We start from the raw sequence: 55,473 nt of genomic DNA, 5'->3' as shown, positions 1-55,473 counted from the left end.
CGCGGCCCCGCGCAGAACTACGCGCGCGGGCAGAACTATGCACGCATATGCGCGAGTTTGGTCGTGCATATGCGCGAATACCTCTGTAGCACACGTTATAAAGATGATAAGGATGAGTTTTTGTACAGATTTCTTCATCCCATTGCTGAAGCTTCGAGAGAGAAAGAGGGAAATCGATTTCTTTTGTACGGAATCACCGCGAAATGTTATCCAAACGTGAAACAAATTATATATTCGGAATCCTCGCATTGAGAGGTTTCTTTTGAGGTAAGTTTCTTCTAGTTTCAGCACCTTTATTTATTAAAGTGCTTGAATAACATGTATTTGAAGTTGATTTCAATATATGCGATAGAATAACCGACAAGAAACTAAGTTTTGAAGTTGGAATTGAATTATGTTATGATTTCAATTTGATATGAAATTTCACAGTTTCAAAAGATATTTGAAACTTATATTGTTGATTTTGAATGATGATATTGATTGAAATGAATATGTTATTGATGTAGATAAATTATTATACTGATATCTTCAAGCTACATCGTCTGGAACGAAGAATTGAGGTATGTTGCGACCGGGTAACTACGACATGTATTTGTATTATATGATATATGTTTGATTGATTGGATTGAGAATACATGTCTATATGCCTTATTTGTTGAGTTTATGTGGCATATTTGACATGCACGTTGAGCTATGATCTTTGGATACCCTGATATGATTGGATTTGATTCTGAGGTTTGTGAACACGATGCTATGTTTGTCATTATGTGGCTCTTAAAACATAGTCATTAGTGGCCCCGATGATTGATTGAGATTTGGGATTTGATGATGCTTTTTCAACGCTATCATACGAGTATCCCTGATTGAGGCCGGTGTGCCAGCTCGAGCATTGATTTGATAGCGATTCGATTGATTCTTACATGTGCTCAGTGGATGGACATTTGACCTGATACCTCCACGATATACATGCATTGCATATCATATATTATTGTTTAGATACTTGTGGTATATATTGTGGTTGTTTGGGGCTGTTGTTGTATTTGTATGTGGACAATGACAGGTACTCCAGGATATCAGGAGACTGGAGATGGTGCTTCTGGAGGGAGTCACAGTTTGAGTAGAGGTTTTATGTTTTGTTTCCCAGTATATATATGTATCTATATACCGGGGCATGTCCCGAGGATATGAGTTGTTTGTATGTGATTGGTTTTGATTATGTGGGCATATTTTGTGATATGAGATGAAATACTATTTTTAGTATTCTAATAAGATATTTTGGGCTCATTGTAAAGAAGATTTTAAACTCGTTTTCCGCTGTAAGTAATTAATCTTAATCAGATTGAATTGTAATAACTTTTTTCAGCTAACTGCATGCTTATGTAAGTTCATTAGTAACAAAATAATAAGTTTTGTTAACATCAAAATCAAGTAAGATTGCGAACATGAAATGTTCCAACATTTACATTTAAAAACAGAATAAAAATGTACATATATTTTTTTAAAAAATATATAATTAAACTTAATTAAATTTTAAAACTTACACGTAATTTTTTTAAAAAAAACATAACATAATTAGAAAAATTAAAAATTAAATAATTAAAACAACACATTATATAAATATGGCATGTGATAAAAAGTGGAAGAATTTTACTATTGATCATCGTATAAACTCTAAATACATTTGATCGTGTATTTTTTAAGCATGTGGTGCAATTGTCAGTGCTGAATGTCGACACATTCCTCCATAAAGGCGTTGAACTATGTGGTATGATTTTTCAAATGGAGAACATATGAGGACCATCCATATATTCATCATCTCAAGCTGAGAAATCATGATCTTCGAGTATATCACCATTTTCATCCTCCACAATAATATTATCGAGAATGATACATGTTTTCATAATATAATCTAAATCAATTAGATCTCACATACGATATAAACCTCAATATATGTCAAAGTTCTTGGAGCACATCAAATGCTCACTCAACATCTTTACTCATTCTCTCTTGATATAAAACAAAAATTTTATGTTTTTGTGAGATGGATTGAGTGATGGTTTTCATAAAAACATCTCAGGATGGATAAATACCATCGTTCATCTCAAACAGCATTGGAGTGGCTTCTCCCTTTGCAATGTTTAAGAACAACTTGTACCTCTTCAGTACGTTGATGTCGATATTGTATCTTGGTACGCCGAAATAGGCATGCCAAATTAATAAATCTTTAGATGCAACTGCATGTGGTATGATTGAAGTTTCTTTTTGGTGTTCACTTTGATATTGTCTTGTCCTCAGTGTATGCAATAAAAATTTCCAAGCATCTCCGGAAATCCCTTTGAGCATTTCAGCGTTTAGCCGAGCAATGTCTGTAGGTGTTGGTTGTCTCAAATATTTCTTAGAAAATATATCGGATGTTATATCGCACATCCACTGAAAAATTCTTTCAAACACTCCAATGTTGTAGATGCACCTCTCCTCAAATATTCGTAACATCTCATGCAACATCATATACAATCATTCAGACCACAATCGTAACTTTTTGAAGTGATGACAACTCGAGCTTACCAATTGTGTTTCTCAATTGGACAAAGTAAGACATTTTGATTTGTAAAGATTCCACAATTCTATAAAACAAAGGTCACCTCATTAGAAACCGCCTTCGAAAATATTTCTCGATGTAAATGGGACTTTTGAAGAAGTAATCTTTAAATAATTTTTGTGATTTTAACTTTGTACACATTTAGTTTATTTAAATTATTTAAATTTTTTATAAAGAAACTGATTTAAAATCCTAAAAATTACACAATCATGCCCGTATACACTCCTGAGAAACTTTAAAGGCTCAATAATGATGAATTTTTATCTAATAAGAACTGTAAATATAAAATTGTATTTTTAGAGAAATTCTTCGTACAAAAAAATTGGAGAACCTCTTCTTAGACATATTTTTGTAAATATATACATGAATATGATACAAATATTTTAAAAATATTAATATAATTATATCTAAAACAAATCCAAGGCCCAACGGTATCAGTCAAAATAATTTAGTCGGCCCATAAAGGCCCAACACCATTTGGTTTAAACTTTAAACCTTTCATTGCATTCTCACTGTCAGCATCTAGGGCTTCCCCACCGCCGTAGTCAGAGATTAACGAAAGAAACCACCACCTCAACCATGGCGGCGCCAACGGAATCCGTCCAATGCTTCGGCCGTAAGAAAACAGCGGTAGCCGTTACCCACTGCAAACGCGGCCGTGGCTTGATCAAGATCAACGGTGTCCCCATCGAGCTCGTGCAACCGGAGATCCTCCGCTACAAAGCGTTCGAGCCAATCCTCCTCCTTGGACGCCATCGTTTCGCAGGAGTTGACATGCGTATCCGCGTCAAAGGCGGAGGTCACACCTCTCAGATTTACGCCATCCGCCAGTCCATCGCAAAAGCACTTGTCGCATTCTACCAGAAGTACGTCGACGAGCAGTCGAAGAAGGAGATAAAGGATATCCTCGTGAGGTACGACAGGACTTTGCTTGTGGCTGATCCCAGGCGCTGCGAGCCGAAGAAGTTTGGTGGACGCGGTGCTCGCGCGAGGTTTCAGAAGTCATACCGTTGAAATATTGGCAGTGTATGTGTTCTTCATGTCATAATTATCATCAGTACTATGCTTTTTGGGATAAATTAAGATTAATTTCTGGTTATGTTTTTGATATTATGGTGGTTGTTTCCTTTTCTGTTAAAGGATCTTATTAGAGTTTTTTTGACAGCTTTTATCTGATACTTTTTACATTTCACAGTATAATTAGCATGATAATCGCTTCAAATGTTAAATTTGTGGCATTTAATTTCTCTGTGTTTGTATCATCTGTTGCTATGACTTGCGTTCTGGTACAATTTGGGATTTGATGCAAATATGATCTTTTTATCCAATTACCATAGTGTGTTGGAAGATCAATAACAACTGCAAAGTGATGCATATCTACGAACTCGTTTGTGCTTTTGGCGGCATAATACTATGGATTGGGAACATGCACGTTGTGTTAGTACGCCCATTTGTATGCTTGAATCAAATTCTATTCTGGGATTTTGTGGTACTCTTTGTTTGCCATTGCTGATATTATTGTGTATTTATGGATCACTAGGCTTAGCTAAGCTCGTAAATTAGCATCATTGTGCTGTGTGTTGGAATCTATCAGCTGAGTCTGTGGTTCTCTGTGGTTTCCATTTCATATTAGTGTGCATATATTGATAAATTAGTTAGGCTTCCATATTTGTGCCATCTGTCTGTATGTTTGAATAAACTTCTAGCCTGATTATATGCGGTTCTTGTCGAATCTAGAGATTATTATGTTCTCGTGCATTTACATGATCATTTAGCTGAGGTTTTGAATTAGTATCATGATGTTAGATGATTTCTTCAGGCCAGGTGAAGCTCGATTCTTACTTGATATATAGAGCAATAAGGTGGGAGTGCTTTCCTTTTTATTTAGCAGTATTCGGGTACATATGTGTTGACAAATTTGTTATCAAAGTCTTGAATCTCATTTGGATGGTTTTTGAGCAGAAATTATGCGCGAGAGTGCTGGTTTTAGGTTATTGGCAATCAAGGCTCAATCTGTGGTTGGTTTGAATTAGAACTAGTAACATGTAGAAGAACTCTTGAAATCATGGACACATAAAGGTTCCTATTTTTCAAATGAGTCTGTGATTTCCCAGGGAATTATCAAAACATACTGGATCGTTCTTCTTAAACCCAATTACTTGAGCTGACATCCTCTGTTTGGCATCCAAACGAAAAAAGTAAACCGTTCGGCTGCTGAATTTTCGCTATTACCCTCAAGATTTGGGCCAATGATGCCCATTGAATCAATGGTAGGAGATTGATAATACTCCCACTGGAACAACTCATCAAACCCTGTTATTCTGGCATCTTAGATGCCTTTGAAACATGAAGTCCGAGGCTTAATAATGCGCTAGCACTATGAATTATGAGGTTCAGAACACCTTGTTTTTAGAAGAATTATACAAAATTTATTATTATTTTTTGTTATTTGAAAGCATTGATCAATCGCATGCCACATACCCTCGCCTAGTTGTGTTGGCCAACTGCACAGCCAACAAGGCGAATTCTCGTGGCGAAACAAGTAATCCCTGAGCTGAAGATACTGAATACTTGTGACTTCGGAATGAAAAAAGAACGGGACATCGACGTTAAACCTCGAGGAAAACGTGTATTATAGCAATATATTTGCAAAATTTTGACTTGAATGGATGCATATTTAAGAAGATCAATATATACAGATCATGCTGGTTTTTCCACACGATTTCGATCTTAATTTTCGAATCATCACACACAAGCATTATTGTATATATATTCAGTAGCTCGAAATCCCACGGCAATGGTACAACATCAGTATAAGAAAACCAAGTACCCCATAAAACACAAGGCAAAATTATAAACATACGAAGTCGATGTCCAAAACTGAAAAATACACAAAAAGAAAAAGAAAATATTTAATTTCATCACAACTTGCCATCCATAATCCCAAGTAGAAAGTTCAGCAAGAACTCTCCCCTTCTTTCTGCTCGGAAAAAATCACCAAGGCCCGCCCTTTAAATAAACAGATTTCAAGTTTTCAATAGAGAAAATAAGGTAAGGCTAAAAGTTATCTTTATTGGATTATTATATGCCAAAAAAGGTATAGGGAAGGAGCTCACCATTGTTATTTATTGGAGGGATTTAGCTTTTGAATTTTTATGTTTCATATCAGAGAGTCATTGTTAGGATCGAGAAAAAATTTAGAGGGAGGTAAATAAATTTTTTAATAATATTTGTTTTTAAAATCTGTTTTCAACTATTTTTGAGCGGTTGAAATTTTTTCTCTAACGATTAGAAATATGAACCACTTGACAAGTGCGAAAATCGGTTCAATATTTCTAAAGATGATTAAGCGGTTGGCAATCTAATTAACAAGATACAGTTAAAACTGTAAGAACTTGCGGAAAATAAAAACTCGATTTTTATGGATGTCCGGAAATAAAACTCCTACGTCACCCCTTCTTTCTTTTTAGGAAGGATTCCACTAAAAGACTTTGGCTTTACAAAACTCTTTGCAACAGCCCACTCTAATCAAGATTTATCACACTGCTTGTTTTGAAACTTTTAGTTAGCATTTTACACTTCTTGATTTTAAGAACTCTCGGTTCATCATACACAACTATTAACAAAATAACCGAAAGGTTGTTGACATAAAGTAAACAATCTTGTTTTGGTAGCACGAAAAAGATCCTTGAAAGATCAGTATCTTTCTGTTGAGTGCGTGCTTGATGAGCGATTGAATTATGTAATCTTTAATTGCGCTCAGATTCTTGAAATATGCAAGCTTGGAATTATATCTGTAGAAAAGCTTGATGATTGTATATGTTGGTTCGGGAAAATCCTCTAAAAACGTGATGAGCTGCAATAGTTCGTGTTCTAAGAATGTATACACCGATGAATTAGATCGAGTTTGAAATTAAATCAAGCGGAAAATACTCGAAGTAATCATTCGTTAAGAAAACTGATCGGTTAAAGCTTTTAATCTCGTGTAGCTAGTTAACTGAAGATAAGGGGGATCAGTTCTCGCATGTATCAGTTCAGTTATGGTGAGAACTGAACTGATAGATACTCGAACTGATCAAGTCAGTTTAAAGCAAGGAGTTAACAGTTATAATACACAAGATATGTTTATGGATGTTCGGAAACTTCAAATGCTCCTAGGTCACCCCTTCTACCACCTCGGGTAGGATCCACTAGAAGACTTTGATTTATACAACTACTTGTACAAACCCACCCAGCTTAGGACTTACCCACTGCCTAACTGAACTCTTAGTCTAGATTGAAGGCATCACATTCCAGCCAACACTTCTTTAACGTCTATGTGAGAAAGACTACATACACAAGTTTAACGTCTTTGTGCAAGATTGTATTTTGGGTGATGGTGGTGTGTGTGTGTGTGTGAACTGATATCTGAAAACTACCCGAAAGTATTCTCACACACTGAGGGAAATATGCTTATAAACTAAGTTGATATAACTTTGGAGTGTTCCCTCAACTGGGCGGTTGCTTCTTTGTAAGCTGATACACGATATTTCTGCCATCTCTGTATTTTATCTTTTCACTCGTCAACTCTCATCATCGTCTTCACTGAGCTTCGGTTTCTATTTATAGGCGTTTGCCTGAACGTACAATGAGACTCACTGAATGAACTTGTTGCTATTTGAATTTGTTCCCCCAAATAGATATCTGGAACATTTGGCTTTAAGCGCTGCTGCAACGTCTCTTATTGTAGCTTGATCGTACAATAGCTTTTGTAACTTTGTGCACGGCTGGATTAAGCATGTCGTATATGCAAACTGGTTTGCTCCTAACTGATGTTCTCAACTGGTTCTGTTGAACTGGTCTTGAACTGGTGAGGTGAAATCAGTTAACTTGTCAGTTGAATTGATTTCACTGATTCAGTTAAACTGATCGGTTGGGCTCTTCATCATTTGAACACTTCGTTAGCTGGTCGGGCTTCTGAAGGTCTTCTGCTGAACCATCTATCAACTGGACAATCAGTTGAACTGCTCTTGATACTTAAGTTGTCCCGGTTCAGTTCGATCGATCAGTTGGCACTTTCATTTTGCATCTCGATAGCTTCAGTTTGAGTTTGGTAACTGATCAGTTCGATGCTGGTCAGTTTCAGATTCTGCGCACTTAGTTAACTCATTAGAAATAAATAAACAAGTTTTGTTAACATCAAAATAAAGATTGTCAACATGAAATGTTCCAACAGTATATCTCGTTTTCTCGCCAACATCTTGCATACTACCAGCTCTGCTTATATAAGTTTTCATTCCAACAGTCGGAAAGAGATGAGCAACGTTAACATGTACCCTTGAAATGATGTGTCACTATTAACTGTAAATACATTAAATGTTCTCTAGCAATGCATTTAATGTTCTCTTTGCTAGCACAACTTTGAATCTCGTTCCTTGAAGAGTTACTTCCAAGTATCCTTTTATGGCAATTGTTTTTACCATCAGAACTTGTAGGACATAAATTAATCTTTCTTTTCTGGGATAGTGACTTAAATGCATATCGATATAGGGATTTGTGAATAACATGGTTGACTTGTGACTATGCATACCCATTTGAATGTTCTAAATCGTGAAGAAAATGTCTTTCATTAAGTAAGCAATAAATGAATTTTAATGACCGTGATATCGTGTTCTTCGAACATCCGGTTTTAACTTCTTCTATAAACTGTTGAACTGATATGCGGTCTGAAATCTTGAAGCTGTAGAACTGGTATGTAGCCTAAACTCTCAAGCGGTGAACCGCTACCTGTTATACATAAAAACTTTGCAGTTGTTTCCTGAAATAATCAAGTACTATTTTCGATTTCGTCGATCACCAAAACTTTTGAGTAATAACAATTCTCCTTTTTTGATGATGACAAAACCCAGCTGCAAATCTATACAATAGTTTACAAATAATTGCACCAGCTAAATAAAAAGTTGTATTTCATTGAGTGAATGAAATTACAAGCTACAGTTAAAAAAAATCAGAATGCAAAGACATCTAAACAGATACAGTACATTAACTTTTTTTTTTTGTCCTAAGATTTGTTTAGCTTGTTCTTCTTTAGCTTCTATGCAACCCTTTTCCTAACTGGCTCTTCTGCTCTCAAAACTTCCTTTTGCCACTCTCTTTCCCCCTTTTGACGTCACCATGGATAAGAAATTGCATGATTTCAGTAAGTTGTGCTCCTTGGACATCCATGCGTTGGTCAACATGTGCTTTAAGACGTGAAAGCTTAGTGCACATGTTGAGATATGAAGATTTGTGCTTGTATTGTCGGATGGTAACATTTGTATGCATAGCAGAGAATTCCTTGGAGGGAGCAGACTTCATTGATTGAAATGTTTCTTTGAGATCAAAATGCTTACGGTTAAGAGCAAGAATATAATGATCCATATTTGTTAGTTTGTCCAAAATCTCCCTTTGGCTATTTTCCGTTATTAATTCTTCTTCTTCCGGTTCAATTTGATCTGATGAAGAGATTAATCTTGCCTTGAATTAGACTACTTGAAAAGAGGAACCTTTTTCAGTTGACTTTGAGGATCGAGGGTCATCGAATTCAGCAGCTATGTTTTCAATCACTGCCAATTTCTTCATTTGAGGCAGGAAGTACTTTGTCTATAGCTTCATGTGCTTCCAGAGTGTTTGAAGGAACTTTAGATGTAGGGGAATTTTGAGGCAATGGTTACCTTGTCCTTCTATGGATTTTTAGGAGATGACACCAATTGTGCTTGGAGAGGGCCTTGAGCAGGGTCATTAGCAGAGGTAGACTGGGGAGAATGAGATTTTTTCTTGCGAGTCGTTTCGTGATCAAAATCAGACAAAAATGGCATATATTCAGAAATCGGTTGAACTTTGGAAGGTCGATGTGTGCTAAGACAGAAGACATAATGATGCCGGTTGGTGGAGCAGATGCATCGTGTACATCCCAAAAGCAGTACACGTAAACTCATGCATTTATTTAATTGTTAAATCATTTATTTAATTTTAAAATGATTTTAATGATGAATGATTTATAATTGGCATTGTTTTAAATTATTACATGTTTATTTGATGCACGTTAAAATGTTTTCTTGAGTTTTATGTTTCAGGCGAATATTCGATGCAGGATCAGAGAAAGAGACCGATGACGATTTAGGCGATTTATGAATAATTGAGTATTTTATTTCAGTCAAATTGATATTTTAAATGATTTATGAAATTTTAAGCATTTTAAAGTCTAATTTAATTTACTAGGTGATTTTAAGATTTTCAAAAATACTAATTTGAATTTGAGAATTTTAATCTTGAAAATTTGGTACTTAATTATATTATTAAATCTTTGAGTATGATTAAATTATTAGATTATTATTATTTTATCACTAATTATTTAACTAAGTTTTTTTTCTAGCCCCTAATTAACCCCCCCCCCCCCCCCCCCAACACTTGCTTTGGGTCATTTGCTTTGAAAAGTAGTACATACATACTTGAAAATATGAGTCACTTGCTTTGAAACATATCTCTACACAAAATGATGATGTTTACCACCCCCCCCCCCCCCCCCCCCCAACACTTGCTTTGGGTCATTTGCTTTGAAAAGTAGTACATACATACTTGAAAATATGAGTCACTTGCTTTGAAACATATCTCTACACAAAATGATGATGTTTATACATGTTTAAGTATGTATGATTCATCACGTTTATGAAAAAATTTATGAAATGGTGGCACATTTATGTTTATATAAGTATGTTCAGAGTTCAAGTATGTATGTACTACTTTGCAATGCATGTGGTTTTATTATGTATTATTTGTTATTTTTAGTTTATATATGTAGCGTCTTTAGACTCATTAGACTTGATCGATGCAGGTGAGGACAAGTACGAGAAGGCGAGAGGTGGGGGCCAGTGAGTTGGCTCAGACTGTGCGGAGGCCTAACCCGAGGACCGCTTGAGTTTTAAATTCATTTACACTGATTTTAATGAAATTACTTCATGTTGTTTAAACTAGTACTTTTCGCAAGCTCGTTTTGGTTGTGATATTGATGACAAGGAAATAGTTTGTGCTCGTTTATATTTCAAATATTTAGTCAAGCATTTTATTTATATTGCATTTCGAAAGATTATTACTTATTTAAGAAAATTTTTATTTTCGCAAATTTAAAGTAGTTTTAAGGCACGTCACTTTACAGTTGGTATCAGAGTGATGTTTTTGTAATGGGTTATGCCTAATGCCGGTTGCAAGAAGCTCACGAAGTCACGCCTCAAGTCTGTAAGTTTTAAATTTTTAAAATTTTTTCATGTAGTAAGCATCAAGGTCACGATTTCAACTTGTACATGTTTAAGTTCGATTTATGTTCATCTTATGATATGGACATTATGTTTTTGCATGTTGGTTTACGTGTTGGGTAAATTTTGGAACGATATGCCTCCTAGACTTATGATCGCACGTGGAGCAGGCGAAGAGGATAGAGAGGCTCCGGATAGAGAGGGCCACTCTCGTTCACCGCCAGATATCCAGGCACAGATGCTTGTAGGGATGACACAGTTCTTCGCACAGTTGCTAGGGAACAATGCTGGAGTAGATACTGGGAGCGAGGCCAGGGCCAGAGACGGTGTATGAGAGATTCTGGAGGATAGATCCAAAGAACTTCTCGGGGACTACTGATCTGATGATAGCTGAGGAATGAATTAAGTCTATCGAGGTGATATTCACTTTTATGGAGCTGCAGGATGCAGACATAGTCAGATGTGCAACTTTTCTGCTGACAAGGGACGTTAGATTGTGGTGGAAGATCGTGTCTGTGTCAGTAAATTTGCAGACCCTGATTTGGACAGGTTTTAAGGAGGTCTTCTATTCGAATTACTTTACCGAGGAAGTACGCTCTCGCCTGACCAGGGAGTTTATGACTTTGCGACAGGGAGACAACAACGTAGCAGAGTTTGTAAGGAAGTTTGAGAGGGGGTGTCACTTCGTGCCCCTAATTGCGAATGATGCCCGAGAGAAACTGAGGTATTTTATTGATGGATTACGGCCGATCTTGCGCCGCGATGTTAGAGTTGATGGTCCTATCACTTATGCTATTGCTGTGTCGAGAGCTTTGGCGGCAGATCAGGACCAGAGGGATATTGAGAATGACAGGCAGTACAAGAGACCATATAAGGCACCCCAGCAACATCACTCACAGCAACAATAGTTTAAGAACCCTCTCCAGGGACTGCAGGGAAAGAGGCCGTTTCAAGGACCGCCGAAAGGTAAAGGTCCTATTTTCGCAAAAAAAATCTCCTCAGAAGCCTGGTGAGTATTCAGCGTGCCCGAAATGCAACCGTCATCATATGGAACAATGTTTATGGGGTTCAGACAAATGCTTCAAGTGTCGAGCCAGTGATCACATTTGAAGGACTGCCCGCAGTGGAGGCAGCCGACTCAGGGGAGAGTGTTCGCCATGCATGCCGAGGAGGCGAACCCAGACACAAATCTACTGACTGGTAACCTATTTAATTTAACATCGTATTATTTTTGCCATTCATGCTTCAAATTTTACTCGGGATTAATAGTTTGTTCTCGTATTTTGGAGACTTTGGTTAGAGATTTCTAACCACGCATGATGTTATAATTAGTATTTTGGGGTATAAGTTTATGCGTCGTGCTAATGTCCCTCAGGAAATATCTTCATAAAGAGAGTAGCCACAAAGGCCTTATTAGACTCCGGGCCACTCACTCTTTTATCTCAGAGATGTTCGTTAATTATTTGGATGTCAAGTCCATTGGACTCGATGTGAGCTACTCCGTAACGGTCCCATCAGGGGAGGAGTTATCAGCTACTAGCGTCGTATTTTGTGGGTCGAGTCCTGAGAAAAATGAAGTATTTGTAGAAGCAACGAATAATCTTGGAAAGATATTGGCTAAGATAAAAATTCACTTCGTATATGGGAGAGGTAATATTTGGTTAATATGATCTGTTTCAACATCTGTTCATTTTGAATGTAATCAGGTTTTGGGTATTATTCCTACAACTTTAGCTGAAGGAAATATTATATGTAATACGATCGAGGATGAATTAAAAGTTTCTTCTATGTATGAAGAATCACCAAAATGATTTTTTTTTTTTAAAAAAAACAAACTTAAACAAAATTAAAAAAATAATATTTTAAAATAAAACCATGTTTATTGTTTGTATCTTAGCAATTTTCGCAAAAATATCATACATTATATGTTTGAAAGATTTAAATTAGAAAATACATTGATCTATCTAATGTTGTTTAAATTTTTATATGAAAAAAGTCAATTTTAATATTCTGATCACATCAAAATATTATTTATGAAATATTTTTGAGTGATTAACCATTGTGATAAGATCAATTATTAAAGTATATGGCCCAAGATGTACATGATAAAAGTACCTAAAATTTTAAACTCACACATATTTTGTGAGTGAGTGGAGAGGATTGAGAAATCAGCTTTTGAGCATGTATTGATCATAAGAGAGACTATCTATTGTTTAGATCTTAAGTTTTTATTTTGAAAAAAAAATCGATATTTCCTGGAAAAAAGAAAAAAAAAAGAGATGTTGAATATTTATGTAATTTTAAAGTTATATGCTACGACCCATTTATCTCTCATAGAAAAAAGAAAAAAAATAAAAAGAAAGAAATATATTATATAAATTAAATAAATATGTGGTCAAGGAGCATAAACTTATTCTTATTCTATGACTATTTGAAAGGGAAAAAAATCTCCAAAGAAGATCAGGAAAAAAATATATAATAAGAATAACTAGATTTTGAATCAATGAATTTCATATCTTTTGATTAATTTGGCTCGTTTGTCTGTTTGTAATCTGTAAACTATTTTCCTGAGCATTTATCTTTATTCTAACTCAATGAGAGAAATTGAAACATTTATTAACCTGTGAGGATATGGAGTCGGGACTCTTACTAAGAATTTCTCAAGGTCATGTACATTTAATTACCTGTAAATAAGCTTTGAATTGATCCGCTTTGATTATTTCATAAAATTATAATTATGTTGATCTTGATATAACTTTGACAGTTTTCAATTTTAATTTAAACAATTGGATAGTTCTGATTATATTTCTATTTAAATTAATCAATATGTTTTGTGTTGCTATTAACGCTTAAATTTCTAGGGACTAACAATAAGTTGGTTGGGGGTGTGATAAACATAAAAAATTATACATTAATTAAATGTTTTATAATATAAATTTATAGTTTTTGTTTCATTAAGTGTTTAAATATTATATGTTTTATAATAAATTATATAAAATATAAGTAGTTGTGTAATTATAAGTTTTTATTATTTTTATAGTTTTGATAAAACAAGAATAACATTGGCTTTGCAAATGAGATTAAAATGATTATTGGACCTATAGAAATTTGATTTTAATATCTACAATATTGGTGGCAATCATGAGATAAAAATCTTCTTACAATTGAGATCAAATTAAGCAACAAATAGAGTTACCAAAAGAGTGACAGTTTTACCATATTAGGGCATTTTGACTATATCTCTCAAATTACTTGGTCAAAGGGTAACAAAAAAATAACACAATTCAAACAACTGAATTATCTATATGTTTTGTTTTATGTTGAAAAGCAAAATCGGATGAGAATATTTTTAAAAGTGATGTGTATGATGACATAATTTCTTAGAATACCAATGAAGACTTATATGTACAAAATAATATTTTATTTGTGGTTTTCTCCCAAATTTGGCTATAAACAGGGGTGTATTGTAATGTATTGAGATATCAGTAATTTTATAAATAAACGTTTGAGTTCATAATATTTCTCTCTTTGTTTTTCTTTTATTTCTTCATTTAAATATAATTAATATGTTAATTTCATATTCAAATTTTTACACTTTGAATAATAAGTAGGTAACTTTTCCAAAGTTGAGATGAAAAGGTGAAACTCTTGGTATAATAATATATAAGATAATTTTAAAGGTTTTAATTTATGTTTTATATTATTTATTCATTATTTATTGTTTATGTTATATTTATTTCTTTAAACATTATTATACCCTATTTATGAGTGAGAGTTTTGATTTATTGTTGTTATATGTTACACTAAATTTTTTAAACCATTTAAATGTTAATTTGATATTACCTAATCATTTAAATTGAATGCCTTGATTTATTATATATGAATATATCATAATATTAATTTCTTGGTACTATTTAAATGTTTGTTTGGTTTACCAACCATTTAAAGTGGAAACTTTGATTTTAGTGTTAACAAATATATATATATATATATATATATATATATATATATATATATATATATATATAGCACAATAAATACTTGACAACATTTATAAGTTTTGGTATATATTATATACTTATAAATAATAATATTTAAATAATATAAATATGATTATTTAATATATTGAAATTATTTTATTAAGTGGATTTCAATAATGTTCATTAATGTTATCTTTATTAAAATATCAAGAGTGGATCCTCTAATCTCAACTACTTCAACTAAAATTTGAATAATTAAAAATTACCAATTAAAGATTCAAACAATTAAAAGAAAAAAAAAACAAAACAAAAGGACATTGTAGTGGACTTGTAATTAACTTAGCTTCTTTGTGGATACGATGTTCAAACTCGCCGAATTATACTACTTGTGGACAATCTGCTTTTGGAATTTCAACAATCAAAGTCGCACCACTGGACAGTCATGTTTAAAATGCCCTTCTTTGTGGCATATAAAGCACTTATATATGATGTGGCTTTTGGATCTTGATCGGCCTCTTTTGTTCTTATATTTTTTTCTTTTAGTTCTTCTCCGAGTGTTCAGACTCTCACCATGAACTTGCCCTTGTGACTGAATTCTCTTCTGTAGTTCTTTGGCTTAGATGGCAGATTGAACCTCTTCAAGGGTGATGGATTGTTCCCTTCCATACAATAAGGCATCTCTAAAATGTTCATATGCGTTTGGGAGGGAATTCAGCAATATCAGAGCCTTGTCCTCTTCTTCCAACTTCACCTAGATATTTTCAAGATCATCAAGAATCTTGATGAAGTCATCTATTTGATCAGGATCCCCTTGCCTTCTCCAATCTTGAACAAATGTCATGGCCCACTCTACATGTGATATTGTCCGATTTAGCCCGAGGCCTCACGGTTTTAAAACGCGTCATATTGTGCGGCACCCACACACTGGCTCAAATCTAGCTCTAATACCAAATGTCACGGCTCAGCCTCGGGCCAAAGCGGAGAATATCACAAGTGGGCTGGACCGTGACATTTGGTATCAGAGCTAGGTTTGAGCCAGTGTGTGTGTGCCTCACGATGCGATGCGTTTTAATGATAGACAAAGAAATTACGTGGTTCGACCTTGAATGACCTACGTCCACGGGAAGAAAAACGACCCGCTCTTTATTCAATCACCAGAGAGTATTTACAATTATAGAGATATGAATATCACTCAAGAATTTTCAATCAAGCTTAATCTCCTTGATCTCTTCTCTTTTCTTGGGCTTGAGCCTATCGTAATCCTTTTCTGTGTTCTATATATATATCTTTTCCTTCAGCCGAGAAACTCTCCAAAGTAACAGCTCCCAACTCTTTCCAACTGACAGAACACATCTGTAAGGTCCATAAAATTCGATTTACGTAAACTGAATGCATGTAATTTAGGGTTTATTTAAAAGATGTGTTTAAAGATTTTTATGCATTTAATGCGTGATTATTGCATGGCTAGAGTTTATTGCATGATTATTTTAAAGTTTCATACATTAGGGTTTTAAATTACATTTCGAGCTCGAACGAGGAACGTAGACCGGGGGTTATCAGGAAAAATATTTTTTTATTGAATGATTAATTTTAATTAATTAGTTTGAAGTGTCATAAGGGTATTTTTCGAAAGTGAGCCTTGGTTGGGTATTTTTACTTGCCGGGTTATAATTTTTACCGATACGCAAATTTTAACGATTCGTAGAACTTTTTGAGGTTTCGGGCAATATTTTCTAAAACGTATCAAAATAAAATATTTTTCGGGAGTTTTATTGAACTTGTTGGGTTTGTTTTATAGCCTAATGGACTCAGAACCTTTTTAATTTTTAATTAAGGCTCATTAGTGCATATTTTATTAACCTAAACTACACTTAATCAAACACGAACCCTACATAACACCCTTTGCCGCCCACCTCACATTTCGGCAGCCACTCCCCAACGTTTTTCAGCAGCATTCCCTCCCCTTTGCAGTAGCAAGCTTCGGCCCCTCAATATTTTCAAGAAAACATCTCTCCCGCCTCTCCAGTTCACGTCCCGCACGTAGATATTCTCATTTAAATGCTAAGGCACGCATGTATCTTCTTTTTCGCTTCATTCATGCCAATATTATGCTAAAGTTTATGTAAATGCATAGAAATCTTTTGATCTACCATGTGTTCACGTTTTTGTATAAGTTTGACATGAAAATTGCCTTTTACATGACTCATGCTCATGTCTTCCTTGATTTGTTTGTGTAAGGGGGCTACTAACCTTCGTGCTAGGGGGCTGTTAATGTCATGAACTAAGGTAGCAAGGGGCTGGAGTTGGCTTAGTGTCGAAAGCATTGAGGGCCGATCGATGCTTAGCGATTGTTGGCTCGGTTTTGGCGAGATCAAAGGCTTTGGGTTGTGCCATCGTGCATGGCTTGAATCCAGCCAAGAAACTGACCCTCTTGGGTCCGTGACAGATCCGAGAGAGGGCCATGAACGGCTTTTCGTGGTCTAGGAGTCGGCCGAAGGGGTTAGGTCGAGGGAGGGTTCGTTAGCTTGTGTGGAGCGGTTTCGAGGGTAGCACACGGAGCTGATGTTTTGGGAAGTAGGGTCAGCTAGGGTTCGTAAACGAGAGCCTCTTGGGTTCGAACTTGGTACCAGAATAGATGGTTAGCTGCTGGTCCGCTTGGTCTTGAGCTAGGGTCGAAAATATGGAAGCGTGGTGCACTAGGGTTCGAGTATGCATGTTCAGAATTTCCAGCAACTTGTGGTTACTAATTGAGGGTCATAAGGGGTCTGAAATAAGTGGTTTTTAGGCTGGTCCCGTAGTTTTTAGTCACGGTTTAAGTTTGGAAAAATTTGGTTAAGTTTCAGGTTGATTCGGGATAAAACCGAGACTCGGGTCCAAGTTTTAAAATGAATCGTATAACTTCTGACACGGGCTCAGTTTACGTCAAAGAAATGCTTATAATCATGTTTTGCGATGTTTTAAGGAGTTTGGTAAGTTTCAGGTCGAAATTTTGAGGTCCAGGGATAAAGTGGTCATTTTGGGTTTCCAGGGGCAAAATGATCATTTTGCACCTGAGTCGAGATTTTAGTTCTGACAGCGGCCTGAGCACAATTTGGCATGTTTTATTTAAATTTTTTTGTATCACGAACATGATTTTTGTGAATAATGAAAAAATACGTTGCATGCTTGATTTAAGAAAAAAATTTCGTATATGTATGATTTTAATAAGTGATGAAAATGATAATGCTTTTGAAGGATGATAGTTGGTTGTGATTGACGATATATGTATACGATGATGATGAGGCCTAGGCACAGTGGATGGATAATATTGTCGCTAATGTCCGATAGCCGCCTGGTACCACAGTTATACGTAGATGGATCTATCGAATAAAGCTGACACGAAAGTCACAACTAATGAACTGAATTTAATTAAAGTAAATGTATAAGTATATGGTGATACGCTGAGCTGTTTTGACACGCATGCTTTTAGAATATGTTTATGTTTACATCTTTAAGATCATAAAACGTATTTTATTACAGCACTTTTCACTGTTGCATGTTATGTATACGTATTTGCTATTAACTACAGATGTGTTGAATCTTTAGACTCACTAGGCGTGTATGATGCAAGTGATTGTTGAGGAGGCTGGGGGTGCTGAATTCTGAGTAGGTAGGGCTGGATTTGCGCACATGACCCGATGACCATATTTTCTGCACATCACGTTTTTATTATTTTAGAGTGAACATGAACATTTTTATGCACTAATTTTGACATGTTAATGATTATTAGGACTTTTACTTGTTTATTTTTACGCACATTTTTTGATGGACGAGTTGGCCATTTTTAACTGTAGTGTTTTATTTGTTATTTAATTACGATCATTTTTAAAAGAGTATTTTTCAGCAATGTCGCATGCATACAAATTTTAAGAATTTCGAAGATGAATATGTAAAAAAAAAGTTCTAACAGTATTTTAAGTCGTAGATATTTCAATATACATGCAACTAACTCAATGGTTTTCAGCTCCCATTGACTTAACTTTGAGGCATATTTTGAGAAGGCAAAAATTTGTGTGAGACGGTCTCACGGGTCGTATTTGTGAGACGGATCTTTTATTTGGGTCACCCATGAAAAAGTATTACTTTTTATGCTAAGAGTATTACTTTTTAAAGGGAATATGGGTAGGGTTGACCCGTCTCACGGATTATGATCCGTGAGACGGTCTCACATGAGACTAACTCTTTTGAGAAACATCAACTTTTTCTCAACACTTATTATAATTTATATTTTTGTAATATTTTAAACGGTTTTCTTTCAATTGATCGAATTTTCTATTACATGTTTCTACAAAATAAAGTCACACCATGTCGCTTTGGACATTCGTCAACCAGTAACGAAAATGGTAGATTTTCTTGTATAACAATATATAAATGTAATAGTCGACTATAAATACATTATCTATGCAACATCTTGTGTTCGTCAAAATAGTCAAATCTTGGTAAGAACGAAGGACACATCACATCGAAGGGTTTGATTGCCGAAGAGATAACTAAACGAACGACTTAGTTATAATGATTCCATGACTTGAATATTTAAAGATAAAATAGATATTTTGTGACACGTTTTATATTTTATATATATATACAAAAAATTATGTTAGATGATCTCACGGTCGTATTTTGTGAGACAGATCTTATTTGTGTTGTCCATGAAGAAATATTACTTTTTACGCTAAGATTATTATTTTTTATTATGAATATCGATAATGTTGACATATCTCACAGATAAAGATTCTTGAAACCGTCTCATAAAAACTTACTCATATATATATCGATGCAAATTAAATCGAATAAATGTCATCTGCACATGGGAAGGGGACATAGTTATATTTCACAAATTTTTTTCTAAAAAGTAATTGAGGCCGCCATGCCCTTCCATTCAATTCCCACTATTAATTTCCCGGTCAATGCTAAACCACCGCCAACCGGCCAGTTGCGGAAAGGATTTACATCCGCGTTTCCCAAAAATTCCTCCTAGGCAGGGGCAAAACCGTCACCTCAGTTATTCTCCACTAATAAATAGCCTCATCTAAGATCAAATTAGACCAATTCTTAACCCCACCTCCATTCCCGAACGCACAAATTTTAACGTACCCTAAGGGCTCACCTGGTTTCTCCCGCCGGCTGGATGGAGATCGGATCGGCAACGGAGGCGGCGTCGGCTGGATCTTCGTCCTCGTCTCACGCGGTGGCGGAGCCGTCATCTGTTGATTCTTCGCCAGGCGTGAGCAGTTATGGCAGCAGTAACTGCATGAAAAATATTGATATTAACGGGGTAAGCAAGTACGATTTGTTGGACGAGGAGGAGGAGGAGGATGTTTGCCGGATCTGCCGGAATCCTGGGGACATCGATAATCCGCTGCAGTACCCCTGCGCGTGCAGCGGAAGCATCAAGTTTGTGCACCAGGAATGCCTTCTTCAGTGGCTTACTCACAGTAACGCTCGCCAATGCGAGGTTTGTAGTATTTGATTGTTGTGGTTATGACTTGCGAGTCTTCAATTTTGTTATTGCGAGTTGTAGTTTGGTTGCTGTGATTTCTGTTGACTTGGTTTAATTTCATTTCAAATGGATTTGATGAGATTTTTGGCGAGTCAAGATGTTCCGGGAACTTTATTTGGTGATTAGGCCGCTTGTAATTAGTTGTTTTGGTTTAGTTAGTACCGAAATGAAAGTAACACGAGACGGGAAAATAAATTCCTGTACTTTCCCGTGTTTTTCCTCGTGGGAGGTGGAATTCGACTGTCTGATTGTTCTCTTTATCTCACTTGTTGGTATATTTTTGTAAAAAAATGTTTACTCAGGTAGGAACTAGGAACCTGAATTGGTGTCATTGAAGTTTGACGTACCATTATTTAATAAGACTTTTCATGAATCTGTCATCTTTAATATACTGCAGAAATTTATGATTGACGCCTTATCTAGTTAAAATTTCCGGTTGTTTATTGTTCAGCATTCTGCTATGAAAAATTAATCCTGTCTTGTGTCTTAATTCCAGGACGTTCTAAGCCTTACCCGCTGATTTCATTCAATGTAGGTCTGCAAACATCCATTTTCATTTTCTCCGGTTTACGCGGATAATGCTCCAACTAGACTTCCATTTCTGGAATTCATTGCTGGGATTACCATGAAAGCTTACCATGTTCTACACTTCTTTCTACGCCTCAGCTTTGTGCTTTGTGTCTGGCTTCTCATAATTCCATTTATCACGTTTTGGATATGGCGGTTGGCCTTTGTTAGAAGTTTTGGTGAAGCTCAAAGACTATTTTTGAGTCATTTGGGTACGACGGTCATTCTTACTGACTGTTTACATGGATTTCTGCTCTCAGCGAGCATTGTGTTCATTTTCCTTGGAGCAACTTCACTGAGAGATTACTTTAGACATTTACGCGAACTTGGGGGCCATGATGCTGATAGAGAAGATGAAGGAGATAGAAATGGAGTTCGAGGTGCAAGAAGGCAAGCTGCTCAAGCCAATAGAAATGTTGCAGCAGATGGGAATGGCGAGGATGGTGGAGCACAGGGAATTGGTGGGGCCGGTCAGATGATCCGAAGGAATGCAGAAAATGTTGCAGCCAGGTGGGAGATGCAAGCAGCTCGCCTTGAGGCCCATGTTGAGCAGATGTTTGATGGTCTGGATGATGCCGATGGTGCAGAGGATGTACCTTTTGATGAACTGGTTGGCATGCAGGGACCTGTATTTCATCTGGTGGAAAATGCATTCACTGTGAGATGTCCTCCATTAATTTCTCTGTGAAATTCATGATTCGATTGCATTTCTTTCAAATATCATGTTATAGATTAACTGTATTTTTTTTTCTTTTCCCCGATCTATTCCATGGATTTCATGGGCTTCTGTTAGCTTCTGTACGCATGCATGTAGGAGAGTTTCAAGTTTCTTACAGGATTGAATATAATGTTGGAATCCCATATCTGTCTTTCTTTTGGAATCAATTGTCATTTAAAATTTCTCAGTCGTGTTAAATTGACCAGCTAATTAGTCTCCTTTTTAGTTGAAGCCGCCTTCACTCGTCTCTATTGCATTAGGAGGACTTATACTGTATGGTCAGTTCATTCTATTTCCTTCTCTTTTTCCTCAGGTTCTTGCAAGCAACATGATATTCCTCGGTGTTGTGATTTTCGTCCCCTTTTCATTAGGACGACTTATACTCTTCTATATGTCATGGTTTTTATCTTCTGCTGCTAGTCCTTTGCTATCTGCATTTGTGCCTCTTACTGAGTCAGCACTTTCATTGGCCAGTCTTACACTGAAGAATGCATTGACGGCTTCTGTAAATTTGACATCTGATAGCAATGAAAGTAGTATGCTTGGTCAGGTTGTCGATGCTCTGAAAATAAATGCAACAGGACAAACTGAGGTCAACATTAGCTCTGCCATTGCAATGGACCTTTTGAAAGTTCAGTCTACTGGGGTGTCACGCCTTTCTGATGTCACCACCCTTGCTGTTGGATACATGTTTATATTTGCATTTATTATCTTCTATGTCGGGATTATTACATTAATTCGGTATTCCAGAGGAGAGCCTTTGACCATGGGGAGGTTCTATGGTTTTACGTCCATCGCAGAAACTATTCCATCCCTCTTCAGGCAGTTTGTGGCAGCCATGAGACATTTAATGACTACGATTAAGGTTGCCTTCCTCCTGGTTATTGAACTTGGGGTTTTTCCTCTCATGTGCGGTTGGTGGCTTGATCTTTGCACTATTAGGATGTTCGGGAAGACAATATCACAGAGGGTTGAGTTCTTCTCAGTCTCACCATTGGCAAGTGCCTTGGTTCATTGGGTTGTAGGTATTGTTTACATGCTGCAAATAAGCATCTTCGTCAGCCTTCTTCGAGGGGTACTTACTGTTCCAAATTATTAATTTCCTTTTGTATGGTTTATAAAGTAAGACTTATTTTACACGCCCTTGGATCGTTTTATATGTCCATGTAGGTATTGCGTAATGGTGTGCTGTATTTTCTCCGGGATCCCGCTGATCCGAATTACAACCCTTTTCGTGATCTGATTGATGATCCTGTCCACAAACATGCTCGTAGGGTTCTGTTGTCTGTTTTTGTCTATGGGAGTTTGATAGTGATGCTTGTATTTTTGCCAGTCAAGCTCGCAATGAGGATGGCTCCATCCATTTTCCCTCTTGATATTTCGTAAGATTGCTTTTCCCGCATGGAAATCTTATTGTTCATTTGGTCTTGCATTGTCCTCTTAACGGACTCGCTCCTTTCAATTCTTAAGACTACTCTTGTAATTTGCAGGGTATCCGACCCATTTACTGAAATTCCTGCAGACATGCTTCTCTTTCAAATATGCATTCCTTTCGCTGTCCAACATTTTAAACTAAGACATACTCTCAAATCCATTCTCCGGTATTGGTTTACTGCTGTTGGTTGGGCACTTGGTTTAACAGATTTTCTTCTACCAAAGCCAGAGGATAATGGTGGTCAAGAACATGGAAACCGGGATCTAGGTCGGCAGGATAGAGGACAAGCCCATGCTGCTTTGCAGGAACGAGCTCTGGCCCTTGGACTTGTAAACAGACCCAGACGTGTAGCGACAAATACTAATGTTGGAGAGTATGAAGCTGACGAAACAACTGACCCAGAGTAAGTTTGATGGTATTCTATGTCTACCATCATGTGCGAGAGGGGGTCGGTCAGACTGCCTTAATTTTATTTATGATTTAAACAATTAATTTAATGATTCCTATTCTTGCACTTGTTTAATTCACTTACATACATCATTTGAGCATGGTGTTGGCGGTGTGGCCAATAGAAATTGAGGTTTATATATATATATATATAATATATATATATCGTGAGTGACTGTTTAGGAAAATTATTGTTAGTTTAATTTTGGAGAGAAGAAACTATTTTTCAGCCTACGCCCTAGGGGCGATGTCAAATTCAATGAAAATGGATTAAAGAATTTACCTGACACCCAAAATTTTTTAAAAAAAACATGTCGTTTCTATTCATCAGTAAATAGTGAAAGGTTCAAAATTTTCTAAGTTAGAGGTTTTAGATTATGTGACCGTCAAGTATGGTTTGGAAAGTAAGCCAATAAGGAGATTTACTGGTTCAATTCTCACACCGTTTCCGCTTTGTGAAAGAATTTAATGTGGTAGGCTTCATTAAAGGAAATCTAAATTCTCTATAGCTTGAGTTTTGGATGAGTTTTTTATTTAGCCGCTTGTATGTTCAGCTGTTATTCTATGAAGCGGCCTACATTCTCATAAGCATTTTATGTTCTTGCTATGAAGGGGATTGCTGGCTAATTAATATCACGATTTCAGTTTGATAATTTTTGCTTGGTTGAGCTTTTCATGACACTGTCTGATTGTTCTGTGAGAGGGTTGTTTCAATGTATGTATGGGTCACGTCAATATCTTGTGTTTGGCTAAGGTATTGCAGGACTGAGATGCTTCTGGTGAAACCCTTGGAATTGGTTATCTCATTAATTTCTGCACCATCTGTTATAATTTTATAGGTTGCACTTAGCAGTCCAGTTTACTAATTGATGAATTTGATGAATCCTAATATTTTATTATCAGTTTTATGAAATTTTTTATTTAGCCAAATCTTAGCTTTGCCTTGTGTAGAGCGCTTATAATTGTATTGGCATTCTGTGCAAGTTTTTTGATCTCCTTTTAAAATGACTGTCGACTATGGCTTTTTTTCTTTATACCATCTACGTTAATCTTTTAGAAGGTGGGCCTTTGTACTCCGTATCGTGCTGCTGTTGGTTGTGGCTTGGATGACCCTGCTGGTCTTCAACTCTGCGTTGATAATTGTACCCATTTCAATTGGTCGATTGCTCTTCAATGCCATCCCACTTCTCCCAATTACTCATGGCATCAAATGCAATGGTATTTTATTGGATGAATCAATTAATTATCCTTTTTTTATTCTTTGATATTAGGATAAGCTAAAATTGCTCACATGTTCTTTTATTAGATATATATGCTTTTGTGATCGGAAGCTATGTTATTTGGACTGCTTCGGCTGGAACAAGGTATTGTATTGAGCTTGTAAGAACCAGAAGAACTCGAGTTTTACTCAAACAGATTACAAAATGGTGTGGCATTATTCTCAAGAGCTCTTTTCTCTTGTCGATATGGGTAAGAATGTGTTGGTCTGTGATTAAATAGTGTCATATGTATTAGTTCTGCTAACTAGTGTATTGCCTCAATATTCCAGATTTTTGTCATTCCTGTGTTGATTGGACTGCTTTTTGAACTTCTCGTGATCGTGCCTATGCGGGTGCCTGTGGATGAAAGTCCAGTTTTTCTTTTGTACCAGGATTGGGCTCTAGGACTGATCTTTTTGAAGATCTGGACTAGACTGGTAAGCAGTAGACTTCTTTGTCCATATCTTCTCAGGAAAACTTTCTATTTTACTGTGATTTAATTAGTTACCACTTGTCCACAAAAATTTGTGTTTTAACCAAGTCTTTTGAGTGTAGAAGGGATTGTAGATGGATGGTTTGATGCAGGTCAGGTTGAACTTGTGTTTTCATTATAACAGGTTATGCTGGATCACATGATGCCACTAATGGACGAGAGCTGGCGTGTTAAATTTGAAAGGGTTAGAGACGATGGTTTCTCGAGGCTCCAAGGTCTTTGGGTGATGCGCGAGATAGTCTTCCCAATCATTATGAAGCTGCTTACGGCTTTATGTGTTCCCTACGTTTTAGCAAGAGGGGTCTTTCCGATATTGGGGTACCCATTAATAGTGAATTCTGCTGTCTATCGATTCGCCTGGGTGGGATGTCTCATCCTCAGTTTGATATTTTTCTGCGCCAAACGCTTTCATGTCTGGTTCACCAATCTCCACAATTCTATACGCGATGACCGATATTTGATCGGTCGTAGACTCCATAATTTTGGGGAGAAGTTGGAGAATCAACAATCTGATTCCCATCCTACCCTTGAGAACCAAGATTCTACTGCTAATGGCACTGACGTTAACGAAGACAATCCGGCAGCTGCTGTGGTTGGAATGAGACAAAGGCAAGTTGCTCGCTTGGATGCTTAAAATTTGAAGCTGTGCTGTGTTAAGGGAGAAACTATTTTGAGGCCCAAACGTGACTCCTTTCCAAAGAGTAAAGTCTGGTCGGGTCGACCGAGGTTGGGCGAGTTTTGTAAATATTCTGTACTAATTAGGACTAGTTCGTACAAAGCTTGTTTATTCAACAGTTCGAATATGACCATATAGATATACACGATCTTGGTAGTCAGTTACACAATCGATCCTGAATTCACAAGGTTTAAGTTGATTCAGATTCTACTTTATATAAGACATCAAGTCAAAAATGATCCTTAAATAATGTTTGACCGGCATTTGTAAGTCGAGTTGTTCGGGCAGACCTACTTTTTGTCACTAGTGTTAATTCTATAAGGTTATTTCAAGGAAAATTGCTATTTGGTAATTAGCACTTCTAAAACATTTTAAATAAAACTGTAATCTGAAAGTCATTTGGGTCTATGGATGTTATCAAATGCATCATATAACCAATACTGGAGGATTTGGATTACGTTGATGATTAGGTCAATCGACAATGGATCTGAATAATTATCCAAAACGTGCTGATTCCAAGATCGTAATATCTAAATTTACAAGAAATTAAGGGTTAATTACATGATCCTATGTATAGTTAATAGGACTTGGCTTTTTAAGATCATGCATAAAACTCACCATTAGAAAGGATAAAACGTGTCGAGTTTTCATGACAGGTGAAATACGTTTGATTATTTTAAAAATAAAGATGTATCGATCTATTGTTCAAAAGGACAAGGGTTTTTGTCGAATAGACGATCGATGCGAGTGGGTTCTTGTGTGTCATTTTCCCTCCCATGAGGAACAGAACTAAGTGAACATATTGTGTCGCTTAAACCTTCAGAATGTTAATAGATACCAATCAATCGTACTTAAACTACAATGACAAGCAATGATAGTCAAGAGAGAATCAAAACATCAACCAAATCAGCCCAAAATCGTCTGGTTAAATATTGGAAAAAATAGCACACATAGATAAAGGTTCCACAACACACATTCAATATTCAACTCGCCAACAAACAAAAAATTCAAGGTGGCATAGAAAATCCCAAACTTTGAAGCCTCACGCATCAAAAGTAAAACTAAAAACAGTTGCCTTTAACTGACCGACACATTTGCACGACAATGTTTTCCTCAAACCAAGTCAATCATTCAAAGACAGAGAAGCCAATTGGTCGGCAGAGTGGCCAGCCTGCTGCTGAGACACGTTCCGCAGGACGTCCATAGCCTCCGCAACCTTAGCCTTAAGAGCCTCTGGTGACTCCAACAAGTGCAAAACCTCAGTCTGATCCATCTCCAATAGCATGCCTGTCACCTTGGCTGCCATCTCTGGCTCCAATTGTTCCACAAGTGGATACAAATTTTCACCCAGCATCTATTTATACCAAAAACCAAACTCATCCGTATCAAAAGACATCATCATCACAAGATAAATGTAGGGCCAAAGCCAAGCTGCTTGTGAATGGTATATCAACTAAATGGCAAGTGTTGCGTTCAGAATCTTAACCAAGAAATCAAAATACAATCTAATATGCACTCTTGAATATTGTTTTGATAATTCAAAGCAATAATAAATAAAGGCATGCCAAAATTAACAAGACTAAATTTCACAAGAATAAATGGTGACTTGGAAAATTAAATTCAATAATTACTATGTTCTTAGACACCATATAGCCAAAACAGCTGAAAGGGAAAAGAAAACAACTTTTTGGTGCAGTAACTCCTTTAATGGGAAAAGACTATCAAGAAATATGACTTGGAATGACATATGGTCACATTTAAATTGGACACATTCTACAACTCTTGGATATATTTCATAAGTATAGGCCAAAAGTCGTACAATGATAACATGTAAATGAGGGAGACACGTGGCAATACTCACCGTCCGCTGTTCTATGGGCGAAGCATTTGCAAGTGCAGATGCCAGCGCGCCAATTGGAATGGGCTGAGACACTCCTGATTCACGCAACGGCATGCCACCCATCTCATAAGGGACAGGAATCATGCTTCCAGCCATCCCTTGCAAAGAGACATCAGGAATGCTACGCACAGGGGGGTAGCGATAGCCGCGTCCCCTAGGAAGCATCTGCACAAAAGAAACAAATGAAAAAAGCCAAGAATTCAAGGGGAAAAAGCACGAGTCAAAGGGCCACAAACCGGCTGCTGCATTACAGAAACAGGCTGTGGGACTTGTTGCATAGGAACACCGTTGGCACGCCTACCACCAGGACGTGGACCTTGAGGCCCTTGTTGGACCATAGGCAAAAACATATTTGGCATGAGAGGCCCACCAGGTCTCATACCAGGAACAAGCTGCTGCTGATACCCAAATCCAGGCTGAAAAGAAGACATGGCATGACATACATTGTAAAGTTCTCGAAACACATGGCCAAATCCGGAGCTGATACAAGTTGAAATATTTCATAAAAAATCTACCATACAAATTCAGTTGCACGATAATTTTCAGCTACAAACAATTTACCAGTAATATTAACACCCCTCGTATCTCCAAGAACCTCAAGTGTTTCCAATAGTAATTTCAAATATGCTGCGTTATCCAATACTACTTTTCCAATACGAAATATCCACTAAATATCGAACTTTCTAAACTAAGTATCATGCGAAAATGTAATTACTTGAACCAAGTATCATGTGAAAATATAATTACTTGGGGTGGGAGCATGGCAGGTGGAGGTTGTCCGTAAAATATTTGCTGCCCTAAGCCAGCGCCACCAGGAGAGTACATAGGCATGCGAGGAGTGGCAGTAGGCATGACAGAAATTGGCCGCATTTGAGCAAATTGAGCCTGAATAAAATGATTGAAAAATCAAAATTTACATCCAATCATTCACAAGGTACTACAAAAGTGACAAGTATAAAGCTGAACAATATAGAAATGGAGAAACAAAAATAAACTGCTCAGGGAAGAACTAAAAAAGCTTTGCAAATGGAGAAAGAAAAAAAGAAGCAGTACAGAACAACAATCAATCTATCAGGTCCACAAGATTATAATTGATCCTTCAGATTTTCAGTTTCAATGTTCCTAGCAATACGTCGTAAGTTCGAAAAACAAGCAACAATACCTGCAACCGTGCTCTTCTATCCTCCTTCCTTTGAGCAAGTGCAACATAAAGAGGTTTGCTAGCAATCATCTTGCCATTCATTTCAGAAAGCTAAAAAAATTGAAATGAAATAATTAAGTGAGAAGGCAACAAAAGATGAGAATGCACACAAGTATACTCACAGCTCTAGAGGCCTCGTCAGCTGAGGAGAATGCAACAAATCCTGACCCTCTGCTTATTCCTTTGGGATCTCGCATCACCTGAATGAGAATTAGAGCAAATCCAGAGAGCCACAGAATACCAGAGGATTAAATATCAATAAAATTGGTGACACTATCCAACCAAATTCAAGAATTATCCACCAACCTTGCATGACGTTATCGATCCAAATGAAGAGAACATTTCCTTCAGTTTCTCATCACTGATGCTATCATCAAGATTTTTTATATACAGGTTTAGTCCCTGGGATTTGTCTACTGTTTCCTTCACAGTCTGCTCAAAACGATGTTTCAATTCTGATTCCCTCTCAGATTTCTTCTGAGCTCTTCCAACATACCATTCCTTACTATCAAATTTCAGGCCATTAAGAGAGTCAACAGCTCTAGAAGCATCCTCTGCATTGTCAAAGTTGACAAATCCAAAGCATCTTGATGTTCCATCTTCATTTCTCATCACCGCTGCACTAGTTATTGATCCAAATTCGCCAAATGTCTTCTTAAGATCTTCTTCAGTTGTTGATTCAGATAAATTCTTTACGAACACATTGTTAAATATTGTTTTGTCTACTGACATCTCTCTTTCTTGCTTGCGCAGGAATGGCCCAACATAGACTTGCTTTCCATTCAATAGCATGCCATTGAGCTTCTCGATAGCTTTCTGGGCAGATTCCTCACCAGCATATTGCACAAAGCCATAGCCCATTGACTGACCAGAAGAATTTGTAACCACTTTGCAAGAGAGAATGTTCCCAAACGCAGAAAATGTATCATGAAGACCTTTATGATCGATGTCCTTGTCCAAATTCTGCTCAAACCAATTACATCATAACAAGTATTAGTAGTTATGGTAAGAATTGCAGTAAGTATGGACCTCACAGCTTGTATCTCCATGATGTGCTATGCAGGCATGCAAAGGAATATTGAGACAAAAATATAGGAAAACAAACCTTAATAAAGATATTTCCTGCACCACTTCTACGTATACTAGGATCGCGATGAGAATACATTACCCTAACCGGCCTTCCATTGAGAGGAGCGAAATTCAGCTCCTCCATTGCTCTCTCAGCTGTCATCGAGAAAGAAATTTTTTTTTTGACAGAAAAAGAATATAAGAAAGGGATTCTCTGATTCTGGCCGAATAAATTGATATGAAAATAAGGTCACGATTAATCTTAAACATATGAGGTAACCTTTAACAGGTAACTCCAAAGAAAATTCAAATGTTTAATTGCCATCAAATCTAAAGGATAGGAGTACATTAATATCTGACAACTAAAAACAAGGTGAAATATACCTATTATATTGAGCCAATACAAGTTAAATGGGAACATAAAATAAATTTGTTCGCTACTATCGTCATTCACAACACAGCACAATATATAGCATATAAGAGAAGATCCTGAATCCAAACGATTAACAACACAGGCGTAAAAAATGTCAACTTTGAAGCACTTTCACTTTCCAGAAACAACACCATAATTAAACACAAAGATACATGATAGACTGCCCATATTAAATCAAAATTCGAATTATAATAAAGGGGCGTAATAATCGAACCATCTTGAGGGTTGCCGTAGTTGACGTAGCCATATCCAAGTGAACGACGGCTAGTCAAATCCCTACAAACCCTAACAGAAACCACATCTCCCATCTGGATGAACAAATCGTACAATTGCGAATCCGTCACGTTCGCGTCGAGATCACCGACGTAAAGTGACGTCACGAACGGCGCCCCGCCGGAGGGAACCGCATTCACCACCTGCAATTGAGTCTGCATCTGAACAGGCGCCGACATATCAAAATCCTAAGAGATGATTTTTTTTTGCCCTTTTCGGAGAATTTTCAATTTTTTTTTAATTTTTTTTCAAATGACTTCCCTCTCCTCTTTCTTATTACCAAAATCAGAGAATAAAAAAAATTCGAAACAGATTGAAAAAGCTTGACCAAAAGTAGAAACACAACGGGGTAAGAATTTGGACTTTTCGGAAAAATTTTCGATTTTTTTTTTGAGTTTTCAGTAAAGGGAGGAGAGGGAAGGATGCATAGGTCGGATAATCGACGGAGGGGGTAGATATGGCCGCCGGACCGACGGGCGGCTATGCCTGAGAGAAGCGGAGAGGGGTAAACGAAAGGGCAGTTCGAAACTGCTCCTTGTTATACTTTAGGGTTATTATATTATTACTGCGTGGAGTGATTTGTATGAGTGGGATTACGTGTGTCAATTTTGACCGTCGATGTTACAAACTACGTTGTCATCCGTCGATTACGAAAGTTGGCCCCACATTTGCGTGTTGTTTGATTCTTATCTCACTTACGTGTATTAAGTATGAATAATAATTCTTAGTGGGTGTATTCAACGTGGAAAATTTATTGATTTTTAATGACTTTTGTAGATTTTAAAAATCTAGAGGTATTCAATCAAGACTTTTGCATACTCTATAGAAGTCTTGTGGTATTCAAAATAGACTTTCATGGAGTTTTAAAAAGTCAAGTGGTATTCAACATTGACTTTTATAAACTCTATAAAAGTCTACATGTATTCAAATTTTCCATGGACTTTTAATAACTCCATGGAATTCATTGACATACAAACATTAAAGCCTAAGGTACAACTACAAATTGTAAAAAATTGTATTTGGTTCACCCCAAAGATTTGAATGGATTTTTAAAACGTCTAACTCTCTCTCTCTGTCGCTTCACATCACATATCTTCTCTCCACTCATCTATTTCTATTACTCTCTCAAATTTTCGAAGTGTATCTCTATATATATTTTCATCTTTCTTTTTCAAATTTTTCGGGGGTTGTATTCAACGTGGAAAATTTATTGACTTTAATGACTTTTGTAGATTTTAAGAATCTAGAGGTATTCAATCAAGACTTTTGCATACTCTATAGAAGTCTTGTGGTATTCAAAATAGACTTTCATGGAGTTTTAAAAAGTCAAATGGTATTCAACATCGACTTTTATAAACTCTATAAAAGTCTACAGGTATTCAAATTTTCCATGGACTTTTAATAACTCCATGGAATTCATTGACATACAAACATTAAAGCCTAAGGTACAACTACAAATTGTAAAAAATTGTATTTGGTTCACCCCAAAGATTTGAATGGATTTTTAACTCTCTCTCTGTCGCTTCACATCACATATCTTCAGATCTTCTCTCCTCTCATCTATTTCTATTACTCTCTCAAATTTTCGAAGTGTATCTCTATATATATTTTCATTTTTCTTTTTCAAAATTTTCTTTTTTTGGTTGATTGTTCATTTAATAATTTTTTTTTTAATAACACGGGGAAATTTTGAATTATAGAATTGATTTTGTGATTTTTAATTTATGATTTATACAAATTAATGTAATATTCAATAATAATAAAATATGATCAAAAAAATGTTGTTTAATTCTTAATAATTGAATAGTTTCGTAACAACAATGATTTTTTAAATTCATTTTCGTATTTTTAATTAATATGTAAGCTATGATATTTTTATACAAAATTATATTCACACAATAATAAATAATATTATTTTTACATTTATATTATCAATTTAAAAATAAGATTACATGTTAATCAATTGATGTATTTTAAAAAATTTACAAACATGCATATAAACCCACATATATATACATGTAAGGATTAAACGATTTAACTTTTAAATAAGTAAATTTATTTATTAAAATAAATATTAAAAATAATTTCAAATTGAATATGTTATATATGTCAATTAATTATTGGTTCAAAAAAATTAATAAAAAGTCACATGTTATAGTTAAGTACAAAATTTATAAAATTTTATAAAAAAAAATCTACAAAAGTCTATAAAAATCTTGCAAAAAAGTCTACATAAATCTGTTTATAAATCTGTGAGATTCCATAAAAGTCAATAAAAATTTATCAAATCCATAAAAGTCTATCATTTAAAAAAGTCATTAAAAGTCATCAAAACTCTGAATTGAATACACCCCACTTAGTTTGTGTTTCAAGTTTATTAAAAATAAATGTTTATGATAAAGATGGTTAATATTGGATAATCACCTATCCTGGAAACTGCCTATTGGACGAGGCAACGAAAGAAGAGATTTTAGATTTCTAAAAAAGCCTAATCTTCTCAAAACATAAATGGTTCTCCCAAGTTTTTAAAAGAGAGAGGCGGAGTTTTCATTCCTGACGAATAAGTAAATGTGAACTAATGAGCTTGAGTTTATCAAATTTTGTTAGTTGTCCCACATCGGTTGGATAAAATATCTTGGAGTTGTATATATAGTCTTGGACAATCCTCTCCTCCTTAAGCTAGCTCAGGTTGCACCGTTATATGTTGGACTACCTATAGTTGGGTCACTCGTTCTGCCCATAATTGAGTCATTTGTAAACTTCATGATGTTCATTTCTGGGCGTGCGAGGGTGTGTTAGTTGTCCACATCGGTTGTATAAAATACCTTGGAGTTATATATATGGTCTTGGATAATCTTCCTCTCTTGAGCTTGCTTTTGAGGTTGAGTTAAATTCAAATTCTAATCTTAATAAGTTTCATGCGCGAGAGTAAGCAAGTTCTGAGGGCTTGTGTCCTCCGAAAGCCGCATTTACTTTCACAAATTTTTTTTAGACAGATTTGATATTCGAATATCGTGTTATCATAGGTATTTTTTTATTATTAAGGGATGGTGGGGTCTGTCATCTGTGGGTCTAGAATCCATGACTTTTCTCAAATTTCAAACGGAATGAATAATAATAATTTTCACAAAATGTATGTGTGTGATCTCTAGATCATCAATTTACTCCCGAAGCTTATGTTTTTTCCATTAAAATCAGGGAAACAAACTCGTTCATCTATTTTATTTGTGTTTTTTGTTCAGTATGATACTATGTCAAATTGAAATTTAGTCTCTTGATAATTTGTTTCGCAATTTTAGTACTTATTTCATTGAAATATTTCTGTGATATCAACATGGAATGGAAAAATGACTAACATCGTAAAAGGAAACAAATCGAGCCATTATATCCTCTTCGTTCATCATTATTGGACGAAAGATCTTAGCGTGTGTCGAGTAGCTCAATAGCCGAAACAACTTCCTCTATATTTTGGAATTGTCTCCTGTCTTTGAGCAGAGTCTTGGCGAAATTTAGAGCTTTACGTTCACAATCTGCACGTTTGTCTGCCTCTTTGATTGATTCGAAATCTTCTACGTGAGATACACCAACAATTCTCCTGTATATCAACAAGATAACTTTAAGACATGTCCCGTTTAACACGTGCTTTTCTAACAGATCAAGAAGTCTGAAAGAAAAAAAAAATAGTACTAGTTCAACAAAAAAGGAAAGGTTTTATCTAACCGGATCATTTTGGCAGCACCAAATCCTAGTGTGTCATGGAAAACATCGTCCATATATTTTTTCTTTATCAGAATCTGGAGGTCTAGATTACTATAAATTTCTGGGAGATATGCTTCACCAGGACCATCTTGGTGTTTGTCCCAAAGAGCAGTGAACTTCGAGTAGAAGAGGTTCCAAGTCTCCGAGATCGTCTTCAAAATCCACACTTTGTACAGCTGATTTAAATTATGCAGACAAGGTTAACAAGCCAATGAGCCATCAAGCTAGAGAATATGTAATGCTCACGAAATAATCTGATAAACATCATAGTTTTCTGAAGGGTGTGTTTGTGCATTCACCAATTCGCTTTAAATGATTCAGAGATAAAAATTTAAAATGTCTACTTCTGTACAAAGGATTAGCATTCAAAACGCAAATAAAAATAATTCTTCGAACTTCCTTCAAGGAAAGAGTAAAATTTTGGTGAAGTTTTTTGGTAGTAAAAAAAAGCCAACAAAATAAAAACGCCTACATTTATTGACAGAAGCAACCTCACACTTATTCAGATCAAAAGTGTGACTAACAAGAATCAAAGCCATCTTAAAGTTGTAATATTGATTTTAATATTAATAATTACTCGTATAAACCTATCTTCCATGGAGCGGACCAGACCAGAATTGTAACCATGGGCCATCTCTAACTAGCAATGCTCGATTGAAAATCATTATTAAAAATATCATCCATCCCGAAAAAAGAGTTGAACAATACTAGAACTGTAGTGTCCAAATTCAGTACACGTATAACCCATGCATTCATTTAATTATTAAATCATTTAATTAGTTTAAATGAGTTTTATCCATGCATAATTTATGAAAGCTCATTATTTTAAATTATTCATGTCTATGTTGATGCACGTTAAAATGTTTTTCGAGTTTATGTTTCAGGCGATTATTCGAGGCGGGATTGAGGAAAAGACCCGGTGACGATTTTCGGCAATTTAAAAATGTGGTATTTTATTTTAAGTTATGGATGGGGGTATTTTTTTTTACTAATTATTATGTTTTTAGAATTTTAAAGTCCAAATTTAATTAGTAGGTGAATTTTGGGGAATGGAAAACTTTTAAAGTCTAGACCATGTGCCTTTTTAAATTTTATTAGAGGTGGTATTAGAGTAAGAGAGTGTTAGTATTTTTTTTAATTAGTGCTAATTATCAATTAAGCTAAATTATCTCCTAATTAAACACAAAACACACGCACACACACACTCTACACACACTAGAAACGTGAAAGCACATACACACACATTTTTATTTCAAATCTTTTTGAAGAAAAACCTAGGGTTCTCCATTAGAAAGCAGCCGCCCCCTTCCATCGATTTTTCCAGTCATTTTCGGTGGGGTTTATTGCAAGAAAGTCGAGCCGCAAGTCATCCCGGATCAACCTCGCTTCTTTCCCGCGTCGGTGTCGTCGTTACGGTACTTTTAAACGTCAAAAGGCACGTATAATCTGTTCTTGCTGTGTCGATCAAGTCATATATTGTATTGCATTGTTTTTATGCGTAAAAGTTATGTATGATGATAGTAGTTTAAGCGGATCATGAATCGGATCGATTTCGAAGGAAAATTTTTAGATCTGAAACTCGTTTTTACTGTTCATGTCAAAACTGCGATTTTTCTGGTCATATTTTGGGAAAACTTTCAACGGCAAAAACGTAGAAATTTTCGATACCTTCGATTTGATATATGATTCGAAATTTTTGGACGAAAAATGAGTGAGTTATGATATTTTCCGTGCGACTGCGCAAACTGAAATTTTCAGAAAATTATGTTATTGATACGTTTCTTGAAGTTTTAAGTTGCAGGCTTCGTTGGAAATCGACGGGCGATTGTTGCTGCGTACGGGTATGTTAGTAATGATGTTAAGAGTGTTTTTTGAGGTTACGTTTCATGTCGATAGGCACTCGAGCTAACTAGAAGTCGTAGGAAACAGTTTGATGTCAATTGCCATATTTTGGGTCGTGTGTGTCGTAGAGCGAACACTGTTGTCTTGAAACGTTTGTACAATTTGGGTTTTATGTTGCGGTATGCTAGGATGAGTCTCGAGGTGTCGGTGCATGGTCCGTATAACCGAGTCTAGAAGGATGAATATTAGGTGTTCAGAATTTTCGTAAGTTCGCGATTACAGTGGGTGCACGGACCTGTACACGGACCCTGACACGGGGTCCGTGCCTTTGTTCCCTCAGCAATGTCTAGGACCCGAGTGTACACGGACCCTCACACGGACCCAAGCACGGGGTCCGTGCCTCTCCCCTTTCCGAGTACTCCTTTTACAGTATCTACACGGACCCTAACTCGGACCTTTAGACGGGGTCCGTGCCCTTGCTTTTCTACACACACCCCATACAGTGTCTACACGGACCCAAGCCAGGACCCAGACACGGGGTCCGTGTCCTCCTATTTTTGGGATACATTCTTTCATTCACTTAGGAATTGGGTTGAGGTTTTAAGTTAAGGTTTAATATGATGTTTTCATGATCGAGTCATGGGAAATTTTAGAACGTCCTAAGAAATGATCGAACTCGAGAGTAAGTATGATTTCTACGTTAAGTTATGTGAGTTGAGCATACAAGTTTAGGTTAGTATGTTGCAGCAACGGCCCCGATCGAAGTCCAACGAATCCCTCAACGCCAAGTAAGTATGTATGACGTGCAATAAAATATTTTAAGTTTTCGAGGTATGCTAAATGTCTTGTGACCAAATTATGTTAGGATTGGAAAGCGTTAAATTATGAACGGGGACCAATCCGCCCGTTAAATTATGAACGGGTTAGATCGTGGTTGTGAAGCGTTAAATTATGAACGTGGATCAACTGGCCTGTTAAATTATGAACAGGGATCTTATGTATGCGGCAGTGGATACGTCCCTGTCAGCCCAGTACTGTGGTATAGTCTGATCAGGCTCATTTATGTTACGGGTCACTCGCTTTGAAACATCCTCTACGCAAATGATGAAGTTATGTATGTTAAAGTATGTTCAAGTATGCAGCATGTTTATGAAAGGTTAAGTTATGGCACGTCGTAGTATGTATGTACGTATGTTCAAGTTTTAATGCGCAAGTTCAAGTTTCAAATTATGTATGTCCTATTTTAAAGTTGCATGCGACCTTAATATGTAGTACTCGTTATTCCAGTTTATACGTGTTGAGTCTTTAGACTCACTAGACTTGATCGATGCAGGTGACTATGTTGAGGAGACAGGAGGTGATGACCAAGGGGCAGGCTTGGGCTGAGTGGCAGGCTAAACCCGAGGACCGCAAGTTTATGTTTATGCAAATTTTTAAAATACTCTGATGTTTTGATTTGAACGTGAGACGTTTTGAGACAGTTTATTTTAGCAAAATTTTATTGATGACGGATGATGGTGAGATTTATTTTTATGAATGTTGAGTGACGACCGTATGAATGTTTTATTTAAGAAAATTTTTAATTCTTCCGCAAATTTTAAGTAGTGTAGAATACGGTTCGTTACAGTTGGTATCAGAGCGGTGTTCTTGTAAAGGGTTACGCCTACTGCCAGTCGCAAGAAGCTCTCGAAGTCACACCTCAAGTCTGTAAGTTTTAAAGTTTTGCATTATGTCATGTAGTAAGCACTAAGTCAGGATTTCAGCATGTATATGTTTTCAGTTCAAAGTACGTGCATCTTCTGTTATTGGTATTATAATCATGCATGTTGGGTTTACGTGTTGGGTAAATTATTGGAACAGTATGCCTCCGAGACGTATGGTTAACCAGGAAGCTAGGACTGAGGACATGGAGCACCGGGAGGAGGAAAGAGCCAATCCTCCGCCACCACCACCTCCCGACATGCAGGCACAGATGCTTGCAGGCATGACGCAGTTCTTCGCACAGTTTGCGGGGAACCAGGCTGCAGCAGCAGGCGCAGGGGCAAGGCCCCAACCAGAGGCCGTTTATGAGAGATTCCGGAGGATGAGTCCGAAGGAGTTTTCGGGTACCACTGACCCGATGATAGCTGAGGGGTGGATCAAATCCATCGAAGTGATTTTCGACTTTATGGAACTGACCGACGCAGATAGGGTCAGATGTGCCACGTTCCTTCTGACAGGGGATGCCAGATTGTGGTGGGAGAGTGCATCTGTGGCAGTCAACTTGCAGGTACTGCCATGGAATGGTTTCAAGGAGGTCTTTTACTCCAAGTACTTCACTGAGGAAGTACGAACCAGACTCACCAACGAGTTTATGACGCTGCGACAGGGAGACAGTAGCGTGGCGGAATTTGTGAGGAAGTTTGAAAGGGGGTGTCACTTCGTGCCCCTTATTGCGAATGATGCACCGGCAAAACTGAGACATTTCCTGAATGGTTTGCGGCCGATCTTACGCCGCGACGTCCGAGTAGCTGGTCCCACTTCTTATGCAGTCGCCGTGTCCCGAGCTTTGGCAGCAGAACAGGACCAGCGAGATATTGAGGCTGACAGGCAGGGCAAGAGGCCCTATCAGGCTCCACCGCAGCCTCACCATCCGCAGCAGAATCAGCGACCCCACTTTAAGAAACCGTATCAGGGGCCGCCAGCGAAGAAGCCTTATCATGGACCACCAAAGGGCAAGGGTCCAGTTCAGCAGCAAGGGGCGCCTCAGAAGCCCGTTGCCTTCCCCGTGTGTCCTAAATGCAATCGTCAGCACCCGGGACAGTGCTTGTATGGATCAGGCAGGTGCTTCAAGTGTGGAGCTACAGATCATATGCTGAAGGAGTGCCCGCAGTGGAAACAGCCAACCCAGGGCAGGGTATTCGCCATGCATGCACAGGAGGCGGACCCAGACACTACTTTACTTACCGGTAAACTTTTCTACCTAAGTTCAGTACTATTTAATTTGTATGTGGAATTTTACTTGGGATAAGTAGGATGCTAGTGTTGTTTGAGTATATTTGGGTTACTACCTTGTTAGTGTCTTTGAATATAAGTTGTGTTGTGCTAACGTATCTCAGGGAATATTTTCATAAAGAGATTAGCTACAACTGCGTTGATAGACTCAGGAGCCACCCACTCCTTCATATCAGAGACGTTTGCCAATCATTTAGACCTCAAGTCCATCGGCCTAGACGTGAATTTTTCGGTAGTAGTCCCATCAGGGGAAGAGCTGTTAGCTACCAGTGTGGTCAGAGATATCGACCTAGAACTGCATGGCCACCTAGTGTATGCAGATTTAATCATATTGCCGATGCCAGAATTCGACGTTATCTTGGGCATGGACTGGCTGACTAAGAATAGAGTTCTGATAGATTTTCAGAAGAGGTCAGTTTTAGTTAGACCGCCGGGCATGGAGCAATTTCTTTTTGAGCCAGCCAGATGGAGAAACTTTCCTCGCATGATTTCATGCATGCAGGCGAGGAGTTTGATCTCCAAGGGATGTCAGGCCTTTTTGGCTAGCATTATTTCAGCGCCTGACGTGTCCACTCCATCCTTATCAGAGGTGCCAGTAGTCAAAGAATTTCCAGACGTCTTTCCTGATGACGTCACCGGTCTTCCACCAGAGAGAGAGGTAGAGTTTGCAATCGATCTCGTGCCAGGCACAGCGCCAATCTCCAAGGCGCCATACAGATTAGCTCCAGCTGAGATGTTAGAGCTCAAACAGCAGATTCAGGAGCTCCTCGACAAAGGGTTTATCCGCCCTAGTTTCTCACCGTGGGGCGCACCAGTGCTTTTTGTGAAAAAGAAGGATGGAAGCATGAGACTGTGCATCGATTACCGTGAGCTGAACAAGGTAACGATCAAGAACAAATACCCTTTGCCTAGAATCGAAGACTTGTTCGATCAATTGCAGGGAGCCACCGTGTTCTCTAAGATAGATCTTCGATCAGGGTACCATCAGCTGAAAGTGAAGGATGCAGATGTCCATAAGACAGCTTTCAGGACCAGATACGGGCATTACGAGTTCTTAGTAATGCCGTTTGGATTGACCAATGCTCCAGCAATTTTCATGGACCTCATGAACCGAGTATTTCAGCCGTTCCTCGATCAATTCGTCATAGTATTTATTGACGACATTCTTATTTACTCGAAGAGCCATGAGGAGCACAACCAGCATTTGAGGACAGTTTTGCAGACCTTGCAGAGTCGCAAGTTATTTGCGAAGTTCAGTAAGTGTGAATTTTGGCTGCAGAAAGTTGCATTTTTGGGGCATATAGTATCCAGCAATGGTATTGAGGTGGACCCATCGAAGGTGGCAGCTGTTAAAGAATGGGTTGAGCCAAAGAACGCATCTGAAATCCGCAGCTTTTTGGGTTTAGCAGGCTACTACCGTAAGTTTATTAAGGGATTTTCGTCCATAGCAGTGCCGCTCACCTCACTAACCAGGAAAAATGCAAAGTTTGTGTGGAGCGAGGAATGCCAGAAGAGCTTCGACACCTTGAAGCAAGCTCTTATTTCAGCGCCAGTGCTAGCCATGCCGACAGGGCAAGGCGAGTTTGTGCTTTATACCGATGCATCTAAGCTCGGATTAGGCGCAGTGTTGATGCAACAAGGTCGGGTCATAGCTTATGCTTCCAGACAGTTAAAGGTGCATGAGAAGAACTACCCGACTCACGATCTTGAATTAGCCGTCGTTGTCTTTGCATTGAAGATTTGGAGACATTACTTATACGGCGAGAAATGTCAGATCTTCACCGACCACAAGAGTCTCAAATACTTCTTCACGCAGAAAGAGCTGAATATGAGACAGAGAAGGTGGTTAGAACTTGTGAAAGATTACGACTGCGAGATTAGCTACCATCCGGGAAAAGCTAATGTTGTCGCAGACGCCTTGAGCAGAAAAGTGGCAGGGGTAGCTCAGTTGACAGCTCAGAGACCACTACAGTCGGAGATTCAGAAGTTTGGTCTAGAGATTTATCGTGATGGCAAGGCTCCTAGGCTGTCTAATCTGACAGTCAAATCTGATTTGCTAGACCGAATCCGAGCATGTCAGTCTACAGATGAGCAGTTACAGAAATGGAGACTGAAAGACGAAGCCAAGGGCAGTGTGCTGTACACAGTTTCAGACGGCATTGTGCGATACAGAGGTAGAATGTGGGTGCCTAGTGTTGGTTCGATCAGACAGGATATTTTGACAGAGGCACACGCATCTCCGTATTCCATTCACCCAGGAGGCACCAAGATGTACAAAGACCTTCAGTTATTGTATTGGTGGCCAGAGATGAAGCGAGACATCCGTAGGTTTGTGTCAGAATGTCTCACTTGTCAGCAAGTAAAAGCTGAACATCAGAGACCAGCAGGGTTGGTAAAGTCACTCCCCATCCCCGAGTGGAAGTGGGAGAACATTACTATGGATTTTGTGGTTGGATTACCGAGGTCAGTCAGAGGATCGAACTCCATTTGGGTTATAGTGGACCGACTCACTAAGTCAGCGCATTTTCTGCCAGTGAAGACGACTTTCTCCATGACGCAGTATGCGGATCTTTATATCCAGGAGATCGTCCGGTTGCATGGTTTCCCAGTCTCTATTGTGTCCGACAGGGACCCGAGGTTTACATCGTCCTTCTGGAAGAGCTTACATGCAGCCATGGGGACGAAGTTACTGTTCAGTACAGCTTTTCACCCGCAGACAGATGGCCAGTCTGAGCGAGTGATTCAGGTTTTAGAGGACTTGCTAAGAGCTTGCATGATTGACTTCCAAGGAAATTGGGAGTCTAGACTACCTCTAGTGGAATTCACATACAACAACAGCTTCCAAGCATCTATTGGTATGGCTCCCTATGAAGCGTTGTATGGTCGGAAGTGCAGATCACCAGTTCATTGGGATGAAGTTGGTGAGAGGACAGAACTTGGCCCAGAAATAGTTCAGCAGACTGCAGACGTGGTGGTCAAGATTCGTGACAGAATGAAGACCGCCCAGAGCCGGCAGAAGAGCTATGCCGATAAGAGAAGAAGAGACCTCGAGTTTGCCGTTGGGGATCACGTCTTCGTCAAGATAGCGCCCATGAAGGGTGTTATGAGATTTGGAAAGAGAGGCAAGTTGAGTCCGAGGTTTATTGGACCGTTCGAGATTCTTGATAGAGTTGGGACATTAGCCTATCGTGTAGCCCTTCCGCCGAATCTGGCCGGGGTACACAATGTGTTCCATGTCTCGATGCTGAGAAAATATTTGGCTAATCCTTCTCATGTTCTAAGTTATGAGCCGCTGCAGTTGACTCCAGACCTGTCTTACGAGGAGAAACCAGTCCAAATCCTAGACAGACAGGAGCGCAGACTTCGGAACAAGACGACTAAGTTGGTCAAAGTCCAATGGCTGAATCAATCGGTGGAAGAAGCCACTTGGGAGTCAGAGGCCGACATGAGACTTCGCTACCCGGAGTTGTTCGGTAAGACTTAATTTCGAGGACGAAATTTTTATAAGTGGGGGAGGAACTGTAGTGCCCAAATTCAGTACACGTATAACCCATGCATTCATTTAATTATTAAATCATTTAATTAGTTTAAATGAGTTTTATCCATGCATAATTTATGAAAGCTCATTATTTTAAATTATTCATGTCTATGTTGATGCACGTTAAAATGTTTTTCGAGTTTATGTTTCAGGCGATTATTCGAGGCGGGATTGAGGAAAAGACCCGGTGACGATTTTCGGCAATTTAAAAATGTGGTATTTTATTTTAAGTTATGGATGGGGGTATTTTTTTTTACTAATTATTATGTTTTTAGAATTTTAAAGTCCAAATTTAATTAGTAGGTGAATTTTGGGGAATGGAAAACTTTTAAAGTCTAGACCATGTGCCTTTTTAAATTTTATTAGAGGTGGTATTAGAGTAAGAGAGTGTTAGTATTTTTTTTAATTAGTGCTAATTATCAATTAAGCTAAATTATCTCCTAATTAAACACAAAACACACGCACACACACACTCTACACACACTAGAAACGTGAAAGCACATACACACACATTTTTATTTCAAATCTTTTTGAAGAAAAACCTAGGGTTCTCCATTAGAAAGCAGCCGCCCCCTTCCATCGATTTTTCCAGTCATTTTCGGTGGGGTTTATTGCAAGAAAGTCGAGCCGCAAGTCATCCCGGATCAACCTCGCTTCTTTCCCGCGTCGGTGTCGTCGTTACGGTACTTTTAAACGTCAAAAGGCACGTATAATCTGTTCTTGCTGTGTCGATCAAGTCATATATTGTATTGCATTGTTTTTATGCGTAAAAGTTATGTATGATGATAGTAGTTTAAGCGGATCATGAATCGGATCGATTTCGAAGGAAAATTTTTAGATCTGAAACTCGTTTTTACTGTTCATGTCAAAACTGCGATTTTTCTGGTCATATTTTGGGAAAACTTTCAACGGCAAAAACGTAGAAATTTTCGATACCTTCGATTTGATATATGATTCGAAATTTTTGGACGAAAAATGAGTGAGTTATGATATTTTCCGTGCGACTGCGCAAACTGAAATTTTCAGAAAATTATGTTATTGATACGTTTCTTGAAGTTTTAAGTTGCAGGCTTCGTTGGAAATCGACGGGCGATTGTTGCTGCGTACGGGTATGTTAGTAATGATGTTAAGAGTGTTTTTTGAGGTTACGTTTCATGTCGATAGGCACTCGAGCTAACTAGAAGTCGTAGGAAACAGTTTGATGTCAATTGCCATATTTTGGGTCGTGTGTGTCGTAGAGCGAACACTGTTGTCTTGAAACGTTTGTACAATTTGGGTTTTATGTTGCGGTATGCTAGGATGAGTCTCGAGGTGTCGGTGCATGGTCCGTATAACCGAGTCTAGAAGGATGAATATTAGGTGTTCAGAATTTTCGTAAGTTCGCGATTACAGTGGGTGCACGGACCTGTACACGGACCCTGACACGGGGTCCGTGCCTTTGTTCCCTCAGCAATGTCTAGGACCCGAGTGTACACGGACCCTCACACGGACCCAAGCACGGGGTCCGTGCCTCTCCCCTTTCCGAGTACTCCTTTTACAGTATCTACACGGACCCTAACTCGGACCTTTAGACGGGGTCCGTGCCCTTGCTTTTCTACACACACCCCATACAGTGTCTACACGGACCCAAGCCAGGACCCAGACACGGGGTCCGTGTCCTCCTATTTTTGGGATACATTCTTTCATTCACTTAGGAATTGGGTTGAGGTTTTAAGTTAAGGTTTAATATGATGTTTTCATGATCGAGTCATGGGAAATTTTAGAACGTCCTAAGAAATGATCGAACTCGAGAGTAAGTATGATTTCTACGTTAAGTTATGTGAGTTGAGCATACAAGTTTAGGTTAGTATGTTGCAGCAACGGCCCCGATCGAAGTCCAACGAATCCCTCAACGCCAAGTAAGTATGTATGACGTGCAATAAAATATTTTAAGTTTTCGAGGTATGCTAAATGTCTTGTGACCAAATTATGTTAGGATTGGAAAGCGTTAAATTATGAACGGGGACCAATCCGCCCGTTAAATTATGAACGGGTTAGATCGTGGTTGTGAAGCGTTAAATTATGAACGTGGATCAACTGGCCTGTTAAATTATGAACAGGGATCTTATGTATGCGGCAGTGGATACGTCCCTGTCAGCCCAGTACTGTGGTATAGTCTGATCAGGCTCATTTATGTTACGGGTCACTCGCTTTGAAACATCCTCTACGCAAATGATGAAGTTATGTATGTTAAAGTATGTTCAAGTATGCAGCATGTTTATGAAAGGTTAAGTTATGGCACGTCGTAGTATGTATGTACGTATGTTCAAGTTTTAATGCGCAAGTTCAAGTTTCAAATTATGTATGTCCTATTTTAAAGTTGCATGCGACCTTAATATGTAGTATTCGTTATTCCAGTTTATACGTGTTGAGTCTTTAGACTCACTAGACTTGATCGATGCAGGTGACTATGTTGAGGAGACAGGAGGTGATGACCAAGGGGCAGGCTTGGGCTGAGTGGCAGGCTAAACCCGAGGACCGCAAGTTTATGTTTATGCAAATTTTTAAAATACTCTGATGTTTTGATTTGAACGTGAGACGTTTTGAGACAGTTTATTTTAGCAAAATTTTATTGATGACGGATGATGGTGAGATTTATTTTTATGAATGTTGAGTGACGACCGTATGAATGTTTTATTTAAGAAAATTTTTAATTCTTCCGCAAATTTTAAGTAGTGTAGAATACGGTTCGTTACAAAAACCCAGGATGAAAAATGTATTTCAGGTGCTCAAGAGACAGAGAAAGGTACAGGAGAATAAATTTGTAGACTAATAAACCCTAAAGAATGAGAAAACAATGTATATACATAATAATATAAAACTGGCACAATAGGCTGAACAAAATATTAATATGGTATATATAAATAAGACCGAAATATTGGTATATAAGACCATAGGGACAGAACATACTTTTCGATCAGCCCCCTCGTTTGAATGCCCATCTTGTGCAAAAAAAGTTAATATAAGGTTTCCAATAAAAGCTCCTACATCAAATCCCATAGGCCCATAGAAAGAAAACTCGGGATCTATGACTTGAGTAGATTTAGTAGTAACCATGACAGAACCTGTATGTAGATCACCATGTATAAGAGCTTGGGTTCTTTCACAGAACCTGAATAGGAAAGATGCCAAACAAAAAGCAAACACTTTGTATCACATCATACAGCAAAAGGTAAAAGAATTACATAAAATATGAAGAAGAGGCATCCAATAGAGGCATCCAATTATTCGTTTTACTTGGATTTTAGCTCAGCAATTTCAAGTTTCAAAATGTTATCCCCCCGAACTGCCTCAGCATCAGCATCAAGGTAAGGGGTTGTCCATCGGTTATATTCAGACACTTTGTAGGGGTCAGAAAAAATGACCTGTTCTGTGAGTCTACATAACTCCACATTTCCACAATACTTTGCAACTGTCAATATAGAGCAAAAAAAATGGTTACATCAGTTCAAACATTTCAGAATGGTTAAAATAGAATTCTTAGGACAAACTTAAAATCTATTGAAATAATGAAAAAGAATAATCCAAAAGATCTCGAGTCAATATGGTATGTTTAGCAAATTAAATGTATGAAAATCAAAGTCTTCCGGCACATGTTCAAAACTTTTGCAGCATGAAACCTTACATATTTTGTAAATTTGGTCTTAGTAGTTAGTAGCATAGCTTTTTTTGTTTCTCATAGTGATCATTTTTATGATAGTTCTACCATGATTGCGCAAGATGGTCATCAAAAGGAGTAATGCCAAATACAGATTACGCAATTAAGATGCATGTTTAAACATAACCATAAAATAAAAATTAGTTTCACGGTTGTTCAATAGCTTACCTGCACTTTTATGAATGGTGGTGGTCAGATAAAGTAGGGAAGTATAGAACAAAGTTTTGGCCATATATTCAGACATGTGTTCAGCAAGTAATGGGTACTCAATCCCAGCTATCAATCCTTTTCTTAAGATTATATGTGGTGGCTCTAGGTATCGCATTCCAATCAGACACATTGTCCGGTCAAAATGGTAAACTTCAGGAACATGTTCAGGACACAAACGGCCATGTTCTTGCAAAGTTGATGCTTCAAAATAGGCACGCTCCTTCGTCATAGGCCACGACTCCCCTATGCAACGAATATATGGAAGAGCCTGTAGAGATTTTTAGCCAGTTTAAAAAAGATGAAAATAGTTCTCAAAAAAGCCACCGACATAAAATTTGACACTATACACAAGATTCTAAGGCACTTGCGCCTCAGCCATTTAAGATACAGAGAGTAGGTAGAATTCTAATAGACAAAAAGGAAAACACCCCAAGTGCAAGAAGCGCATCTAGTATAAGATAAAAAAACTTGCACACAAAAAATAAAAAAATAAAAATGAAATAAAGGGTACTTCTCTTCGGGAAAAAACATTACCATCAATCTCTTTTCCCTTGATTTATCACTAATTTTAGTATCAGAGCACCTTATATTGATATGATGAAAGGAAGAACAAAACATCATTATCAAAGCACGCTCATACAAGCAGGCCGCCACATTCTTGAGGAGTCTAATAAATAAATAAGTAATTTTCGGAGATTGTGATATTGGACATAATAATCATTGTTTCGCCAAGTTTCTAGTTTCTGTGATTGTCATGATCAGAAGCCACAGAAAGACCAAAAAATTGGGGCAAAAGGTTCTAGCAATGTGAAAATTTTCTACCCGCAAACAAAGAAAACAACATCCATAAATCAAACCCTACGAGTAAATAAAAATAAAACTAAGCAAATCCCACTTAAAGATCACGAAATTATCCCAGTAAAAACACAAATTCTAAGCATAACAATCATTTCCTACCTGCTTGATGACCAAAGATCCAGCTGGAGCAATAACAATGTAGACGAAGTTAAGATTTCCATCTCCCACTTCTTTGATTTCCAAATCATCGATCTGGTTGCCCAGCTTCGCTGCCACAGAAGGGGTGACCTTCAAGTACTCCACCAATATCTTCTCGTCAAGCGGCAAAAACCGGCCGAAGGCCATGGCTTTACCAGCGGCGGAGACAGCTCAAAGACTCCGTGGAGTGGCGCAAGGTATATTGTCACGCCCGAGACCGAGGTTAGTCGATATCTGCATTGTTTATCAATCACACAATTAAAAACAATCAGCTTCGTAATACAGTATAAACCGAAATATCAGTTTATTAATCATAATTTCTCAAAACTTGAGTCTTTACAACTGAAATAACTAATGCGGAAGCGTCTTACATTAAATTAAAAGTACTAAAATTCAAAAAGAAATAACACGACTAAACTAAAATCACAAAATTCATTATCCTCAAAATTGTTCAGATTCTTCTTCTTCAATCTGTTCTTCAGATTTATCTGGGGAAGATTGTAAGGGGTGAGTATTTTTGGAATACTCAGCAAGTGGGGGAATTTGAATACCACATAACATTTTATAACAATTTCGAATCATAACATATCATGCTTTTCATAATCGTAACATCATATTCATAACACAATAACACTGCGATTTTTCACCTTTAATGGTTTACTGATATCAGTCCCTAAGTTTTAATCTTCTAAGGGGGCGAGGCCATAAAACAGTTCTATCCCACTGTTAAGGGCCATATGTTGGAATTCCACCCATTTTCAGGAAATTCTCACAGTGTCAATAAAAACGTACCAACTTTCGTAAAAACGTATAGACAAAACGACGGTGTTTGACCAAATTTTTAAAAACAAAAACCGAAACCTTCATATGCATAAAACCGAAATTTAAAACAGCCCACTTACCTTAAATTCTTGAAAAACTAGGGTTCTTCGAAATTCCTACTTCCCTGGCTGGACGGCGGCAGCGCTTCGCTGTGCTCGAAAACTCCCAAGGAGACTAGGCACTTATTTTCGAAAATTTGGTGTATATGTGGTGTGATTTTCGAGTCTACAGGGCCCTCCTATTTATAGGGATTGGCTGCTATCGTGATCGAGTGATATCGCATTGAATCTGAATCAAATCTTTATCGAGAATCGTGATCTATCCGTGATATAAATTCGAACTCTAAATCTTTTATCTCCTGTATCTCCATATCAACTCAAATCTTAGACATTTATCTGCGAAATCTGCGAAATTCCTTAATAAATCCTTAGATTGATAACCCAAAAATATCTTATATTCTGAATGATTTAAATATTAATATCCAAGATTACACCATCAAATTATTAATCTAATATTATTCTGATGAGATCACGATACTTCAAAATCCCGGGTTTTACATATATAATGAGCGTTTGAATGGGTTTGAATGGGGGGTGATGATCCCGGGTCAATTGGATGAGGTGGGTTGGATGTGTACTTTTTCTATAAAATGTTTTACCACAGATTATGACATCGGATGGTCTGACTTGCCATGTGACTATATTTGATTGGGTAACAAGGTTAGATGATCTGCACACATAATAAGAAAATGTCATTGAACTTTGAAGGATTTTCGACGTGATCATTCTGACACTCAAATCAATACATGATATATTAAATAGAAAGATAATTTATTAAATGTATTAGAATGCAATATCTCTTGTCTCAAATGAATGAACAAACATGATTATTTATAATAGAGAAAATGACATTGATTGTAGCGCCTACACATTGTTCTTGATAGAACATATATCAATGTCCTGCCTTCTGATAGTAGTCATGACGACCCATATTGTCCTTAGTCTTGTTAAAGCATTGATTTGTCATGTTAATGATTACGAGATATGGTGACTTGTACTTATGGGCCTCGCTCACATCTTCTCATGGTTGGTCTGAGTAGGAAGGTACCAACCTGGACGGTTCCTGCTTGTGATCAGGTAAAGTGAACAGGGGTCGGATGATCTGGAAACATGGAGGGGAAGATACCCTTTGATTGCCGATGGACATGGTCCACGATAATTTTACTTAATCTTCTCGGATATCATGTCTTGCCTGGTCAGGGAAAAATCCAAAATGCTGCAAGTGTTCGGGATGACAACGACTTCCCTTTCTTTCCAGACACTTTTTTCACCCTGACAGTATCATTCAACCCTATCTTGCCCAGACAAGAATATAAGCTCGGGCTTATATGAATCCATATTAATCTGATATGCTTCTTGGGTTGCTGCATGTGGGGATTGTTTAAACATGTTACTCTTTCTTTACCCGGGCTGGCTTCCACCCGGTCTCCTCTTAGCTTCTTGAGACCAAATCTGGACTAGCGCTGTTTTGATCTTCCATTCATGCTCGAGTCCAAGGATGACCCGCACTTTTTACAGGGCATCACCACTCCCTATTTAAATAATCGGGCTAAAATCATACTTGTTGTTTCGATTAGTCATGCTTGGACTCCACCGAAAAAATAATTAATTTTTGCTTTCAGATCATATCCTTAAAAAATGAGCATTTTGAAGATGGTGACGTTCTCCCTACGTACATGGAAGGAAGACTTCTCTAATTTGGATAAGCCCATTGATTCTTTCCTTGACGATGAGGAGACTCTTGTCCTCAACCTCTCTGTTGTATTTTTCAGCTATTAATGAAATTTCTAGTCCAATCTTTTCATTTTTGAATTTTCGTTAGTTAGTAAGGTTAACTGCGAGGTTTTGGTCACTGACCGAGGACTAAGTAGCCCAAACGCTTTGTAAAATTTTCTAAATGTTGAAAAGTAATTAGGGCCTTATGCCTCCCGGACTTGAATAAGGTGTCGAGACCTCATAATTCCCTGGCTCTGAATAAGGTACTGGGACCTCATGTCTTCCGTATTTAGATAAGGTGTCGTGACCTCATCCCTTACAGGCTTAGATAAATGACTTTCAATCATATTGAAAACAAAAAATTTAATGTCATTGATAATCAAATGCTGAATAGAAGAACTAAACATTATTGAAGTGAGAATCATATCGGAGTATCATGCCTCCCAGATATTTTGGTTGCTTTCCCGAGCTACCTAGGAACTATCTCCACCTCTCCCTCTCCCTATGGATGTTTTTGGTGAGGAGGAAACATGTCTCTCGTTAGGGATGTAAATGAACCAAACCGTTTACGAGCTATTCGAAGCTTGACTCGATAAAAAGCTCGTTTGAGTTTGTTTGTTAATCATATCAAACCAAACCGAAGCTCGATTTTGAGTTCGAAAATTTAATCAAACCGAGCTCAACCCTAAGGATATTCGGCTCGTGAGCTCGCAAACATGTTTGATAATAGGCTCGCGAGCTCGAGCTCGGTTCGTTTAGGTGGCTCGTAAGCTCGAGCTTGAGTCGTTTAGGTGGCTCGTAAGCTTGAGCTTGGCTCATTTGTTGAGTTGACAAATAAAAATATTAGTAATAATGTCAATGAAATGAATTGAATACAAGATATGTTTGAAAAAATGGTAATTCACACCATTTAGTCACAATTACATTTTTAATCTTATTTGCATATCATTATTCTAAAATGGTTTTTAAAATACAATAAATAAAATAAATTAACAGAAATACATCAACTTATTCTTTTTCCCTAAAAATTTACATAACCAAGTCATATACAAGTTGAGTAACTTTACAAATTATACTAACATATTATATTAATTTGATTTTGTTTGGATCATTCATCATTTACTATTAGTCTATGAAGGTTAATTAAAAATTTTACATACTAAATTAATATGCCATTTGACATTAATCAATAATTTAAGTTAATTATGTCGAATTGATTTCATAATGATGTGATGTCTTCGATCTACTATATTTAAATCTCTACTTCCAAAATATAAAGAGTGTAATGGTGAGTACAGTTTAATACATAGGAAATAAGAGATTATTTTAAAACTTCAACTTTATTTGTCTTGTTATTTTGTTTCTATTAATATTTGACTTTTAATAACATATTACTCACTATTTATAATTATACTCATATAAAAAATGATTTACATGTAACATATATTTTTTAAAATTTGGGAAACACATTATTATTTTTATTTATAGGTTTTTATAATATCTATATATGTGTTATCACCTTTATTATCTTATTTAATTACATTATTTATATAAAAATTTATGAATATTAATACACAATTCCGAATATAAATTTTTTAATTGTATTGTTATTTAGCTTCTACAAAATTCTGAATATACCATTTTTATGAATATATTATGTTATATAAGAAATTATGCACAATTCCGAATATAAATTTTTTAAATTGTATTATGTTAGCTTATACACAAAGAACAATACCTGTTATGAAAATACTTTTATTTTCGAATATTGTTATTTAGCTTCTACACAATTCCGAATATATATTATTTATATAAAAAAATTGAATATCAATACACAATTCTGAATATACCATATTTTTTAATTTTATTGTTATTTAGTCACTTTGAATTGAGTGGCTTACACTGCGACACGTTCCTGGTTCCTCCACTCAAACCTAATCAAAACTCATATGCTTTAGACTTATAAATCTTAATCTCTTACGCCGCCCTCCTCAGTTCGGCCTTTCCTGTGAAGAAGGAAAAAAATCGACGCCCTCCCCAACTCGGTAAATTTTTCACCATCTTCTCTTATGTCGTCAATGATTTTGGAAATATTTTTTATACTTGCAAACACTTTTAGAAAATTTTGATAAAGTATTGTTTTTGTACTAATTGATGCAGTTACTGGTGTTCATCTAATCCAAACATGACAACTCCAAACACATTATCTGCTCAAGAATCGAGCACAACCCCAGTTATGGGAGGAGTTCAACAAAGTACAAAGGGTGAAAATGAAGCTTCTCAAAGCAAGAATGCTGTTGAACTTGATAATATTGAAGATGTTGATACTAATCCATATGGTTCGAAGAAAAGGAAACATACATCTAAGGTATGGTTGAATTTTAAAGTAATTATTGTTGTAGATGGGTTGACGAAGGCTGAATGTATTCATTGTAAACATCGGTTGGCATATAATAAAAATTCGGGTGTTAACATCACATTTTATTAGGCATAGCAAAGGCTGTGTAAGGAAGAAGGTGAATGAGAGTAGGCAACAAAATTTAAGTGTAATCCTAACCATTTCAGAGTCAGAAACAGTTAGTACAGTGCATAACTTCAAATATGATAAAGCAAAGATCAGAGAGATTCTCTCTCACATGATTGTTGTTCATGAACTAACATTCATATTTGTAGAGTATGAATTGTTCAACTTATTTATGAAGAATGCTACACCACATTATGAAAAAATCAGTCATGCCACCACAAGGAAAGATTGTATTACTTCTTACGAAATGGAGAAGAGAAAATTAATGGCAGAACTAAAGCAAGTGAATAGGGTCAGCGTGACTACTGATTTATGGAGGTCTGATCAAAAAGTTCATATATGGTTGTCACTAGTCATTACGTGGACTCTAGTTGGAATTTGCAAAAACGAAATTTGAATTTTTGTGAAGTCCCACCATCCCATACATGTATTGTTGTTTGTGATGTGTTGAATAAGTGTTTGGTTGAATGGTGAATTGAAAACAAGTTGTGGACAGTCACAGTTGATAATGCTGCATACAATGATGTAGCTATTCGATTGTTAAAGGAGATTCTTCTTACAAAAACAGCCTTCCTCTTAGCGGAAAATTGTTCCATGTGAGATGTTATGCTCATATCTTCAATATTTTGGTACAAGATGGTCTTTCAGATATCCAAAATCTAATTTCCAATGTGTGTCACACTGTGAAACACATATCTGCATCAAAACACCGTATAAAAATGTTCAGTGAAATCGCAAAACAATTGCAATTATCTTCAAATAAACTTATAATGGATTGTTGCACTAGGTGGAATGCGACATATTTCATGTTGTCTACTTCTTTGGAGTTCAAAGATGTTTTTCCAAGATATCAACAACGGGATTCTACTTATAACTCTTTGCCAAGTGACGAGGATTGGGAGAAGGTTCTTGTAGTTTGTTCATTTCTTGAAGAATTTAAAGAAGTTACCCACGTCATTTCAGGTAATGAATGATTATCCAACTTTAAACTTGTTCCTTACTATATTGCATCTTGTTCCTATTCTAGCTAGGTACTTCATTGCATTTGGGTTCCTGTCAAAATGAGAGACACAAAGATGTGTCCAGTGTCATGCTATAGAACTTGATCGTATTGGAAAATGCTCTTGTATGGAAAATAATGGGGCTAACATGCTACATGGAGTGCTTGTTTTTGGTCACATATCACGTGTGATTTGTAAATGATCTTTCCATGAGAATCAGCGCATGAAAACAAAGAGTTTAAGAGAAACGTTTGTGTTCAGTTTCTGGATATAGGAGTTTTTTTGGTTTTGGCGAGAAATTAATTCTCAAGGTCCTAACATTATATTCCTGTAACAAAACAATATGAATGTTTGTATGAGTTTCTGAATATAGGGGTTCTTCCTATATTATTTAATTGTTTACAATCTAATATATTACTTACCTTGTTTCAGGTTCAGAATCGACTTCGAATTTGTTTCTTCCTGAACTCTATAACATAAAAAAGTTATTGAAGAATACAAATGTGGGTGAAGATAGTTTCATGGCAGATATGATTAAGAAGATGAAGAATAAATTTGATAAATATTGGGGTGATTGTAACTTGTTAATTTCTAAGGCGGCAGTATGAGATCCAAGGAATAAGATGAAGTTGATTGAATGGTGCTGATAAGTGCAAGATTTACACTTAATTTATATTAAATTCTATTTTGAATTATGTTTGCTTCAAACATAATTATGCGTTTTTGGTTTGTTTTTGTTGTCGTTTCAGGAATGGAGAAAATAGGTAGCACGAAACCAAGTAGACTAAGAAAACAGAGGTGTGCGCGCGGCCGCGCAACTTCACGCGCAGCCGCACGCACATACATGCAAGATGAAAAATAGAGGAGTGCGCGCGGCCATGCCACTTGACGCGCAACCGCGCGCGCGCAGACTCAAGCCATTCGCGCGCAACCGCGCGAGATCATGCGCCACCGCGTGCGCGGTGCGTCCAGAATATTATAAATTGTGCGAATGAACACTCAGAAATACGAAGAACAACAGATCTGGAGACGGAGAGGACACTTCGGATTTGTTATCTCTTCCTTCGCTTCTTTATTTCATTGTGTAGCGATGTCTAGAACAAGGAAAATGTCTTGTTTTCGCTTGGATTTCGTGATGAACTAAATTTTCATTGTAGAGGATGACGTAGTTTTGTCTATACGATGATTTGACGTGGTTGTTTAATTGATTGAATTCCGTTTTTGGTTTAATTGTGTTCTCTATGTTTATTTCACTGCAATTTATTGGCCATAAATTGTGTGTTGTCTGATTAATTCTACAACTCGGGAGAGAGACTAGGATTATAGATCATTAGAGAAGCATCGTCGGATGTTCATATCGTTCGGAAGGCGTATAACTTTAGCGAAGCTTAGGTAAGAACATGGTTTGCATCTATTAATCAAATTTAGATTTTTATTAGGAATAATTAAATCGAAAG

General features: G+C 37.1%; 5 protein-coding genes across 6 annotated transcripts; 3 read left to right on the top strand and 2 right to left on the bottom strand.

The window, feature by feature from the left end:
- Positions 1–3,100: 3,100 nt before the first annotated feature.
- Positions 3,101–3,791, top strand: LOC140820858 (small ribosomal subunit protein uS9). The gene has a single exon (XM_073181223.1). The coding sequence runs from the start codon at positions 3,179–3,181 to the stop codon at positions 3,611–3,613; it is 435 nt and encodes a 144-aa protein (XP_073037324.1). The 5' UTR covers positions 3,101–3,178; the 3' UTR covers positions 3,614–3,791.
- Positions 3,792–19,932: 16,141 nt separating this feature from the next.
- On the top strand, positions 19,933–26,193 carry LOC140820850 (probable E3 ubiquitin ligase SUD1). 2 transcript variants are annotated; one of them, XM_073181212.1, is made up of 9 exons: positions 19,933–20,343; positions 20,924–21,613; positions 21,900–22,748; positions 22,844–23,055; positions 23,164–23,511; positions 24,613–24,773; positions 24,862–25,025; positions 25,105–25,251; positions 25,432–26,193. In XM_073181212.1, the coding sequence occupies exons 1-9, from the start codon at positions 20,017–20,019 to the stop codon at positions 25,939–25,941; spliced, it is 3,408 nt and encodes a 1,135-aa protein (XP_073037313.1). In that variant the 5' UTR covers positions 19,933–20,016; the 3' UTR covers positions 25,942–26,193. The 2 variants fall into 2 exon arrangements, with proteins under 2 accessions (XP_073037313.1, XP_073037314.1); XM_073181213.1 differs by having other exon boundaries at positions 19,934–20,343; positions 21,987–22,748.
- Positions 26,194–26,889: 696 nt separating this feature from the next.
- On the bottom strand, positions 26,890–31,396 carry LOC140820851 (polyadenylate-binding protein 2-like). Its single transcript, XM_073181214.1, has 9 exons — positions 30,800–31,396; positions 30,190–30,308; positions 29,391–30,047; positions 29,207–29,284; positions 29,046–29,135; positions 28,631–28,768; positions 28,120–28,299; positions 27,845–28,048; positions 26,890–27,337 (listed from the first exon to the last, which is right to left on the bottom strand). Exons 1-9 carry the CDS (start codon positions 31,035–31,037, stop codon positions 27,107–27,109), a joined length of 1,935 nt encoding a protein of 644 aa, XP_073037315.1. The 5' UTR covers positions 31,038–31,396; the 3' UTR covers positions 26,890–27,106.
- Positions 31,397–34,164: 2,768 nt separating this feature from the next.
- On the bottom strand, positions 34,165–48,092 carry LOC140820857 (methylthioribose kinase-like). Its single transcript, XM_073181222.1, has 6 exons — positions 47,856–48,092; positions 46,857–47,166; positions 46,268–46,442; positions 45,941–46,142; positions 34,579–34,793; positions 34,165–34,453 (listed from the first exon to the last, which is right to left on the bottom strand). The coding sequence occupies exons 1-6, from the start codon at positions 48,039–48,041 to the stop codon at positions 34,279–34,281; spliced, it is 1,263 nt and encodes a 420-aa protein (XP_073037323.1). The 5' UTR covers positions 48,042–48,092; the 3' UTR covers positions 34,165–34,278.
- Positions 48,093–52,433: 4,341 nt separating this feature from the next.
- On the top strand, positions 52,434–55,190 carry LOC140820855 (uncharacterized). Its single transcript, XM_073181220.1, has 4 exons — positions 52,434–52,536; positions 52,652–52,859; positions 53,803–53,978; positions 54,766–55,190. The coding sequence occupies exons 2-4, from the start codon at positions 52,762–52,764 to the stop codon at positions 54,876–54,878; spliced, it is 387 nt and encodes a 128-aa protein (XP_073037321.1). The 5' UTR covers positions 52,434–52,536; positions 52,652–52,761; the 3' UTR covers positions 54,879–55,190.
- Positions 55,191–55,473: the final 283 nt, after the last annotated feature.

The sequence above is a fragment of the Primulina eburnea genome, unplaced genomic scaffold (genome assembly GCF_022965805.1).
Source record: "Primulina eburnea isolate SZY01 unplaced genomic scaffold, ASM2296580v1 ctg1_ERROPOS9082318, whole genome shotgun sequence".
Lineage (NCBI taxonomy): Eukaryota > Viridiplantae > Streptophyta > Magnoliopsida > Lamiales > Gesneriaceae > Primulina > Primulina eburnea.
The sequence above is the reverse complement of the archived record's forward strand: the minus strand, read 5'-3'. Positions and strand labels throughout refer to the sequence as shown.

What these genes read in the sequence shown, in the direction of transcription:
- LOC140820857 (XM_073181222.1), bottom strand. Translation starts at nt 48,041, where the DNA reads ATGGCCTTCGGCCGGTTTTTGCCGCTTGACGAGAAGATATTGGTGGAG. An exon ending in GATCTTTGGTCATCAAGCAG is followed by an intron (nt 47,167 to 47,855) that starts GTAGGAAATGAT and finishes AAATCTCTACAG; the next exon opens with GCTCTTCCATATATTCGTTG. An exon ending in ATTGCTGAGCTAAAATCCAA is followed by an intron (nt 46,143 to 46,267) that starts GTAAAACGAATA and finishes TTTCCTATTCAG; the next exon opens with GTTCTGTGAAAGAACCCAAG.
- LOC140820850 (XM_073181212.1), top strand. Translation starts at nt 20,017, where the DNA reads ATGGAGATCGGATCGGCAACGGAGGCGGCGTCGGCTGGATCTTCGTCC. An exon ending in GTAACGCTCGCCAATGCGAG is followed by an intron (nt 20,344 to 20,923) that starts GTTTGTAGTATT and finishes CATTCAATGTAG; the next exon opens with GTCTGCAAACATCCATTTTC. An exon ending in CTTTTCTCTTGTCGATATGG is followed by an intron (nt 25,026 to 25,104) that starts GTAAGAATGTGT and finishes TCAATATTCCAG; the next exon opens with ATTTTTGTCATTCCTGTGTT.
- LOC140820851 (XM_073181214.1), bottom strand. Translation starts at nt 31,037, where the DNA reads ATGTCGGCGCCTGTTCAGATGCAGACTCAATTGCAGGTGGTGAATGCG. An exon ending in GATCGATAACGTCATGCAAG is followed by an intron (nt 29,285 to 29,390) that starts GTTGGTGGATAA and finishes ATTCTCATTCAG; the next exon opens with GTGATGCGAGATCCCAAAGG. An exon ending in CGCCCATAGAACAGCGGACG is followed by an intron (nt 27,338 to 27,844) that starts GTGAGTATTGCC and finishes TGGTATAAATAG; the next exon opens with ATGCTGGGTGAAAATTTGTA.
- LOC140820855 (XM_073181220.1), top strand. Translation starts at nt 52,762, where the DNA reads ATGAAGCTTCTCAAAGCAAGAATGCTGTTGAACTTGATAATATTGAAG. An exon ending in AAAGGAAACATACATCTAAG is followed by an intron (nt 52,860 to 53,802) that starts GTATGGTTGAAT and finishes TTGTTGCACTAG; the next exon opens with GTGGAATGCGACATATTTCA. An exon ending in AGTTACCCACGTCATTTCAG is followed by an intron (nt 53,979 to 54,765) that starts GTAATGAATGAT and finishes TTGTCGTTTCAG; the next exon opens with GAATGGAGAAAATAGGTAGC.
- LOC140820858 (XM_073181223.1), top strand. Translation starts at nt 3,179, where the DNA reads ATGGCGGCGCCAACGGAATCCGTCCAATGCTTCGGCCGTAAGAAAACA.